At 44.0% G+C, this 70,320-nt stretch overlaps 6 protein-coding genes and 1 long non-coding RNA gene across 7 annotated transcripts; 1 reads left to right on the top strand and 6 right to left on the bottom strand.

Annotated features, from left to right (window-relative positions):
* Positions 1-24,528: 24,528 nt before the first annotated feature.
* LOC4334206 (casein kinase II subunit alpha-2-like) lies at positions 24,529-28,954 on the bottom strand. Its single transcript, XM_015772634.2, has 10 exons — positions 28,554-28,954; positions 28,317-28,446; positions 27,689-27,883; positions 26,196-26,353; positions 25,745-25,835; positions 25,602-25,667; positions 25,178-25,260; positions 25,033-25,096; positions 24,882-24,950; positions 24,529-24,793 (listed from the first exon to the last, which is right to left on the bottom strand). Exons 1-10 carry the CDS (start codon positions 28,886-28,888, stop codon positions 24,758-24,760), a joined length of 1,227 nt encoding a protein of 408 aa, XP_015628120.1. The 5' UTR covers positions 28,889-28,954; the 3' UTR covers positions 24,529-24,757.
* Positions 28,955-36,692: 7,738 nt separating this feature from the next.
* LOC4334205 (QWRF motif-containing protein 2) lies at positions 36,693-41,073 on the bottom strand. Its single transcript, XM_015773286.3, has 6 exons — positions 39,582-41,073; positions 38,720-38,839; positions 38,074-38,190; positions 37,887-37,976; positions 37,205-37,312; positions 36,693-37,110 (listed from the first exon to the last, which is right to left on the bottom strand). Exons 1-6 carry the CDS (start codon positions 40,923-40,925, stop codon positions 37,042-37,044), a joined length of 1,848 nt encoding a protein of 615 aa, XP_015628772.1. The 5' UTR covers positions 40,926-41,073; the 3' UTR covers positions 36,693-37,041.
* Positions 41,074-45,733: 4,660 nt separating this feature from the next.
* LOC136355808 (uncharacterized) lies at positions 45,734-46,857 on the bottom strand. Its single transcript, XR_010740267.1, has 2 exons — positions 46,724-46,857; positions 45,734-46,506 (listed from the first exon to the last, which is right to left on the bottom strand). It is a non-coding gene; the product is annotated as an uncharacterized lncRNA (long non-coding RNA).
* A 3,557-nt stretch (positions 46,858-50,414) lies between these two features.
* On the top strand, positions 50,415-52,045 carry LOC4334203 (uncharacterized). Its single transcript, XM_015772764.3, has 2 exons — positions 50,415-50,466; positions 50,567-52,045. The coding sequence occupies exon 2, from the start codon at positions 50,614-50,616 to the stop codon at positions 51,523-51,525; it is 912 nt and encodes a 303-aa protein (XP_015628250.1). The 5' UTR covers positions 50,415-50,466; positions 50,567-50,613; the 3' UTR covers positions 51,526-52,045.
* A 4,259-nt stretch (positions 52,046-56,304) lies between these two features.
* LOC4334202 (uncharacterized) lies at positions 56,305-57,150 on the bottom strand. Its single transcript, XM_015773631.3, has 2 exons — positions 56,944-57,150; positions 56,305-56,868 (listed from the first exon to the last, which is right to left on the bottom strand). Exons 1-2 carry the CDS (start codon positions 57,023-57,025, stop codon positions 56,666-56,668), a joined length of 285 nt encoding a protein of 94 aa, XP_015629117.1. The 5' UTR covers positions 57,026-57,150; the 3' UTR covers positions 56,305-56,665.
* A 4,349-nt stretch (positions 57,151-61,499) lies between these two features.
* On the bottom strand, positions 61,500-64,124 carry LOC4334201 (peroxidase 35). Its single transcript, XM_015772828.3, has 4 exons — positions 63,874-64,124; positions 63,569-63,769; positions 63,255-63,420; positions 61,500-62,181 (listed from the first exon to the last, which is right to left on the bottom strand). The coding sequence occupies exons 1-4, from the start codon at positions 64,081-64,083 to the stop codon at positions 61,784-61,786; spliced, it is 975 nt and encodes a 324-aa protein (XP_015628314.1). The 5' UTR covers positions 64,084-64,124; the 3' UTR covers positions 61,500-61,783.
* Positions 64,125-66,751: 2,627 nt separating this feature from the next.
* LOC4334200 (peroxidase 51) lies at positions 66,752-68,278 on the bottom strand. The gene is made up of 4 exons (XM_015772766.3): positions 68,038-68,278; positions 67,742-67,936; positions 67,500-67,665; positions 66,752-67,405 (listed from the first exon to the last, which is right to left on the bottom strand). Exons 1-4 carry the CDS (start codon positions 68,272-68,274, stop codon positions 66,999-67,001), a joined length of 1,005 nt encoding a protein of 334 aa, XP_015628252.1. The 5' UTR covers positions 68,275-68,278; the 3' UTR covers positions 66,752-66,998.
* Between the last annotated feature and the right edge of the window lie 2,042 nt (positions 68,279-70,320).

Below are 70,320 nucleotides of genomic sequence, written 5' to 3'. Positions count from 1 at the left end.
CACTCAACACGATGCCTGGCTCCAACTCTTCACGAAAAAGTAGGCGAGGCGTGGAGAGAGCCGCGTCCCCTAGTAATGCGCCGCGCTCCCCTGCTGGACGACGACGCCGGCTCAAAAAGCAACAAAGCCAAACTGCGCGAGCCGGGGGAACGACCACGGACACGGATTATACATGCTCTAAGAATTTTCCAGGTTCCAAAGTAGGTCTGACGCTTTTGGGAGTTTTTTGTTTGAAGACATGCATGGCCCATTTGTGGCTTTGTCCAGTAGAGGCATTTCAGTTTTTTGGCCAACCATTTTGTTGTGTAGATATTTAGACAACTGTGGCAAAGACAAAATGAACTTGATTCGAATGTTTTTTTTGTCCCTACATACTGCAAAATCATTGCTTATCCCAATAATGTCGTTGTCGCTTGACTCAAACTAGATCAATTAGATAGGAACAGAGATCGGATATTTCAACAATAATAATAAAAAAAGAGTTCAAAAAAAAAAAAGAGGGAAGATTAGCAACTTGACATACAGGAAGCATTAAGCCCCCTCCCCCCCCCCCTCTCCTTTTGTGGGGAAGCATTAAGTGTTTTAAATTTCCAGAAAGTATGTTCTGCAAATTAACTAAACACAAACAATTTACTGGCTGTACATGTATATTGTTCCGCCTAGTTAGCTGGAGTCACCTACGATTCATCTGTGCACATGGAAGTGCCTTTAATTAATTGATTAAGGGTGTGTTTGGTTCCTGGTCAAGGTTGGATGGGATATGGCGGTCCATATTTTGCTGGATATGACGGTTCAGTTTTTTGTTTGGTGGAGTGAATATGACGATCCAGTTTTTTGTTTGGTTGTAGGGATGAAAGTGGATGTGGTGATCTATTTTTTTATTTGGTTGGGGGAGTGGGATGGATGAGTGGCTGCAATCACCCTTTCATTAGAGGTGGTGAGTATACCCCTCCAAATTCTCACCCAAAAATTATCAATCTACTAAAAAAAATCTAAATAGAAATAAAAAAGCAGAAAGAAATAAAAGGGGAAGGAGAAAAACAAAAAAAAAAAAGAAAAGAAAAGCCTTCTCGAAAGCGCCGGCCGCCGCTCGCCTTCTCGAAATCGCCGGTCGCCGCCGCCTCGTACCCTCTCTCCCCAGCCGCCGCCACTCGCCCTCTCTCCCCGGACGCCGCCGAGCTCGCCTCCTCTCTCGCCGCCGAGCTCGCCTCCTCTCTCGTCGCCGGCTCGCCCTTGCCGTCGCTACCGAGCTCGCCTCCACGGTCGTCGCCTTGCCTGGTCACAGAGCTTGCCTCGTGGTGAGAGGGGTGACGCGACCCACATGTCGCTCGCCCCTGCTCGCCCGAGCGCTCGGGCGGCTGCATCCGGCCGAATCGGCCGGATCCCCCCATCCGGCATCTGGGGGGAATATTTCTCCCCGGGCCGCCCCATCCCACCCCTGCCCAGGAACCAAAAACCCAAAAATAATGGGCCGCCATGTCCTATCCACCTATATCCCTTCATCCAAACACACCCTAAATGTTTTTCAGCTGAGGATCTGGAAACGTTAAAACATTTCTACAACATGTAACCGTTTGCAAACAAGTACCAATACAAGTACAGCATGTGGAACAAAATGGCTGGCCTTACTGCAATTCAATTCGCCAAGGGCAGAGTGCATGCAAGCATGCAGCTAGCAAGCTACTCCCTTCGTACCATTTTAAGTGCAACAAATTTCCGTGTCTAATTTTGACCATCCGTCTTATTTGAAAATTTTGTATAATTAGTATTTTTATTGTCATGAGATAATAAAACATGAATATTACTTTATACGTAACTTATGTTTAAAATTTTTGAAATTTTTTTAAATAAAACGAATGGTCAAAGTTGTGTACGGAAAATCATGGCTGCATTTAAAATGGGACAGAGAGGGAGTACTAGCGGCCATATGAAAAGCTGCAAAAAGAAACGCCAGTCCATTTGTAACAAAACAGCTACAAGTACTCATCATAGTAATTTTCAATTAATACCCCTACTACGGTAAATTTGGTGATGCAAACATTTTGTCTTCGAAAATGTTAAAAACATTATGTACCCGTAGCAAACGCATATTCTTTCTAATTAGGAAAAAATGTACGAATTACCCCCTAACTATTGCGCTCGTCATTCAATTTACTCTCCTAAATTACAATACCATGCATTTTTAACATTAAACTTTTCAAACCAGATAAATTATCCACCTAACTCAATTCAAAACTGTTTTGACCCTACTTAATATACACGTGGCAGTCTAGTCAACCAAAAAATAATAAAAAAAAGAGCCCCACTTGTCATCATCGTTTCCTCTCTTCCCCTCTCTTCCACCTCCTTCCCCTCCCATCCATCACTCTCTCTCTCTCTCTTGGCCGGCTAACACATTTGTCCCTATGGCGATGCTGACGGAGGAAGGAGCAGGGGCAGTGCCAATGGCGGTTTCGGCTTCAGCAGCCATGCTATGGCGGGTCTTCATCATGGGAGGAGAGGACAAGGAGATGGTGCACATGACGAGAGGGGTGAGACGGGACTCCGTCGGAGGTCTGCGGGACGACGCGACAGCAGGGGACACTGGCGTCGCCCCCTCTTGCTAATGCAGTGCTCCTTCTCGGCGATGGAGACGATGACTAGCGGAGGTTTGCGCGGAGGCGACTACAGCGGTGGCTGAGCCTGAGGTCGTGGGAAGGAAGTGACGAGCCCACCACCGTCTCGAGCTCCCTCGCGACATTTTCTCGACCTTGTCCTCCACCCCAACCACCGCTGCCCCTTGCATCCTCCCCTGAGGCCGGCAGCCATCGCATGTCTCGTCCTCAACCTCTGCCACTTCTCCTCGTCCTCCCTGACCTCAGCGGCCATGGCGTCGCCCCACCTTGCCTCGTCGGCCATGGCAGACAAGGGAGGCCACCCGGCTAGCTGCAATGTTGAACGGAGAGGGCTACACGAAGGCCAATCGGTGGCCGGTGGGGGCGATAGATAGATAGATGCCCCTCCGTCCTTAAAAAAAAAAGGAATTCCTAGCTACGAATCTGGACACACGTGTATCCCTAAACATAGACATACGTGTATCCGGTTCGTAGGTAGGATTGGTCTTTTTTTTTTGGGACGGAGGGGTAGAGAGAGAGGGGGGAGGGAAAGGATATGGAAAGAGGTAGAGAGAGGAGACATGTAAAACTAAAACCAATTTTTTTTAAAGGATTGCTGACTGGACTGCCGTGCGTATGCCACATAGAACCAAAACCACTCCGGATTGAGTGGGGTGGGGGGTGGGGGGTTATTTGTTCTATTTCAATAGTTAAGGGTGAGAATGTCTATTGTTTGAGTTAAAGGGTGTTATTCGGTCAACCACGATAGTTGAGAGGGTAATTTGGACTTCTTTTCCTTTCAATTAAGAGAAAATTCCCTATGTACCCTTGAAAGTTTGCTCAATCTTTTCTATGTCCCTGAGATTCGCTCATTCCCTTTCATACCCTAAATTTCAGTTTGGCTCCCTTCTATACCCCTTCCATTAGTTGACCGTTAAATTCCTATCATAAAGTCCATTTACCCTTTGGTATCAAGAAAATATAAATGTGTGAAGTATATTATGGAGTGTATAAATTTATTGTATGTGACTATTATATTTATGAGTTTATTTTTGTGAGATATTATTTAACAAAAATAATTTTTATCTTGAATAACAAAAATAAATTATCGTAAATAATATTTTGCATAGCAAAGTCATAAATAATATTTATAATAATTTATTTTAATATATGAAAAATACAATTTATTTATTAATTATTAAAACTTAATTTAATTAGCACATAAATAGATTCATCTTATAAAAAGCGTCATACTACTATAGCAAAATACACTATATATGCAGTTTTTAATGGTAAAATATATTATTTTTTTGTTATATCTATTTTTTTATCATAGATAAAAAAATATTTTTGTTTTGCCTTCACGGAGGCGAAAATAAAATATAGTTTTTGTTAAATAATATCTCACAAAATAAACTTATAAATATAATAGCCACATATAGTAAATTTATACGCTCCATCAATATACTTCATAAATTTACATTTTCATGATAGCAAAGGGCAAAATGAATTTTATGATAGAAATTTAATAGTCAACTAACGGTCAACTAACAGAACGTGTATAGAAGGGATCCAAACTGAAATTTAAGAGTGTGGAAGGGAATGAGCAATTCTCAGGGGTATAGAAGGGATTGGGTGAACTTTTTGGGGGCACACAAGGAATTTTCTCTTCAATTAATCCCTATACTAGGGTAAAATTGGTAATGCGAACATTTTCTCTATGAAAACGTGGAAAACGCATATTCTCCTTTCAGAAGAATAAAAAGGGAAGAAGGGGCATATTGAGGCATTGACACTTGCTGAAATAATATGAACACCTACTTTGGTCCCGATCGAGGACTGAACTCAAGTGGATGGGCCACCAAGCTATATTGACATGTCCACAATATATTTTTATAAATATAATGCATTTTTTTCTATTATACAACACCTAAAGGAGTATACGTATTTTTTTAGTCAGGAAACATATTACTCTTGCAAGAGAGATTATTATGCCTTACAATGAAGGCTATGATATCCCTCTCAGAGCTTTTCAAGGATCCAAAAATCCTATGATTTTTTTATTTCTCAACAAGAGAAAAAAAAGTATATGTGAAAAAGAAAAGTTTGGGTCACGTGGCTCTATAAGAGCATGCCAATTTGAGCGGGTTAGAGTAGTCTGTAGCAGATAGGGTGCGAAGTAATTAAACGGCAGGAGCGGCATGATCGCGCCGTCATTCTCACCGGCCCATTCCTCCCTGCCCTGTCTCCGTTACGATTTAATGCAAGACATGATGCGCTAAAAAAACTCACTGTTATCCTTCTAATCACTGTATTAGTCTTAGTCACATCATTAGACCAAGTTATATACTCCTTTTGTCTTATATATATATTTTTCTTGTACGGTTTCCAGTAACCTTTGACCAATATTTTATTCCATTCTATGATCCCAACAAATATAAAATTAACATCACATGAAAGTACTTCAAAATATAAATCTAGTGATATAACATGCATAATACTTAGTATAGATATAGTTAGTATGGTTATTAGTCGAAAGCTACCGAGTTTGATTTTTATTAAAATGATGATGTCCTATATAATTTGGGATGGAGGGAGTATATTTTTTAAAGAGTCTTCCATATCCTTAGTGCTAGTAACTGAACTGTGATGTCCATGCAAATTACAAAGTGGCCATCAGTCATCACACCACTGGCATCCACAGCCAGCAGCCAGCCACATCAGGATATAGTGATGAAAGCAAATATGCTGGTCTTGTAGCTTCTACGCACAGGGACACTCTGGCACAATTGTATTGCAGTTTTCTCTGCAAACTTAAATGTGGATTTAATTAGCAACTAGTAACGGTTTGCCACTAGTATCTGAGTACATGGAGAGCATTGCTTGGTTCAGAGACAGGCCCCTTTCTTGAGTATGACATGACAGTGATTGATACTGGATAGTGGTGTAATCTCATAAATCCCCGTTTTGTCCCTGTTCATATGATGGAACTCCTACATGAGATGAGATTGACCTGTGATGCAGTGGCGCCATGGATTGCTTCAAGTGCAACTAGCTCTACCTGCTTGTGTACTCGATCTTTAATTATCTGTGGCTGCGTAGATATATACATAAACATAAATAATGGATTAAATAACGACATTATCTTAAAACTTATGGCAAATACATCTCCTCTGGCTACGGTTTTGTTGGTATTTTCCCATTTTATTTTGTCCTAGTACTAAGAACTAGCTAGAGTTGTACATATATATACGTAGATGCTTTCCTTATCTAGTGGTCATGTACGAGAGGCGCTTTGGCTTTGGCAATCATTGCCGTCTCTTTCGCTCACTTCTACACGTAAGCTTTTGTGATCTCTCAAAGGGGAGGGTGCGGTTTCGATTTGGATTTGTGGAGAGGAATGGATAGAAGGGTCACTAGTTGCTAGATAGGAGTAAGATTTCACTTTGTCCAGTATCAATTTTTCATGTCCTCAAGGAAAACAAGGAAAATGCTAGTGTGTGTGTATATATATATTCAGGTGCGTTAATTTCAAGCATCTAAAGAATTGTGCTCAATTCTTCATCAAGTACAGATAATATCCCTATGGAGTTTGGAGTGTAGTGCTAAATTGGTACGTCAGTGAAAGGGGTACGTCGTGCTCGCGCAATAATTTATGTTCTTGCTGATATTATTATTTTTTATACAGTACAATAATTTCTTTACGCAATGGAAATGTTTAGCTTATGAGCCTTGAAAGTACAAAAAAATAATCAAGATTGGAATCATGTTAATTAGACATGTGCACAAATCTCAGAGCTAAATATTCAAAACCAAAAAACATATTAACAGAGAGTTGAACGATAGTTATGCAGTAAATTAACTTATTAATAAGGTAAAAAAATAATGTCGAACATATATTATGCGCAAATAATGGCCTACTAAATTAAACTCCAACTATCAAAATAACTACCTTATATAGTCATGAATTAGCATGACTTTAACCACCCCGTTTACATGTTATTTATGTTAATAAACTATATTGTCTATTGTCACTACTGGAAAACTTATCTTTGCTGGGTGGTGCAAAATCTATAATAGTCCTAATTTGAATAAGAACTGAGACTAAAAATCATTTTTAGCCCCGATTCAAAAGCGGCACGACACTTTATGATATTAGTCCCGGTTGCTAACACCAGTCAGGACTAAAGATCATTTTTAGTCCTGGTTCGAACACGTTGTCAAGCCGTGTCAAGTCCCCCAATATTTTTAGTCCCGGTTGTTTATACCAACCGGAACCAAAGATTAAAAAAAAAACCACTACCGCACGCGCCTCCTCTCCTCTTTCGTCTTTATCCCCTCGCTCTCCTGTCCTTAGTTTTATCTTTTCGTCCTCCTCCTTCCCTCCCCTAGATCCCAGCCTCCTCTCCTTCCCGGTCTTCTTCGAGGCGACATCCCCCTCCCCTCTCCTCGGATCCCTCCTCCCCTTACCAGCCTTCTCCATCAACGGGCGGCGGCGGCGGCTGGCGGTGGTAGGCGGCGAGCGGAGGCGCGTCGGCGGCGTCGTGCGGAGCTAGCACAGCTGGCGGGAGGAGGCAAGCCACGGGCAGCGGCGGGTGGAGGCTGGCCGCCACGTCGGCGGCGGCGGGCGGAGGTGCATCGCCAGCCGCGGGTGGTGGCGGGCGGAGGAGGAGGCAGGCCGCGGGCAGTGGGCCGCGCGAGATTCGGTGGTGGGTGTTGGCAATCTGATCTGTAAAATTGTGTTGTGAGACATTCGATCAATAAATTTGTGATGTCAAATTGATTTGTGATGTCCATTCGATCTGTGAATTTGTGATGTCAATTTGTGTATGTTCGAATTTGTGATTTGATGTTGAATTTGTGTATGTCAATTTGATTTGTGATGTCCATTCGACCTGTGAAATAGCACGAAATCAATATGCAGACCGCAAAAACAATGAAAAAAAAGGAATTTTAGTCCCAGTTGGTAACACCAACCAGGGTTACCAACCGGGACTATAAATCATCTTTAGTGCCGCATGGGGCGTCTCGGTTCCACGCCCAGGATTAATGGGGGTTGCGAACCGGGAGTGAAGATGGTTTCTCCAGCAGTGTGCTTTGCTCATCCGTGAAGGTGGATTTGTGGTTTATAAATACAATAGGCATTATTATATGATAGTAGCAAATTATTTACTATAATTTATCACAAACTTTACATATGTAAAAGAAAATTAACATAATTTTATTATTTGTGTTTCCATCTTCCCACCATTTCCATCGCTAGCCTTATTTTCCATTGGCATGCATGTTTTATAGCTGTGCATGTACATTTTATATGTTTCTTAAAGTTGGTAACAATATAATATTATAATTAATAGATATGGATCTAATGATACATTTTACACATTTACTAAATCGATGTGTAATTAATTAAGTTCATTTCTAACTATTTATTTTAATATTTTTCCTATTTCTATGCTTATGTCATAGTAGTAAATTTTAATATGCTTAAGTCAATGCAAATGTTAGCACTTAAGCTAATCTTCTTGATTTGTAGATAAGTTTTCAAAAAGAGATTATTAAGTCATACATTCCTACCACCGTGACATAGATTTTTTATGTGTAATATCATAATATGCCATTTATAATAACTGATAGTATAAAATTTTAATTGGGCTAATTATTGATATGATTTGTATAGCTAAACTTTTTAGAAGAAATTAAATTCTTATAATCTCCACAAAGGCCCATCAGTAGATTGATTGGCCGAAGGACTATTCGTATATTTGCTTAGTATATGTAGTATTTACAACTCCCTCTGTACTCATAAAGAAAGTTATATGTAGTATTTACAACTCCCTCTGTACTTATAAAGAAAGTTGTTTAGGAAAATGTTTAAGTCAAACCTTTGAAATATAAATCATGAATAACTCTCAAATTATTGAGTTTGAAAATGTAAAAACTATATGAATAGATTTGTCTTGAAAAATACTTTCATAAAAGTATACATATATCATTTTTCAATAAATATTTTTAAAGAAACAAGAAGTCAAAGTTATGTTTTGGAGACCGTGTCACTATTCTAAACGACTTCCTTTACGAGTACGGAGGGAGTATATGTCCATCTTCCCAGTACCTGCAATTTGCTTCACGCACGTTGACATAATCCATCCAACATCTATTCGCACCAATCTTATTCTTATCCAGTCCTCCCAAATATATCCCCATCTCTCAAATATCTATTCGTGCCGATCTTTTTTTTTGTTGATGTGGGGTTTACAGATCAGATCCAACGGTTTTTATCCCTACTTTAGCTCAATCGGATGGTTCAATGTTTTTTGATTATGTGCACTACTGAAAAATAATTTATCGCCATGAAAAAAATCGTAGCATCAATGCTAAAATTGTGGCAATAGATACATGTTATCACAATCTTAAAATCGTTGCTAGCCGTGGTAATAGGTTATTGCAATGATTTTTGTTTAGTTGTAATAAATTTTGATATTGCCATAAAATAGATGTAGCAAAAAATATATATTGCAACACTTCATATCGTTGCAATAAATAACTATTGCCATCACTCCATGTGTGGCATTAGTTCTACGTACCAAATTAAATGTTTCAATATTAATTTATCATCCTATCTATTTTCTTCTGATATCTTGTCATGGCCAGGATTCGAACCCAAGATCTCTCCCTCATGCGCACTCTCCATGACCAACTCACATACGCATCAATTTTGTTTAAAAATGCATACAATTCCATTTGAGACAACCTAACTGAGATTTGAATCATAAATTTGAGTATTTAAAATATTTCAAATGAAAAATTTAAGTTGTAGATCTCATCGAGAGCTATAAATTTCATATAAAATTTGTCCTAATCCGTGTCCATATGAAAAGAATAAGTTAAATTATGAGATGATAGATTTTTTATTGCAACAAATTTGTTGATTATGGCAATAAAAATAATGAAAAATACCATGTACTATGCAAATTACCATAAAAATTAAATGTGTGGCGATAGAACATGTTTTTTGCAATAGTAATATTTTTTTTGGCGATAGCTCATTTCCTATTGCAACAAAAATATTGAATAAAACAACGATTGTAAATCATTGCAACAAAGTATAATTATTTGCCACAAAAAATATCATTGCAATAGTACAATATATTGCCACAAATTATTTTTCGTTGTAATAAATAGGTGGCGATAGCTCAATTATCTTGTAGTGGTGGATCACTCACTGGTGGAGAAACCATCTTTAGTCGGTCGGCCGAAATTCACAATAGTCCCGGTTCCAATAAAAACCGGGACTAAATATAGTATTTAGTCCCGGTTCAAAAAGTTAGAGCTAGTTTTTAATCTTTATTCCCAGTTGATAACATCAACCGGGACTAAAGATCATTTTTAGTCCCGGTTCAAAAGACGGCAGGTGGTGCCAGACCCCTCCTTTATCTTTAGTCCCGGTTGGTGATACCAACCGGAACTAAAGATCTATTTTTAGTCCCGGTTGGTAACACCAACCGGGAAAAAAGATCGACATGTGCCGCGTGAGATCGAGAGGACCGAGGCGCACGGGAGGATCAGTTAAAAAGTTCTGACCTTTATCTCCTCCTCTCGTCACTCACCCCGTTTCTTCCTCTTCCTTCTCCCATCTCTTCCTCTACCTCCTCTGGATCCGCCCCCTCCCCTCTCCTCCCCACTTCTTAGGCGCTCTCCTCCCCACTTCTCAGGCGGCGGCGCCCGGGCGGCCGCGGAGGCGGCCTCATGCGCCCTCATGCGGTAGCTGGGCGGCGAGGTACAACGCGCGGTGGGCGGCGGGGCAGCGCGTGGCGTGGGCGGCGGGGCCGCGCACGGGGCGGCAGCGCGCCGGCTCTCCTCTCTTTTTTTTTTAATAATTTGTGATTGAGATATGTATAATTTCTTTTTTAGAATTTGTGATTGATTGCATGGATCTGAGTTGTATAATTGTGATGCATTTGATTTGTGTGTAATTTTTTTAAGATTTGTGATCTATTTGATTTGTGTGTAAGTAACTTAGGATTTGTATTATGATGTGAATGATTTGTGATGCTACTTTGATTTGGGGATTTGGGGTTTGATTTAGGTATATGCATGACACTTGATTTGGGGATTTGTTGTTTGATCGAGGTATATACATCCTACTCGATTTGGGAGAAAATAAAAAGAAAATGGACTAACCGGGACTGCACCTATCCTCTCTTTAGTCCCGGTTGGTAGCATTAACAGGGACTAAAGATCCCTCTCTTTAGTCCCGGTTGGTGTTAGATCGATTTTTACTCCCGGTTATTTCACCCAAGACTAAAGATAGCGATTTTTAGTCCCGGATTCGTAGTCCCGGTTGGAAAACCGGGACTACAAAGTAGTGGTGGAGCCAAGAATTGATCACGCCTAGGGCCGAGTAGGGCTGAGTTGATGTGTTCTTAGCAAAACTCTTTATATCTTCAACTTTTTACAGTATTTTGCATAAGATTTTAATGGGATTTTGGTCCTAAGCCTAGGGCCCAAGCCCTAATTGCCCCACCCTTATCTCCGCCCCTGCTACAAAGGGTTATAAACCGGGAGTAAAGATGGTTTCTCCACCAGTGACTCATGCGTTGTTTTGCGTTTTACTACCTTTCAATTATAGAGACTATGGCTATCGATCTCATTTGGCGAGCAAAGAATTGAATAACCTAAAACCCTAGCTAGGGCATATAATGAAATCATTTGGTAAGATCTTTGGCAATTCCAGAAAATTAGATCTAGCTAGTATCAACTGTCTATTCTAATCAGCATATAGCGAACTACGACTTCTAGAAGAGAAAGTAGTAGGACAGTGCTGTGGCACATGTACTGGATCAATACTAGATACTGTACGTAGCAGCCATATTAAGGACAAGCTCAGGACAACTGCCTCGGTTGGTTCATCTCTAATCGCTAGATTCTGCTTGTTTCTTTTGTCATACTCTCCACGAAACCGTTAGTGAGTTACCAGACACGAGGGAGGGAACGGACATCGTTGTCGTGCCGGAAATGGAGCTCCTCCCTCAAAAAAGCCTCACACATGGACCATATATGCACACATGGCCTTTCTTCTCCAGCTCCGAGATCAATCCCATTATTAAAGCCTCGAGGATGAAACGCCAGTAGGCAGACAGGGAAGCAGGGTCGCGCTAATCTGGGATTAGTGTCCTGATAATCTCGCGGTGTACGGGATTAGCACAGGCCAAATCCACATTAATTGACCAGTGATGCCATTGTCTCGACCGTGTGCGTTCGATCGAAAGGCGTGATGAAATATTGAAGGTTTGACTCCACAGTACGTAGTGCTAGCTAAGCTAGTGGCATGTATGGAGAGTTGGGCAGAGAGCTAGCTAGGTTTACCTTTTAAGTGGCTCGAGGTGTGCATGGATTTGGTTAATCCACCGATCAATAATCGGGGTGGTACGTATTAATGGGGGGCCCAAGATTGGAGTAGTTAATTAGACTATCGTAGGTACTCGGTGTTTTAAAAAAAGAACTATCTATATATCAATAAATAATTATTCAAAAGTGTTTTCACGATAAAATCGCTCCTAATATCATTTCCATATATCAAGTTATGATATATATATATATATATATACATATATATATATATATACATATATATATCTCTTAGTACTTCCTCAGTTAATTTTTTTCGTAGCCAAACTTCTTTATGTTTGATTAGATTTATAGAAAAATTTAGTTACATTGATCGCACCAAATTAGTTTAAATTAATGCAATATTAAATATATTTTTTATATTTGATAGTATGTTTGTTTTGTATTAGAAATATTACTATATTTTTTTATAAATTAGGTCAAACTAAAAAAATTTTAATTAAAAAAAAACTTAAAAATATTTAATTAGAAGAAAGTTAAAATGACTTATAATACGAAACAAATGGAGCATCTATTATTGATTTAAGATTTTTAGTTTTGCATACGCACATTATAGGACATCATCTATCTATCCGAAAACGGACAGATGTATATATTGGGTCGAAGCAAACTAAAATCGTGGAGTACGTACCGTGGCCCAATAAGTGCATGTACTCCTGGACCATTGCTAACGCTGCAACTGTCTACCCGATCGATCGAATTGATCATCATATCGTGCATGGACGGACGCATGCATCGAGACCATCGAATAGAATTGACATGGCAGCTGATCGCGTCCATCCGATGGATATCGCCACTTGCACATATTGGCCTGCAAGTCCCTTTTCATATTAAGTGTGAGGCCAAGTTAATGACGGCCATATCTCGTGGGCTTGGTCGGTCGGAACCGACACACGATGGTCAGTGCCCTGCAGTTACACGTTTCTTTAGTAGGAGTTGAAGTTATACCACTAGTACTGTACTACTGTCCCTCTTTTGATTAATTGCTTGCAAAACCCTAGGCTAATAATAAGCGGCCGCGGTAGTGTGTGAGTGTGTTAATTACTCGTATAGGCGCATACTACAGCACAGATCAGCATAGCATATTGGCATTGGCACACACCCATCCATGCATGAGTGAATATATGATTCTTCGTTGCGTTTAATTGTACTATTATAAGCCTGGTAAGTTGATATGATCCGATTTGTCCCGGGACAGGAGTGTCACATGGTGCCGGACGATCCTCGGACAGCATCACGGACGGCGCATTTTGGCAGATGGCCTGCAGCCCTGTGCAGGAGCACCGGACGCAAAGCCAGCGTCGTCGTTCGATTCCTGGCCGGTTCGTGTTCATGCGTACTGTTCATGCTGGGATCACAGGAACGACACGGCTAGTTGGCGTGGCACATCGATCGATCGATCGATCTCCATATATTGCTCGGTCGATCGAGCTGGAAATTCGGTTTGTTTCCTGCTCCGGCGACGACGGCCGAATTTAATCATGTTATGCCGGCCGGCAGCTGGCCGGGGCTGGAGCTAGCAAGCGTGCTAATCGATTATTAGTCAAAGCACGTAATGGTTATATTAGCGGGACATGGTACTACCTAGTGGATGCTATTCGATCTCATGGTACGAGCTATCGAGATCTGACAACAGTGCAGTGGTAGAGTACAAGAAAGCACGAATTTTAGTGCTACTCGGATTAGGCTGCCTTTTTTTTTTCTTTTTGAGACGTGGTTAGCTTTGTCTTAATGTGAGATGGACTCTAATCGGCTAGATTAGATGGCCTGTTACGATCAGAGCAATGAACCGTACGTACAACCAAACAGTAGCAGGAGCTAGCTAGCTATAGTTAGCCAGCATCAGGCGCACGTCCTAGTGTCACGCATGCATGGTTAGCACACAGTGGCCCTAGGCGCTCTCTAGTTAGCTACTCCGTGCGACAAGAAGATGTGCATGACGCGTAGTACTCTCTCCCCCGAACGATGGATAGATGGAGATGGCCAGAGATGGGCTGGGCACGTACACACGCGCCGGCCGGGCGACTCTAACCCCGCTCGTACGTGGCCTCCATACCCCATATCGGTCGCGCGCCGGCCGCAGCGTACGGCCGGCATGGCGCGCGGTACAGCTAGCATGGACCCGGCCCCGAGCCCCCCGACCACCTGCTGCTGCCCTCCTCGCGCGTGCGAATGAATCCGGAATCCCTCGTCGCATGGGCCGGCGCGGGTGCATGCGCGGCTATCCATTCCCCTCCACCCCTGCTGCCGAGCGCGCGCACGTACTTCCGCGCGGTTTCACACGCCGACGCCGCAACACCGATCGCACCGGTGGGGGATGGCGGGTGTACGTGGTTTTGGGGGGTTTTGGCGTGTGCCGCGCGGGCGACCTGCGGGTGGGGGGCGCGGGCGGCGCGGTGCCCGTGGCCGATCGGGTAAGCCGGGCGTTGACGTTCCGAATTAAGCGAGCGTACGTGCAGTGTGCCGTGTGCCGCTGGCACGTTGCACGTATGATGATTAGTACGGTCGCGAGGTCGGGCCCGGCCGGGGGACGGGACGTACGTGGTCTCGCGGTGGACCGACACTTGGTTTCCGCTGATCGCTCGCTCGGTTCAGTCGGCCGGGTTAGCGGCACATGCATCGGCGCATGCGGGCATCGGCGCATGCGGCGTTTTGTCGGGGCTGAGTTAACGCGGGAGAGAGAGAGAGAGAGAGATAGAGAGAGGGGGGAGTACTGTGCATAAGACAATATTGAGTTTATCCCTTCGGCTCTGTTTGATACTTCTCGGATGTGGTAGGCAATTTCCACTGTTAGCGTTCATGTCATTTTCTTTTTTAAATCACATTGGACAAACCAACGCGGATACTTATATATGTACATATTTATCTCGGATATTGACAAAATTTGTTCACTACTACAGAAATCATTTTTTTATAAGGGGCCCATTAATTAGGTTGCAGGTGGGCCATAAGTGGCCGTGCTTGCAAAAACTGGCCTTACCCCGGATATTGCATGCGACAACATATAAGTTATAAATAACTCCTATTTCAAATTACTTATGACTTTACTTTTATACGAAATAAAAATATCTATCTTTGACTATCACTTTTATTAAATAAAAATTGTTAGTACTTTAAAGTGTAATTTAAAAATATATTATCTCCATTAAAAAAATCATTTTTCGTGCATCCCATACATACCAATAAGAAAAAAAAACTAAAATACCATTCATTTTGGAATAGATAACTGATAAAAAACTAAAAAAACTAAAATACCATTCATTTACAAACATCTTAGGACAAACAAGATGGGATAAAGATGAACTTATTTTGAAATGGATAACATAAATCTTATGATGTTTGCTATACTTTTTTTTAAAAAAAATAATGGTCAAAGGTATAAATGTTTGACTTATGAAAAAGCTAAAATGATAAATAATTTAAAACAATCAATGTAGTGTAGGGGGTCAACGTGATGTTTGTAACACAAAATTAGAGGAAAATGGTCGTGGAATAAAGAAATGAGGCAAATTAAATGAGCAAATGGATCGGCCGGGAAGAGATCAGGGAATTTAAAATATTATGAGATAATGTCTATTAGTCTATAGTCTATAGTCTATACAAAGGTTAAATTAATACACTACATGCAATTGCATGCTAGGGCGCCTTTCGGTATTTGTGAATGTTCGTTTCTGTTCTTTTGATCGTCAGTATTGGATATTGTTACATGTGAAGTTGCTACCCGCACTGCAAATGGCCTTAGGCCAATCCCAACCCAATGACTAGGATAGTGTCCATAGCATTAAATAGGCTGCCACCTAGAATGAAAAATGATGTGGGAAGTGAATAAATGAGGAAAGAGAAGGAAACCATGTCTTGCATGAGATATGGTTTCTACACAACATTTAAGACATCATGTGAGATAAGTACCATTAAATTTAAGTATGAAATAGTGGTGTTTGCATTGGAAGAGTAGTGTCTAACACTAGTTTATTGATGATGTAAAGTTTATAGAAACTATGTCTAGTATCTTGAGTTAGGAATGGCCTTATAATCTCACCGAACCGAAGTAGAGTAATAATTAATGACGGCGTTGAAGACCACTAACTACGTACGTATTTCCGTAAGTATAAAGGCAGCAAGAGGGCGGCAAATCAACGGGTGGTGCTAATGGGCAGGGGCGATCACCCCCATATCTCCCCTTATACACTCCTCTCCCCCTTCCTCCTCTCCTTCTTCTCTTCCTATTACACCATAAATTTAAAAAAAATAAAAAAATAAAAGTTAGAAAATTTTATGTATAGAAATACTATATATAAAAAATATTTAAATTCAAATTTAAATTTGAATCGGATATATAAACTTTAGACTTATAAACTTTGGGTCTATAAATATAGAAATACTATATATAAAAAATATTTGAATTCGAATTTAAAATTGAATCGAATATATAAACTTTTGACTTATAAACTTTGGGACTCTACTTTAAGTATATAAACTTTAAATGTATAAACTTGATGTGTACAAACTTTAAATGCATAAATTTACTAAAATATGAAAGTAATGCGGTGTTAAAAAGAAAAACAACGTGGAGGAGGGGGTGATCGATGTGGGGAGGAGGACCGATCGTGCCCAGCGATCGATGGCCAGCTAGGACTTTCGCAAATCAAACATGTACTCTTCGTCGAACAACTGTCCAATTTTTTACCGCACCGTCAAGAAAGAAACAAAGCTGGAGTAGCTTAGATCGCACTCGACGATAGGCCCGTTGCCAGAAGGGAAAAAGAAATTAAAGGCCTAAAGGCAGAGCGTTATCACCTGGCGATTTCCACATGCCCTACGAACAACAAGCAGAGACCGTATCTTTGACGCTGACCAACATTATCGATCAGCTTTGCGGCAGAAACAGATCAAAAGCCTAGCTAGCTCAAGCCCCTCAAAGGCTCAAACACAAGAAAGCTAGCGTACGTCGTCTTTCCCATATCCGATCGAGCTACAAACCTATATATAGCCAGCAAAAGTCTACGAGGGGCGCGCGATAAAAGAAAAAAAAAGAGAAGAACCTAGCAAGCTATATATATAGTGATACTCTCTGCTATGCATGCATCATGCATGTGCTGCCTTGCAAGCCTACCGCTGTAGGAGTACGTGGGATCGCTTCACTGATCTGTTAGCTCCAAGCGTACGATCGAGACAAAGGCTGAGTTTAGTTACAAACTACTTCTTTAAACTTCCAACTTTTTCATCACATCAAAACTTTTTTATATACACAAACTTTTAACTTTTTGAAGACATCGTTCCAATTTCAATTAAATTTCCAATTTTAATATGAACTAAACACACCCAAATATGATTTTGCCATGCAGATAATAGAGAAGTGGACGAAGAGAGGAGCTCGTGAGATTGTTGAATTATTGCCGGGTATTGTTAGCAGTAGTATTTGCTAACCACGGTGTGTTAGCATAGGACTTTTGCCAATGGAGCATTAAGACTTTAATTTGAGTGTTTGGCATGCCTCTAAAGTAAAATGGTTTAATCTCAATATATGTCGGTCCAGTCTTTTAGAAGTGCTCCTAGGGGTAAGGCATACGTGTGTGTTTATACTGTGTTTCTTAAAAAAATGGTTTAATCATTTTATTTTAGTCTGAGATATGAATAAGATGTCCTTACCACTACCACCCTGATTATACTTTGCTTGCGCACATTCCAACTCACAGAAAATTACTTCAGCTAGAGATAGTAAAAAAAATTAAACTTGAAACTTCGTTTTTCGTTTAAATAAATTCTTTTTGTAAATAACCCTTTTATCTTATAAAATTTATACTGCTCGGCAAATGCCAGGCTAGTAATTCATTAAAAAAGAATTAAATAAATTCACTTTCAAGCTTATAATAACTAATACTCCCTCTTTATGTGACAATGATCACGTAACAATGATCTACCTCATTTATGTGCCGCTGATAAGCTCAGCAAAGGAGCACAATCAAATACAACCTAAACTCAATTCTCACGTCAAGAAGTAAAAAAAAAAAAGGATAAATCTAACATATAAACAGTATCAGTACTATTCAAACCCGTGTTTTGCCTCTCTTTTTTTTCCTCATTGTGTAGTTCAGGTTTGAACTTGATTTTTTATTGATGTGTTAGATGTCACTATAATCTCCATTATCAATTTTTCGATCTTTTTACAATTATTCATATTTAATTTGATTTAAATAGTTATATGAGGAGATATCTATGAGAAGTATTATATTAGAATACACTTCCCCCGTTCCAAAATATAGGTATTTGAAGTAGGCCGAATATTAAGAAAGTAGGTAGAAATAATTAGATGAGTTACTGTGCTAGAAATAGCTACATTTTAGGACGGAGATAATATTCTCGTTTCTATATCCATTAGTTATTTTTACCACGGCTGTACGTGTTTGTAATGTATCAGTAGTCTATAATTAATATTGCGAAATGAATGATATCGTCCCTCTCTCAACCCTAACCGCCTAACGATATGATGTGGAGAGTGTATTACTATACCTATCCTATATAGAGTATGCTTTGGATGTACGGAGCAATCTTGAGTTTATCCACCACAAGATAAAGCTGGCTATATATAAGGGCATCGATACGTGATTGACCTGCATTGAAAATAGTTTTGAGGTGATGGCGATGTTTTGGGTGCATCCTACTACATATCAACGCATGCTTAAATCCTGATAATTATACACACGTGTTTCACACTACATACAAATTCTACAAGAGTGATACATACTCTATTATAGTCTGTGTTCATTTGAAACGGTTAAGATCTTCTCCCACGCACGTAAAATAGAGCGAGTTGTTAGCACATGACTAATTAATTGAAGTATTTAAAATACTTGAAAAATTGATTAATATGTTTTTTCAAGCAATTTTCTATGATTTTCTCTGAAAATAAAATATTGTTTAATAATTCGGAAAGTGTGCGAAAAAATAAGACAGTAGAAGTCAAGAAACTAGAGAAAAAAAACACCCTCAAGCTGTGTTTGGAGTAGCTCTTCGGCTGAGCAGCTAATGGATGGATATCGAAACCAGTGATTAATTTAATATTAATTATTATAAAACTTGGAAAATTGATATATTTGATTTTTGATATATATATATATATTTATTTATTTATTTATTTATTTATTTATTTATCACGAAATATACTCTCTATGTCCCAAAATAACTTAAACTAGAAAGCGATGTGACCTATATCCTCTAGATTTATTGTACTGGGATATTCATCTAGATTAAGTTTTTTTTACTACGAGAGTATTGTTTGGTAATTTGGAAAAATATGCTCACCATAAACAAGAAACTAACCGTTCTTATAAGCTAGTAATAATTATGATCTCAGCCTTATAGCTCCAATGCACCTGTTAAGCGTCTGACAAGAGAACAGATGATGGAATATTAGTAGTACGTACGTGTACGTATGTCCTCCGTATAATAAAAAAATGATACATTACGTGGCTGCAGGCAGCCAGGCACTAGAGCACGTATATATGATGGGCTGATGGCACTCAAGAATCCCCAGAATCCCCACGTATATATATCATTCGTTGTCACGCACGATTCCTACAGGGATGCCCTTTTGCTGTTAGAATATCAATCATCGTGCATTCGTGCTAATCCAAACGAGAGAAACACGAATCATCGTCCGGTTCACCACCACATATTAGCGCAAAATTTAATCCGCCTAGACCAACCAGCAGAAACAATAATGCATATATGTACTACGATCCAACGACTTTGGTCGGGAACATCAACATGGCCATACAGATTACAGAGTGTGTAGTAGAATGCAGCATGTTCAGGTTCTCGGCCTACCCTACCAACAATGCAATTTTCAAACGGCCCCAAACATATGGGAGGCGTGGCAGATCGGAAAACCACAAGTGTATTCGCGTTTTTTTCTTTCGGAGTCCACTCTCATGAAGGGAAAACGACAAAGAGAAAAGGATTAGTTTCGGGGTGCAGGTAGTACACTACACGTACCTTTGGGCCTTGGTGATAGACACGCAATGTGTGAGGCAGAGGTCCACAGCTACGTTGTACGAGTGTACGACGCCAACATTGCATGCATGCATGCATGATGCATCGATCCTATACTAGCTTGGGGGCACTTGGGAAGTACTCCCTCTGTCCCAAAATATAACCTAGTATTATAAATATAAATTTAGACAGTCCTACTGTCCAAATTCATAGCACAAGGTGATGTCCCATGCTCCCATCCAAAAAAAATTGGTGACGGAGGGAGTAGTACCGTAGTAGACGACTTTACTAGCGGTAGATGCTTTGAACCGCCGGGCGATGGTTTTATTTGCAGGTGAAGACCATGCATGGTGTGTGTGTGTATGTGGTGTGGGGAGGGGGACCGCATGCGTGTCGGGGAGGTGCTGGGGCTTTACCGTGCCAGGGGGAGAAACACCGGGGAGTGTTGCGTGCAGTGATCCGCAGGGCAAAGTACGTAGTGCTAGCTGCGCCGATTGATCGATCGATCCAAATGCCGCTGATGTTTTGTCCCCATCGTCGCGCGCCGCGCCACGGCCGGTGCGGCTGCGTTCGCGCGAGCACGCATGTGCGCCGCGCCGCGCGCGCGCGCGTACCACTCGGCGGATTTCACCCGTTTCACCCTCCTAGGCTTGGCTTGTACGTGTAGCGTGAATAATGCGCGATCGCTTTGTGGCGATGGGGACACGGTGGGAGTGCGTTGCTGAGCACGTAGGAGGGGGAGGGACCACGGGCGAGGGGGCGGAGGGCACGGGACGCGTGGATCGCCATTCGTGGTGGTCGGCGCCGGCCGTGCCATGCGCGCGATCTCGAGGACCAACGGTTTTCAGGGGGTGCATTTGGCATGCTCCGGTGAGTATGAAGCTTTTTTTTTTTGTTTTATCTTGCGAAAGTATGAACTGCTTAATTGGACGAAAAATGAAAAACTAGTGATATTAGTGCTCCCTCAAGTTTGTAATAAATTAATAAGTAAAATACACCTCTTTAAACTTGTCAGCAGGTTTCATTTAGCTCTACAAACTTGCAAAGCATACATCGAGATCTCTAAACTTGGTTTATTGTATCATCCCAGTCCAAAGCCGCGTTTGACCGTGGTCTTGCCTACGCACACGACGTGGACGATGACATGGGATTTTTTCTCCCTTTTTCCTTTTTTCCTCCCTTCTTCTCTTTTTTTTTTTTGAAGTAAGAAGGGAGGAAAAAAATCCCATGTCATCGTCCACGTGGCGTGCCACGTAGGCAAGACCACGGTCAAACGCGGCTTTGGATCGGGATAATATAATAAACCAGGTTTAGGGATCTCGATGTGCGTTTTGCAAGTTCGTGGACCTAAGTTGTAACGTCCCGCCTCCCCCAGGCCGGGCCCACTTACATCTGATAGCTTTCATAGGTCATAGACTGCCCTCACAGACCAACACATGTCTTTTCTGCACACTTTGTCCTCACTCGTGTGCAAAGCATACATCGAGATTTCTAAACTTGGTTTATTGTATCATCCCAGTCCAAAGCCGCGTTTGACCGTGGTCTTGCCTACGCACACGACGTGGACGATGACATGGGATTTTTTCTCCCTTTTTCCTTTTTTCCTCCCTTCTTCTCTTTTTTTTTGGAAGTAAGAAGGGAGGAAAAAAAATCCCATGTCATCGTCCACGTGGCGTGCCACGTAGGCAAGACCACGGTCAAACGCGGCTTTGGATCGGGATAATATAATAAACCAGGTTTAGGGATCTCGATGTGCGTTTTGCAAGTTCGTGGACCTAAGTTGTAACGTCCCGCCTCCCCCAGGCCGGGTCCACCGGGCCCACTTACATCTGATAGCTTTCATAGGTCATAGACTGCCCTCACAGACCAACACATGTCTTTTCTGCACACTTTGTCCTCACTCGTGTGCACGCGGGAAGAATTTCCCGGTCGGTCACCCATCCCAAATTGCTCCAGGCCAAGCACGCTTAACCCTGGAGTTATTTGGAGATTGATTTCCGGAAAAGAAGTTACAACTTATTGATATGAGTATTCTATTAATCCTATTAAGCCGTAGGCCGGGATGTTACACCCTCACCCCCTTAAGAGAGATCGACGCCCCCGTAGGCCGGGATGTTACACCCTCCCTTAAGAGAGATCGACGCCCCCGTCGATCAACCCTAGGCCAGAAACGTCCTCTCTTGGCCACGTCCATGTGTCCAGTACCAGCGCATGTGCCATGCACGTCCATGTGTCCAGTACCAGCCAAGCGCACCATGCCTGCGCAACTGCGACACACGCGCCCGTGAAACCGCGGGAAGAATTTCCCGGTCGGTCACCCATCCCAAATTGCTCCAGGCCAAGCACGCTTAACCCGTCCAGTACCAGCGCATGTGCCATGCACGTCCATGTGTCCAGTACCAGCCATGCGCACCATGCCTGCGCAATTGCGACACACGCGCCATGTGTCCAGTACCAGCCATGCGCACCATGCCTGCGCAATTGCGACACACGCGCCCGTGAAACCGCGGGAAGAATTTCCCGGTCGGTCAACCATCCCAAATTGCTCTAGGCCAAGCACGCTTAACCCTGGAGTTCTTAGCGCATGTGCCATGCACGTCCATGTGTCCAGTACCAGCCATGCGCACCATGCCTGCGCAATTGCGACACACGCGCCCGTGAAACCGCGGGAAGAATTTCCCGGTCGGTCACCCATCCCAAATTGCTCTAGGCCAAGCACGCTTAACCCTGGAGTTCTTTGGAGATTGATTTCCGGAAAAGAAGTTGCAACTTATTGATATGAGTATTCTATTAATCCTATTAAGCCCTAGGCCGGGATGTTACACCCTCACCCCCTTAAGAGAGATCGACGCCCCCGTAGGCCGGGATGTTACACCCTCACCCCCTTAAGAGAGATCGACGCCCCCGTCGATCAACCCTAGGCCCGTAGGCCGGGATGTTACACCCTCACCCCCTTAAGAGAGATCGACGCCCCCGTCGATCAACCCTAGGCCAGGAACGTCCTCTCTTGGCCACGTCCATGTGTCCAGTACCAGCGCATGTGCCATGCACGTCCATGTGTCCAGTACCAGCCATGCGCACCATGCCTGCGCAACTGCGACACACGCGCCCGTGAAACCGCGCTGCCCTCACAGACCAACACATGTCTTTTCTGCACACTTTGTCCTCACTCGTGTGCACCCGGGAAGAATTTCCCGGTCGGTCACCCATCCCAAATTGCTCCAGGCCAAGCACGCTTAACCCTGGAGTTCTTTGGAGATTGACTTCCGGAAAAGAAGTTGCAACTTGTTGATATGAGTATTCTATTAATCATATTAAGCCCTAGGCCGGGATGTTACATAAGTGAAATTTCCTGACAAGTTTAAGAACCGCTGGTGCATTTTTAGATTTTTTTTTCTAAAAAATTAATTGTTATTTATTTTATTATGATTTGATTTATCATTAAAAAACTTTAGGTATGACTTATATTTTTATATAAATTTTTAAATGAGACGAATGATACCAAGTAAACAGCATGATCTATTTAAAACCTTCTTGAGTTTTTTCTTAAGAAAAATAATAACGAAATGGTTAGGGGAAGGCATCTCTGATTGAGTGGGGCTTGGGGCAATTGGTTGTGCCGTTGTGGCCTTGTGGGTTCAAAAGGCTGCTTATGTTTCATGATTTTTTTTTCCACCTGAAAGTCCTGAACGGGTGGTGGTGGCAGGGCTTGCACTTGGAGATAAGCCCGGCCGTTTCGACTCGACAAGCGTGTGTTAGAGGTGTACGAGAGAGACAGAGAGGTTTGTGGTAGGGGACAGGCTCGAGAGCCCAAGTGCCCAACTTTTCACCCTTCTTTTTTGTTTTGGTTTGCAACTTTTCTCAGATTTCACTGTGGTAGCATCTGGAGAAAGAAAGATGAGTCCTCACTACATCTGTAAAGTCGAGAACACAGAGCCCTTATCCCGTTCGAACAACGTAGGAGCAGAGCACTTCAAAAAAGGGTGTTTTTACCTTTGGCAAGGCGTGGATCAAAGATGATGGAATGGATCAATGGAACCGTACGTGACAAAGTGTTCATCTGATTCGCAAGAACATGGTGGCAGAGCAGTTTCTTTTGACAAGTCGTGATACTGATGATACTAGTAGAGGTACATGAACAGCGGGGGACCCAAGTACCCGAATCGACTGCACCGTGGCATCTTCTGAATTCTCTGACGGGAATATGCAATTATCGATTTACAAAATATATAAAAAAAATTATTTTGCCAGGTTCAGAGTGTGTCAGAGTCCCATGATAACTGAAAAATTGACTAGAGCGAAGGCATATCAGATTATCAGATGCTTACAAGTCCCAGCAGAACAGGGCGCGGATAATCGGGAACCATAGCATACCAAAATATCAGTGGCCGAGAAGCCCAGAAGCATACAGGCACCATCAGACAAAAAACCAGAGCTACCACCACATACAATGAGATACGCCGGATTCCAATAATGAAGTAACATCTGAGCAAATAATTGGGAATACGAATGGGGGCTGAACATTTATAGGTGATGAAAGTGCAGAGATGAATTATTATTGATAAAAACTGATCATAAAACAAGTTAGCAGAGAGGAATGAATTAATTCACACAAATGATGTGACGGTTACATGTTGGTCAAGGATTTATTCTGGATAAACCATACAGCCTTGAAAATTAAATTCCCTCTATATATTTGACACCGTAGCAAAAATTGTCAAATATGCCGCATACCACTATTGGGCACTCTTCCTGCCGTTTTAAGTGCTTCTCACTGGATTGAAATATGGATGAGCCTGCACACAGCAAATATATGCATTTAGAGCACATATATTTAGGATTTCTATGGCATATGCTTCTATAAAGTAGGAGAGGGATTGTCACCATGGCTTCCTTTGCTGTAGGCCTTTCCTGGTGATCGTAGCGAAGCAACCTGTCTACAAAATCAATAGCCTATATAGGTAGAAACATGTCAAAATACATCAAATAAGAGATGACTAAGCCAGTAGGTTGATTGAAAGGCAACGCAAATCACCTCAGGGCTTGCTAGGTGTCTGTTCCCCGAGTTAACAAACATTGACCATGGCTTCCTATTATGTCTGCAGCAAATAATATTCAGTTAGATCATGCTAAGTTATGAGAATGATGTATATTTAAGATTATCCAAAGTAATGCATGACCTTCCAACAAGTCTTTCAAGCTGCGGGTCAAGCTCAAGACCATACTTTTCAAGGTAATTGTAGAAATCTTCTGTTCCAAGAACCTACGATAATGACATATTGCATATATCATTCACAATAAACATTTTTTTGTAATCAGTAGCTGCTTCAGTTCTGAGAAATGCACTGCGAAGCCTTGCTTCTTTGCACAAGGCAGGTAAACATCTGTATACGTAGTGGTTTGGTCACAGTTACCAAATAGAAAAAGTTCCTACTTCAATTCAGTAGGTAGCTAAAGCATTTCTGTTAGAGCTATAACAGAAAATCTTACTAAATTTAAAGATAACCCTAGCTAAACATGTCCCAAAGCACAAGTCAAGCATAAATCAACACAAGAAAGCTGCCAGAAATACTTAGAAGTTTAAGAAGCTACGGACAGACATACCTCGGTAATTTTGACTAATTGGTCGTAGTTATCCTGACCATTAAAGAAAGGGTCGACTCGGAATATCTGTTAAGATTACCATAATGTATATCAATAAGGTTCTGTTATCAAAGATAAATGGCTGACCCTAAACTTGCACTTACCATTGCGGCAAACATGCAACCAAGGCTCCACAAATCCAACGAGTAATCATAATCTAGCAAATCCACAAGAAGTTCAGGGCCCTTATAAGATCTGTCAATAACACAGCACGAGAGCACACACATGCAGTAAGTCAAGGATGGGAAATTTACAGAAGATACTATAGAATAGCAACCGACTGGATCAGCTTGAGTGGGGAATAATGAAATTATTAAGAAAGCTTGCTGTAAATGAAATTATCCTATAACTATATGTGAATGGTACCATACAATGAAGTGAATCTCACTCCCTGCATGACCCTTTCCATTGAGTTATGGAAAAGAGATCTTGAAATTTCCTCAAATACAGATCCAACATAAAAGGATCTCAGAGGGTTAGGCATGCAAGTGAAGTTCCTTCTTAATAAGCTGAACAAGTCTGAAACATTGAACTTCCAATGCAAGGGAGACTAACCTTGAAGCAACTCTAGCATTATATTCCATCTTGGGATGATAGAACTCTGCTAGACCCCAATCAATAAGACAAAGCTGGCGTTTCTCATGATCAATCATGATATTGTGAGGTTTGACATCTCGATGCATGATGCCTCGTGAATGACAATAATCTAGTGCCTACAGACACACCTGGATAAGTTAAAGACCATCAAAATGAAGGTAGTCTGATCTCTGATGTAAATAGGATGAGGGCTTGATTGTAAACCGCGTTAGCACATTAATCGAGAACATGGGAATCTGGTTTGCAGAATTTAATCTGGCAGAAGTAGTCCCACAGAACAAAATAGATGTGAAAAATACCAAAACTTGACAACATCAACTGTTGCCTTTTATGGTTCTTCCAAAATAAATCAAGTGAACTAATTTCATTCTCACTGCTTATGAATATGTGAAATATGGTCTCTTCTGATATCTATCACAGTTATAAAATACATATAAACGGTAGTATGTTCACTCTCTTTGAAAGTTTCAAAACAGGAGAACCAAGAAGCATTACAGATAATTTGCAATAGACTCAAATGTCTGCATAGTGCACTGTGATTGTCCTTATCGTTGGCAAGTTAAGTTTACACGATGCAAACTTTGGCCAAAAGACATCACGGTAAAAGCCTGCCAAATGTCATGCTTACATTACTAAAGAGACTGGTCGGACAGATAACCTACAGGTCAGAAAATGCTACAGAATAGATTTCGAAGAAAAATTAAGAAGTAATGTAGTTGATGTTGTGTAGTAGATACCCCGTGCTAATCTTATTTACTACTATTTATTCTCTAGTATTGATTTAATTAATTTGAACTCGCTAGAATTTACAAGGCTGGCTCCAATAGACATGTTATTCAAAATGTCATGATTAATTCAACCAGAGGTTTATTAATGATGATTGCTCGCACGGCCATTGAAGATTGTTCCCCTTTTACATTTTTTTTAAGCAAAACTTCTTTCTGGGTGCTTGCACACGCGCCTCAATCGATAGGAACATAACCCCAACTTCCCGAACAGATGTGTTACATCATTGTCATGTAGGCAAACTATCGTTTTATCTTCCAAACCTTGTCCAAGTCATATTGACGCAATCGACCCATCCATCATACCACTTTCTATGCATATGAGCTTTAAACAGGAAAGGTATCTAGGAATAAAAACTACCATGACAATTTAAATTAATTATTTATCAGCATACAGTATACATGAGCATAGATTTCAGTCCCATTATTTTACTCCGTAACCTCCTACGATCCATTGTGATGTTTGAAGAAAAATACATAAGCAGTGGATTATATCTGACAAGTTGGTACCAAACTCCTAATGATATGATACATTCTTAGAAATTAGAACCAAGCATGTAAAATTCTCAAAATACCATCAGTACAAAGAAATGTTCCATAGACAAGATAGCATAAATAAAAACATTGATTATTACAGACATAGGATTCTGCAATTCAGATTATTACCTTTAATAATTCGTAAATGTAGTATCTGATATCGTAATCCAATAGTGTTGGGTAGAGTACTTTGAAATCAGTATTGTTGACATATTCAAAGATCAAACTAGGTGTCTTCGATTCATCATCCCTGACAACATCAAGTAGCTTTACAATATTCGGTCCGCCATATAAGTTTTGAAGTATCTTTATTTCCCTCTTTATCTGCATCATCATAAAAGAATTCAGTAAGGATTGCTAAGAATACACATGAACTATAGTAAAAGATGCAACGAGAACACTATGCAACCAAGCAAAAAACATAACACCTACCTCATTGAACTACACTTTCCTCTAATAAGACTTAACATCGATAAGATTTGAAAGTGACAAGTTTTTCTACTGATTTTGTTTATCACACAAGGCAAAATAACACTCATGGAGCCACATCATCCCAAACTCCTACGACCAGCTGAGGAATCAGCCTAAACTGCATTTCCTAATGCTCATGTGTACCCTAGATTCCTCAAGCAGGCAATGTAAGTCTAACAGAAATGACAAATATTACTGAGACATCTGTGGGGAAGCTAAATTTGGACCATACAATTGAAAGTTCCACCGCAGAGGCATACTACATTTTGATGAGGGCAAAGCCTACCTTTTTCTTCTTGACGGGCTTGAGGATCTTAATAACGCACCTCTCGTCACCCCCGGGCCGGAATCCCTCGAACACCTCGCTGTACTTCCCCCTCCCAAGCTTGCGCAGCACCTCGTACCCATCCTGCTCCCTACACACACGCACAACAAAGTGCATCCCCATTAGAGCACAAACCCTAGCCCCCAAATCTGGAGGTTCGAGATCAGCTCCCCCGCCACCACCATGGCTCATACATACCCCCATTCGATGTCGAGCGACTCGTAGTCCCAGTACTCCTTGGGCCGCTGGGAGTTGGCGTCGGCGTAGACGCGCGCCACGGAGGCGGCGCCCCCGGGGTGCCGCGTGGCGCGGCCGATGCGCGGCGGCATGGGGAGCGGCGCCTCGGCTGCGGCTGCCGCGGCAGCGGCGTAGACGGTGGGGGCGAGGGGGCGGCGGCGGCGGCGGCTGTTGCTGTGGTGGTGGTGGGGGTGCGCGTAGCGCGGGGCCGCAGCGGAGGAGAGGAGGAGGCGGCGGAGCAGCTGCGGCGCGGTGGCGAGGGGGAGGAGGCGGCTGCGCGCGGCGCACCAGGCCATGTACCTCTCTTCCGGCGCGAGGGATGGGTGGGTTGGTCTCCGCGACCTACGCCGCTCAGCTCGGCTAGGAGGAGGAGAGGAGAGAGAGAGAGAGAGAGAGAGAGCGTGAAAAATCTTCGGCCCAGGTTGCACTCATGGCCCAGCCAGCGATGGAGAAGTGGGCTGTTCGGCCCAACGCGAGGCGTCCTTGTGGCTGAGCGTTTGGTTGGCAAATGTGCATGGCGTTGGGAAACCAGGAGGCCTCTTTGGGACTTTGGCAGGGAGGCACTTGTTTGGTTGGTTGGGTGGCTGTGCGATCCGCTGAGGTGTACAAATGTTTTGCGCTTAAGTTCAGTCGTCACCGTTTCCTAATTCCGATCCAGATTGCAGCGTCAAGATAGGATTCAGTCATTCAGGTGCACTGTGACACGTGTTCTCCTGATTAGCATGCAGTAATCAACCCACAAATGTATGCATTTTTACATCTCTTTTGGTTTTCTAGCTAAAACTTCTTTAACTAGGTGGAATTCATTCTCACTTGTATGAACATCTGCATCTTCTCATAACTAGGTGGAATGTACCCTTCAAGAACCGTGAAAATGTTCGGTCCATGGACCATGAGTTTTACATGCATGGATTAGATATTTAGATACTATATCACATCACCAGGTATGTTTGGCTACACAGAAGTACAATGCTATCGTTGTGTTATCACATGGGAACCGTACACGCCAAGTCTGATTGTTGGGCTGTCTGCCCTATGCAAATTTGGATCTGCAGTTTGGCGATCAAGAACTCCATTGATCTGCTTCCAAATTGTGGAAATACATGTACCTGATCATGTCTTGCTACAATTTGGGATGATACAGCACATCCCAGGCCCAGTTGAGGCAGTTGAGCGAGTTACAATGTAGAGAAAAGCGGATGCGGATTGGTCTACTTACCATGATAAGTACATTAAGCAATGGGATAATTGACTCTCCATTGTTGTTGAGCAGCAGGATACAGGTAATTCAGATATGGCACTAACGACCGGACTGAGGATTCTCACCGCCAAGAAGATCCGCTTGATGTGTCCATGACAGAAGTCAATCTGCAGGACATTATCAGCACACCTGTAGAAGATGCTATGACTGATATCATGTAGCAGATTCAGAGATGAAGAATGGCATGTTGAACCCTAAAGTTGTGCAAAAAATTGTCATTCCTGCTGAAGTTTTGCATATCGCTAGTGGTGCCGAGAAGCTTGTTAATTCTTTCACTGGACAAGAAACCGATACACCATTAAGGGAGGAATCTTGGTGATGGGGGGTTTCAAAAAAGAATCTTGGTGATGGGAGGCTCCATGGTAGTCCAGAACAGAACGAAATTTCTAAAAAGAGGAAACTGGTAATGCCTTCGCATGAAAATGGCAAGGCCTCAACAACTATGGATTACGCTAAAATGGATAGACAGGCAAAAACTTGGATAGACAGGCAAAAAACTTTTTTTTTTGAACGAAGTTCATATTGATAGAGTAGGAAAAAATTACAAGATTACAATACTTAGAGGTCATAACCAGGAAAAGGGGAAAAAAATAACCACCACCCACGCATCGATAGCACCAACACACCGACCCGGGAGAAGGCTAGCATCAGACTGGTCAGCGCTAAGCATGCCCGGCCGCCGCTAGGCCCACAAAGAAGCTACAGCTGAGATCGCCCAAAAACTCACCCTAACAACCGACGCAAAACTACACTCTATCCACATCATTAGGATTCAGGGAGAGAGGGTGAGAGAGAAGAATGGAACCGCTCTCCCACCTAGGCTCTCTGACGTGGCCAACTTGCATAAGCTAGGGCGCTGATACAAGAGGACTGGAATCTAGAGCGAGTTTGCACCGGAAGTCTGGGAGGAATTTAGCAAGGGGATTGCCAAGACGACATCTCCAGGGAGAGGAGCGATGAAACCATTGCCGCCGCCGTCCATCGAGGTCCCAAAGAGAACCGAGACTGGGTTTTCACCCGGCAGCCCCACGAGAGGAGATGGGATGGAATAACAACACCCTCAAGAGGGAGAGCGATGCTCAAAAGCGTCTTTGTTGCCGGCCCGGCCAAGACCGGGCTAGGTTTTGTAACGCCTCGATTTTCGTTCGGGAATAAAAATCAATTAATAATACATCTTCTAGAAATTAAATAAAAGTTAAATCAACTTAATCAAGTGAATTATTGGGAGAATTAAAATTTTCCCTTAAAAATCATTGGCCGGGAATATTTTGTAATATTCTTTGTGCCCTAAAATACTCTCTGAAATTTCCCGTGAATTTTCGGAGCTCAAGAAATAATTTTAATAGCACAAATTTCATTTAATCAATTAAAATAAAAAGAAAACAAATAAAATTTCCCCTCTTTGTCTTTGGGCCGCTTTCGGCCCAAGATCTTTTCCCCCTCCTTGGCCCGCTCGCCCCTCTCTCCTTCCCTTCTCCCTCTCGGGCCGACCCCTCCCTTTTCGGCCCGATCAATTTCCCCTCGCGCAAAATCTAAATAACCCCCTGGCTCTCCTCCCTCTCTCCCTCCCCGACAGGTGGGCCCGACGACCCCACCTGTCAGGTCCTTCCTCTACCTTCGGCCTCCAGAGCCGAAACCGCCATTGCCGCCATTGCCACCCACGTCGCCGCCGATTCCGGCTCCTCCCGCTCGCGCCCTCGCGCCCAAACCGCATAAAATCGGTTCCCCTCTACCTCCTCCACCAAATCCCCCACTTTTCACCAATTTTTGGTGCCAAATCGAGCCCCACTTCGCCCACGATGTCGCCCACGTCGCCGGCCGTTGCCGCTTCAAATCCGCCATGTCCGGCCACGATTTCTCCTCCCCGAGCCTATAAAAAGCACCCTCGTGCTCTCCTCTTCCGTTTCCCTCTCCTCCCCGAGCTCCTCGTTACCTCTCCCGTGTTCCCCGCGCGAGCCCGCGCTCTGCTGCTTTCCCGCGAGCTCCGGCTGCACGCCGCCGTCGCCGTAGCCACCGCCGCGCTGCGCCGCTTACACCGCCGGCTTCGCCATGCCTCGCCGCACATCGGCCACCGCTCCATTTGCACAAACCTCCGCCGAAACTCCCCTTCCACCATGCACCCGAGTCGCCACCACCCTAAACCGCCTCCAGCCGCATGTCGTCGCCGCCTGAGCCGCTCCCGCGCCCTGCCACCACCGCAGCCGGCTTTGCCGCCGCGCGGGCAAGCCCGGCCACCGATCCCTTTTTCCCCTCCACCACCAGAACCACCTCCCCGCCATACCACCCTACCGGCCGCCTTTTTCCGCCTCCGGTCGCCGTTCGCCTTCACCCCGGCTGCCGCTGCGACGCATCGGCTGCATCGCCGGCTTCGCCGCGTCCCGCTCTTCCCCATCCGCCGCCCGATCGCCGCCTTCCGCCGCCGGGAGCCCCTCCTCATTGTCGACCTGTGGAGCGCCGCCGCCTCCCTCCGCCGGCTGCTCTCGCCGTCGCCGTGCCCCTCCGTGAGCTCCGCCACCTCCCTCTCCCTCACTGCCTCCGTTTCCTCTCGCCGCTTCCCGCGCTGCGCGCCGCCGCTCCCTGTGCCGCCCGCCGCCCGCCGTCGCCGGTGACTGCGCCCCGCCGCCCTCTATGGTTGGTCGGGCCAGCCCCGGCTGTGCCCGTGCCTGGCCACCGCTCTCCTCAGCCGCCCGATCGGCTTGGGCCGATCTGGGCCGTCCATCCCGTGGACGGGCGGTGGACCGCCCTTGTGATCCCGGTCCATGGTGGACCGAGCCCCCTTGAGCCGCTGACGCCTGGGACCCACCTGTCGGCGCCGGCGCCCCTTGCTGACGTCAGCGGCGGTCCTTTTCCTTTGTGAAAATATTTAATAATTGCGCAATAAATCATTAATAATTATAGAAATCCATTTAAATGGCTCAAAGCTTCTAAAATTCATATCTAATTCATTCGAACTCCGAATTGAGCCATTCAACTTGCAAAATTCATCTAAAATTGAGCTCTACATGTTTGTTTAGTTTTTACGTACTGTTTCCTTGGTTTTTATTAGAGTTTTTCCTCGTTTTGCGTGTTAGCGTGTAGAATCCGTCGTTTCGGAAGTCTGCGGTCGCAAGGATAAGAGTTCAGAAGATCCAAGTGAAGAAGCAAGGCAAGTCACACATTCCCCTTGAGCATGTTGATCCCAATTTACAAATGTTTTACTGTTTGCAAATAAATATGCATGTTTTGCTAATTACATGGGGTCAGGGTTTTACCTATCTGCTCGCTTGTGCCATGTTTACTTGATATCTGTCCTTTGTCAACCGTGGGTAATAAATCGCCTAGCTTGTGTTACTTTGATGACCTAGCTAGAACTATATGCTTAGCCATGCTTAATTACCACTAGCTCAGTCGATGGGATAATTGCAGTATTAGACATTCTAGTATCTTGTTGAGCTGCGTGCTCGAGACATCTGGCCATGTTTCATGGTCGTAATTATCCAACTAAAATGTGACTGAATGGTGGGCTGTGGGTGCATGGTTTTGTGAGTTGCACCCATGGCAATTAAGGACCGGTTCACGGGAAACCCTGGAAGTCTTACAGCGCTTGCCACAAGCGGGAGTGGGTAACTGCTTGATCTGAAGTATAGCTCGACCCTTTCCTAGGCACCGGTGGCGAGGGTGGGCGTGATGGAGTTGGGTCGGCCGGGGTGTCCGGTTGTCCAGCTGCCGGATTCACCGCGGCGCAAGAGGGGACCGCCCACTGCCTTTTGAGGAGTGGGGGTGAAACCTTAGCGTGGTGTGGATGGTTAGGGGAGGGTTATGCGAAGGGTCTCGTCACAATCACTCGACATGGTGACGTGAGCATCATGGGCACATGATGACGCGGTGACATGTCGGTGGGTTGTGTCTTGTGGGTACAGTTGTGCACCTCTGGCCAGAGTAAAACTATTCAAATAGCCGTGCCCGCGGTTATGGGCGATCGACCAGATTCACCGTGATTAGTCCCATCTTAATAAATCGACCCAATACACTGTAGTTCAGGTGGGTTGGTTGGGCCTGTTCAACGTGGTGTAGCGTTGATAAGTGGAGATTTAATGTTACTTTAATTACTCAACAGTTTTACTGTTTTGCTCAATAAAATGTTTTACAACCGCCTTTATGCAAATAGCCACAAGCCATCCTTGTATCCCCTTGCACGTCTGCATCGTTGGTGTGGCTTGCTGAGTACGGTGGTTGTACTCAGTCTTGCTATTATTCCCCCTTTTTCAGAAGTGTAGTGCTTCTGAGCTAAAGATGGAGTTAGAGGACCAAGGCTCAGACCCCAGTTGAGTTTTGCCTGTGGAGTGGAGCTGAAGCCCCGCTGGATCGCCTTTTTTCGCTGCTGTCGTTTTGTTTTGGTGTGAGGACTAAGTGCCTCTTCTGTAAGTATTTTACGCTTTGTTTACGTTTGGAACTGTTTATTACTTGTCGTTTTGTGTACCCTGGCTGGTTCTGGACAGGGATTTAATACACAAAATAGTCTGGAAATTTGGGCTAAATTTCTGGGCGTGACTCACCCGCCGCCTGCCTACCGCAGCTGACGCACCATTGCTCCACTACCATCAATCCTCTATCAGCGCGTACCGGCCAGCCTTCGCACCGTACCGGCCTCTGCTGTTGGCTACACCTCCTTGCAATGTCCACCGCCTTCGGCCTCCTCGTCGTGCCCGCCGTTCAACCGATGGCGTTCCCAGCCGGCACCCCGCTTCTTCCATCCCTGTCGTCGTCTCCTCCTTCCGCCAAAGTTACCGCATGGGTGTGGCCGCCGTCGCCGTCGTGTCGTCACACCCCTCCTGCCAATCTCTCGCCTCAGATGTCTGCACCGTCACCTCCACAGCCACGTCCCGCTGTCTCACCGGCCTCCACCATCGCCCTGCCGTCTCGCCGCCGCCGTCGACTAGGGGGGCCGCCCTCCCGCGCAGGTTAGGCTAGATCTAAACAAGGGGGGCCGGATCTGATGAGGGGCGCCAGACCTGGCGTCGCGGCGCCGTCGCCGCCAGCACGTTTTGTGATTAATAAAAAAAAAGTTTTGTATTAATGAAATTTATTTTGCCATTAATACAAGCAAAATATTGATATTTTATTGTGCAAAAATATCAATATAAACCAAATATCAATATTCCTTATTGGCATAGCATTTCCATGTAGGGGTATTAAAAATCTATCTGCTTGCGCATTATTGTCCTTAATGCCGTACTGTCTCTGTAATAATACTAACCGTACTGGGACAGTGAGCCTAATGGGATCTTGTACCACAGATACAGTGGGCCGAAAGTATAAAGGCCGGCCCATGAGTGATGGCCCATTTGGTGCGATCCAATGTAAAGTCCCCGCGTTGCCTTTGTTTGAGTCCGAAGTGAAGTTACGGAGCAGCCTAAACCTAAGGGACTACCTATATATTTGTCGACAAATTTTTCCCTAAAAATTTGACAGATGTAATTATAGTACAATCGTAGTGTAATTACACTGTAACTTATATGTAATTACACTGTAACTTGCATGTAACTACAGTGTAACTTATATGTAAGTTTCACATAATTTTGAATCGTTGGATCTATTACAAGATTTGTTTTGGTGAGGAAGAAAACAAATCATAGCACACACATATGTGAAAGAATTTGTTCCCACGACCTCCATTTTACCGAAATAACATGTAACGGAGAGATTTTTGAAAGTTACATACAAGTTACACTATAGTTACAGTGTAATTACATGCAAATTACAGTGTAATTACACTACGATTGTACTGTAATTACATCTGTCAAATTTTGGGGGGAAAATTTGTCGACAAATATATAGCAAAATCGAAACCTAAACCTAGAGCATGTTTGGTAAGCTCCAACTTCTAAATTTAGCTCTAGAGTTGAGTCTAGAGTGGAGTTGTGGAGCTGTCTAAACCCAGCTCCAGCTCTCTAGTTTATTTTGTGAGAGCGCTCGACTTAGGTCCACTCCTATTTTAGATGTAGTTGAAACTGTTTGGCTAGGCTGTAGTTGAAACTGTGCCAAACAGACCCCAGTTACAACTATCTAATTCATTTTGTGAGAGATCTCCACCCAGGTTCGCTCCATTTTAGATGGAGCTGAAATTATTTGGCTGAGCTATAACTCCAGGAGAGATGGGAGCTAAAGTTGGAGCTGTGCCAAATATCCGCGACAGCTTGGAGTGGAACAACCAGGCCGATCTGAAGGCGACCCGGCCGGTGGCGTTGTATCATCTCCGATTCTCTGACGGCGCCGGCCGCCTTGCTAGGCTTAACATCTCAACATGGCTCACCAAAATTCATCTCGAACATGGTTTGCACGCGAAGCACACGCAGTCTGTCTAGAATCTTCGAGAACCCCTTTCGAGTGGAGGAGACAAGCACACGGCAAAGAAGACGACGCAGCAATGTAGCAAGATCGAGAGGAAGCAACTAACTAACCCATCCCTGGTCGGGCTGTGTGTGTCCGGGTGCCACAGCCCAGTGTGTCGGCTGCGGCTTTGGCCGTGCTTTCTCCATCAAATTGACGCCGTCTCTGGCCGGCACAGGCTTCACGTCGGCGTCCACTGCCGTGCCGAGGGCTCCCCGGCGTAACCGTTCGTACGCACTCAACGGCTTGGGAGATGAGATGTCAGCAGCTGGGCAAGGAGGCAAGGCAGGGAACAGCTCACTGCTGTAATGGCTGTGGCATGCATCCCGTTCCCCGTGAGTAGAGTGTTACTGCTCCATTTATGCTGCTGCTCTCAAACGGTGTTCACCATGTCATATTCCACGGGAACAAGAAATGAATGATGGCTGCCAAGAGTGAAACCAGCTAGGTTTAGATCCTAACATTTGGCATAGAAGAATAGAGGATATACTGCATTGCATTGACATGGTTGATGGCGCCGACGGCGGAAGGTCATCCAACGAACAAAAAAAGAACCCTTAAATTAGTTAGACCTAATGCTCACCTAAAATTACAGCTATATACAAGTTGCATTTAATCTGTTCTACATAGGCTTGGCATAGCTCAACTCAGCAATAAGAACCTACCGAACCAAAAAAAGGGCCAAAAGAGCGCTAGAACTTGTATCGGCAGACTACGATAGCTTCTTCAGAAGAGTCTGATCGCTCGGTGTCCAGCAAGCCAACCAGATTTTGCAACTGCACCTACACTCTTCGGTTAGTGAGTCAAGAGTTGTCTGCTCTACGAACGCACACGCCTCCTGTGAGTTGTCGTCTGTACTCTTTGCCCTTGTAGGCTACAGTATTTGACCTGTTTGATCATAGTCGTGATGGGCAAATTAGAATAATCGTTCTAACAGTTGTGTACATAATGGGAATAAAACCGAGAAGGTTGTATCACTTACGTGCATTGATGCAAGTGTGGACAGCAATTCTCTGGATTGGTCCATTAAAGTGCGCTCTTGTGTAGCGATTTTTGCGAGGTCAGAAACCAAAATACTTGTCCCAGATAGCTGCACAGTGACAGATTACTCAGCTAAACGGAAGAAAGCTGCAGCCTTCAGAATATATATATTTCCACAAGCCTAAAAGTTGCTATATGTAATTTTGTTCTTATTAAATCCTCTTAAGAATCCATGCATGGCACAATCGTTTGGACAGTTTGTGGCAATGCATGAAGCTCTGAAATGAATTGAATTTGTAACATTCCAATTTGACCCAACTACAAAAGTAAGACAAAACGACCTGCGTTTATCCTAGCCTTCTATTCATAAATCAGAAGCTCAACAAGGTTGTTGAAGCCATCTGATCTAGTATGGTTGACTAGGATCAGCCTAATCGACATAAATTCTTGATGATATTGCCCAATCCAACCATTCAACAGATCAGATGACTTCGAAATTTTCTTATATATCCATGGAAAGAACTACATGTACATCTTTTGTCATGACAAAAAATCAAAGGTGTCTATAGGGTGCTAAATATGTTATCGAGATAATGTTATCATTAACATAAGGAAATGTAATCGGTAGATAAGTAACTCACTATGCATAAAAATGAATAAAAGAAATATAAAACAAATAGTACCTTAGCGAGCAAAGTACATATTGAACTTCCTATTGTCTGCATGATGTCAACTGCAGAGCCAACAGCGTTTTTGACATCTTGGATATCAGCCTGCAAGTGAGAAAGTACAAAGAAGGATCAGAGATTTTATCGGCAAGTAGAAATACATGAAAGTAAATTAGCTATTAGTTGACAAGTTATTGCCAACCTTTGCTCCATCAGTAACAGGAAGGCAAAGAATGGTGGCCGTTAGAGCTTCCACAATCCCAGATAAAGAATTTGCATGATCCCTCTCTAAAAAAGACCACTCCTCCAGAAAGTCCATCTGTATAAATCAAATTCTATCAGAATTTCTGTCACAAGATAGTGTTGAGAACTGAAATTCAAAGCTATTACAGAAAGCTAATAGTTCTACCAGGTCAAGCTATGACCTAGAATGATACTGTAGATTGTCTCTGTCCCACTGCAGAGGCCACATGCTGATCCTTTTCCTTTTCAACTTTACAGTTATGCACATGAAAGGGCCATGTGCAATGTATTGAACAAAGGCCATTATGTGAAAAGAAAAGGCCCGCGTGGAGCAGTTATGCAAACAAAGGAAATCTGTATTCAGATAATCCTGAATAGAACTAGCTCGTCCTAGAGTAATTTCAGAGTCTTCTATTTCCTGTTGGTAAAAAATTCTCTTGCTAACAATGTCTGCCAACCAAATGAGCAGGATATTTCAAGGTAATGGGAGGAATTAACAGGAATCATAATAAGTATTAAAGTTAACCAAGAAAATATTGGCTATGTGAAGCTGTAACAAAAACAGTAAACCCAAGCTTGCAGAAGAAACAAGATACAGTTCTTACTTGTCCCTTTAGAACTGTCATGAGTTTCCAATTGTTCCGGAATAGTTGTAGCTGAAACCTTTTAAGAGCAACAGATTTACGCATTCCTAAGGTAGTAATCCATGCATCACTTAAGTATTTCTGAAAAAAGAAAGAACGAAATGTTAGCAGAAAACGAATAAATAAGGCAGAAAACATAACATTGCCTTAAATAATCTGGCCGGTATGGACCTTTCTTTTTTTATCTAGGTGTAGTGATGATTAAAGATGGCCACTTGGCTCCTTCGATTAACCACTTATAGATGATAGACAGACTGTCTGACTCAAATGCAAAATTCAAGCTCCAATTTTTAAATATTCAAATACATCTTGAACTAAAGCCTTAAAAGAACTTAAAAGCCTTGTGTCCGTTCTTTATTTTCCATGCTATGGCAACAATTGTTCACTTGAAAACAAAACTGATAAAATACCAGACATATGATTGACAGTTATACGTTTCTTGGTGTATCTATGGTCAAGAAGTTATTAAATTTACTCAAATATGATGATGTACACACTATAAGCATGAGCAAACAACCTTGTGTACTAGTACAAGCCATGGTATGAAACCCATCTCCTTGGATTCAATGAATTGTATTTTACACAAGTTATCAGTGAAACTACTAGATTGGCAGGAATGAGGTAAAGTCTAAAATCCACAAGCATATGTGCTAATTTTCAAATGTGCATCAACATGCATAGAGATAAATCTCTAGATACATATATTACGGATTTTGCTTGCACAGGAACAGACCGCCTCACAAATTGCAATGGAAAAGCTGATAGCATGTTGAGTATTCACATCAATTTGTCAAATAGCAGAGTGAACATGTGATAAACTCACCTCTGCAGTCATCTTCTGCGCGGCAAGTGCAGCATCAGCCTGTGCATTTACACACCGCCACTGCAAATGTCGATTGCATAAAATCCTCAATAGGTGCTCACAGTCAACCTTACTACACCCAAGCCACCTCCTTTTCACTTGACTATCCAACCCATAACCAGATGAACTTCTTCCATGCTGATCTCCATATGATGCACTCACCCCCACAGAGCCCCTTGGTTGGGATGGGCTTGACATCCTCCGTGATCCTACAAGCTTACTTGGTGAAGGCTGCCTAATTGGCCTATTCAGTGGAGACGAAACAAAGCCATTCAGCAACGATTTCTTGACTGGTGCTGTCCTGGGAGATGATGCAAACCCAGAGCTATGTGTCATGAATGGTGTGCTTGGATCTGCAAGGCGATTCGGCCTGCTGGCCGCAGCATCCTGCAAGAACCGCGCAGGCACACTCATCCCCTTTGGGGACGAGCGTGCTCTGCCCATGCCTGCATCCTGAGACCCAGAATTGCTCCCTGATGACACACTCTCTGTGTCCGATGACATCAAGTAGTCACCGCTATCAAACGAGGCGCGCCGCACCCCCTCCTCGAACACCATTGACTGCCGCAGTGAGCGCACAGCAGCCAGCACAGCAGCACCCCTCTTGTCCAGAGAACAGTCCAAGCTCTTGGTAAGCGGATTCCCCTCGAACCCATGGGCAGCCCTCGCCGACATTGGCCACCTCTGCTGGCTATGACCACCTTCAAACACCTTCCCCCTCTCCGGCACTGTGCCCATACTGGGCCGCCTCCTCTCGGGCGTGGTGGACGCCGCCGCCACCGGCCGCCGCACCGGCGAAGGGGAGGTGGCCGGCTTCGCCTTGCTGGTCTCCAGGAAGTAGGCGCGGCCCTGAAAAGCAACAGAGAGGCTCCTCGTGGTGGTGGTGGTAGCGCCATTGGGCCCCAAGGCGTCACCACCAGCAGCAGCCGCATTGCTCGTGGGGCGCGGGCGGTCGACGGAGGAGGACCGCCTCGGGAGCGGCGACGCGAAGCGGCGGGAGGGCGTGGAGGCCGAGGTGGAGGTGGAGTTGGAGGTCGCCGACGAGTTGGTGGTGGTGGTGGAGGAGGAGGAGGTGGAGGTGGATTTGGAGGAGGGGGCGAGGAGGTAGCGGGAGGGGACGGCCTTACCCTTGGGCTTCCCGCCGCCGCCGCCGCCGCCCCTGGCGGCGTCGGCATTGGCGTTGGCGTTGGAGTTGGCGGATTTGGACGGGGAGAGCGCGGAGGAGGCGCGGCGGCGGTGCGGGGACGGCGACGGGTTCACCCTGGGCGCGGCCGCCGCGGCCGCCGCTGCGCCGGCGGCGACCATGGCGGCAGATCTCGAGGAAATCTCCGCGCGCGTTGGCGTGGGGATTTGGGGTTTCGAGATGGGAAGCGAGCGGCCGAGGCGGACAAAGTGGAGGAGGAGGAGCGGAGCGGCCGACTCGGTTCGGAGTGCGAGTGAAGTGGAGTGAAACGGGGAGAAGGCGAGGGGGAGGGGGGAGGTGGTGAGTGGTGGTGGGGGAAGGGTAAAAACGGAAAAGGCCGGGACGGAATAAAGCGTGTGGGTTGTGGGGCATGGCCCCGCATGGAGGAGGAAGTAACGGCGGCAAGCGCGCGCGGTGATGGGGAGCCATGGCCACCGGCGACGCCGTCAACTCGTTCCGTTCCGTTTCCAGCTAGCTGGTCTCCAACGGAAAATTTTCCATGCTTAACTGGAAATGAAGAAAACGGGGTTGTACTCCGTATCTTTTCTTTATATAAAGCTAATACCCACTAAATATCTATAAAACTCAATATATAAATATAGTATTTATTAGCACTTCTAAAACTAATATGCAAACATATAGTAATTATATCTATAATTTATTTTATTCTAAAATTAAAAATACACATGCTAAATCATCCTTCTCAAATCATATTCACAATATTTTAATCCAAATTATTTAATCATTTCTACAATATCTAACATATATCCCGCAGCAAAGCGTGGAGCATCATCTAGTATTCCCAATAAGGCAACAAGCCTATTTCATTTTCAGTTATGACAGTTCTTTTTCCTACAGTACAAACAAAAAAGCTCGCATAAACACAACGCACTTATCACTTCAAACACATACGAGTACATCCTACTCTTATAAGCAACTCCAGTTTTAGTCATGTTTGGAGAGAAAATAATAATATTTGTTTATGATATCAAAAGAGCATCATTAGATTGCTGTAAAATATATTCTCGTTATTTATTTATTTGATATGGTAAATATCAATACTCTCATCCACAGATTTGGTCACATATATAATAGTTTGATTTAGGGCAAAACTAGCCTCATTCTTACAAATAAAAAACACTTTTTTTATTAAATTATGGTATTTATAGACTCTTATTGTGTGATCATCTCGTTGTTTGCTTATCGGGCTTAGCCAAATTCTAAATTATAGATATTGGTTAGTTTTTTATTAACTTTTAAACCATGAATTAATGGAGATATAAAAGTTTTACCATTCATGCATATACTTCTTATTCAATTTTTTAAAAAAATAAAAAAAGTTATGCTTAAAAAATATTCAACAATAAATTAAGTCACGATAAAATTAATGATAGTTACATATTTTTAAAAAAATAAAACGAATGGTCAAACGTATAAAAAAAAAAGTTAACGACGCCGTATATTAAAAAGCGAAGATACTACTATATTTTTTTTATTTTTGGAAAAAGAAGGTACAGAGGATGGCTTTCAGTTTGCCTACTTGACGATAATACATAGTATAACCTGCGGAGAACGACGTAGGGAAACGGCCTGACACCATCATTTCCATTTCCCCAACGCGATGAAGAGAAAACGCACGGCCGGCCTCCGTTCGAGGCTGAAAAAACAAGTGCTTGCAGAGGGAAATGTGCTCCTGCTGCTTAGTTTATGCTCTACGTGATTGGCCTCACTATCCTCGTCCCATGCACTAACCTAGCTAGAAAATTCAGATTTAAAATTTTTAAATATTTGGATAGATACTCTACTAGAGTTTTTTTTGTTTCCAAAGGCATGAATAGGTACATGTATATAAAATAATTAAACAACGATTTGGACTGTTTTCACGCACAAAGATATCGCCAATGATATATTCCACATGGATGAATTGATATGGGCGCATATATATATATATATATATAATCAGAACAAACCAAAATACCAGCAAAATTCAAAGCATGGTGGATGTCTGAAATTGAAAACCAGGCGTATGTGGAGTATCTCTCTCTCTCATGGCATGTGACAATGCGAGAATGTGACCACTCTGCTGTGAATGGCGATAAGAGAAGGAAAGCGTGCAGGAACAGTGGTTTCACCTGTGAATCAGCTGAAACAGATGTTAACGTGACAACTGACGTACGGCCGGATGCAGGTGTCCGGCATGCATGCACGCAGACGCAGCCACTGTTCCGGGTAATAGTCTAACAAGAGTAAACTGAAGATATGCCTGCTACTATGTACTCCGTAGGAGTAGGATTTGTACAGTTGTACTGTAGAGTGTAGACACATAAAGTAGAAGCTGTACTACTCCGTCCAAAAAAACAAACCCTGGTTTCCATGCCCAACATTTGACCGTCCATTTTATTTTAAAAAATTATAAAAAAAAATAAAATGACAAGTCACGCATAAAATATTAATCATGTTTTATCATCTAACAATAATGAAAATATGAATTATAAAAAAATTTCATATAAGACAGACAGTTAAAGTTGGACATAAAATCTTAGGTTTTGTCTTTTTTTTAGACGGGGAGTATGTGTGTGCAGTTCTTAATCCTTAGTTAACTGGTCTCGAGGTGAGGCTGATTAACTAGTGTGTTAACGATGTGTGGTTAGTCTGTTTTATTGTGTTTAAGAATGTCACGCCGAGTCAACTCGGTCAGACTTTGTCCCGTCCATGTGCGTGTACAATACTACAGCTGCACTGCTCGCGATGTTGGCTTCTTTTATTATGTGCTTTGCTTGTCCTTTCTTTGTATGGTTACAGCTTAGTATTCCTTCCATCTCTGCAGCCTTACTGTACATTGTTACTCATAGCAGCAGTACAGTATACTATTGTAGTATTGGTGTAGTACATGATACTGATACTATTAAAAAGTGTGTGAAAATATGCAATTTGTAGATCTTGTTCAGGCATCATCATCAGGTGAGGCAGAGGCAGAGCACTATAATTATCAGTAGTACTACTAATTAACCTGTGCGAACGACATGCGTATGCCGTATAAGCAAATTGCACATAGTAAATTTGGACCGAATCTAATCTAACCACCCAAGTTCTAAAAGTGATCTGGATAAGACTAGCGTAGTACTTCCTTCGTCCCAAAATAAGTGTAGTTATGGTTTTCCGCGCCTAATTTTAACCGTTCGTCTTATTTAAAATTTTTTTTAAAAAAAATTCAAAACATAAGTCACGAGTAAAGTATTATTCATGTTTTATCATCTCATAGAACAAAAATACTAATTATAAAAAAATTTCAAATAAAACGGACGATTAAAGTTGAACGCGAAAACTTATAGCTGCACTTATTTTGACACGGAGGTAGTATTAAAGTGAAAACAGGGCAAAGCATAACTGAACATGTGTTGGAAACAAACTGATTTCACATCAAGCAGGTTTCACTTTCACCATCACCAATCGTATTTGACTGCGACAAAGTACGCACTAGATCCTAAACAGAACCAGGTACTCCCTCCATCCAGAAGCGATTCCTGTACCTCCCATGCAAATTTAGCACTCACGTGAAAAGGCGAAAATGCCCTCCGTGACAACATCCATTTGCTATTGCTACTGTCATTTCTCTGCATAAGCATCTGACGCACGCATGAACATGGCAAGAACCCAAAGAAAAAGAAATGCAGTGCATGAACACAATGAACACAAGAACAACGCAGCTCGTGCATCAGGCAACCGCATCAGATCTTCTTCCGGGGATGATAAGCAGTTAGGCATACAAGCCCCCGCCGCCGACGAAGCAGCATCCATTTGTTGCCTCCGCCTCCGACGACGCCACGTCTCCTCGTGGCCTCCGCGTCTCCGCCGCCGCCGACGAAGCCGCGTCTCCCCGTCGCCTCCGCCGCCGCCACATCGATGCAATCGATTTGGGAACGGGAGAGAAACGTGAGAGAAAAAGAGAGAAATGCGAGACTGCGAGAGACGGGCAGGCGATAAGATTCTTGTGGGGTGAATGTGAACGAGAGAAAAAGAATTCGCTATCCACTTGGGCCCATAATGATACGATATACTTGAAGTTTTCTTGATTTCTGTAGAGGAATTGCTTTTTTTTGGACAAATCCTCCCCTCCAGAAATCGTCTCTTTCTGGGACCGAGGGAGTAGGAGTAAGTAATTAATTATCTCCCAGGAAAATGATCAATCCAATGAGACATCAACCATAAAGGACATGTAAGTCACGAATTAAACATGATACCCTGTGCACGTGGATGCATGGCTCGACAATTAATACCTGGACGATCGAACAGCAACCACCACCAAACGTGAGCATGAGATATTGAGATCGCAGCAGACGACGTACGTCTCTGTTGCGTATACTAGTAACTAGTACTTGTAATCAACTAACCGAGCACGCAGAAATCTGAAATCTCCATTCAGTCACGCAACAATTTTTCTTTTCGACAAAAGAAGGGCCGACACCCATGAGCCGTGAACTCGTGATCTGTGTGTACATGTGTACGACGTTTCGCTCGCGTTGGCCGATCCATCGATCGATCGATCTTTCTTTCTGTCCTCCTTTCGCGCACGCGACGTTCGTACGTTCTTCTCTATTGCTTTTCCGTTAATCGGGCTGCTCTTTCGTAGTAACTATTACCGTCTTAAAATATGATAATGTACTTCCTCAGTTTCAAACTTCGTTTTAAGTTGTTTTGATTTTTTTTCTAATTAATTTTTTTTAAGAACGATTAAATTTATAGAAAAATTTGACAATATTTTTGACATAAAACATAAATATTATCAAATATATTAAATGTTAGTTTAAATGAAATTAATTTCGTGTTGTAAATGTTACTAAATTTTTACATAAACTTAATCAAATTTAGAAAAAAATGACTTTAAAAAAAGAGTCAAATAGAATTATAATATGAAACAGAGGGAAAAATATCAAATGAAATATATGATATTATGAATATGTACGTATACCGTCAAAGAGACGTGGACCGGGCACCCCCAGCCGTTTGATCAACCGCGAACCCGCTGGCCGCTACGTTCTGCCGGTGTCCGCGCCGTCGGCCACTGCGCTGATCCCGATATTGACCGCACGCCGCCACGACAAATCTGCTCGGATCATGCAACTACACATCCGCCGCGAGCTAGGCAGGACAAAGATTGGAGGCCCATCGCGCTGCATTCTCCGCAGTAGGGGTGGGAAAAAAGGCCGAACCGAAAAACCGAACCAAAATAACCGAGACCGAAACCGAACTAACCGAGACTGAAAAATTCGGTCACAAATTCGGTCAGCAGTTTCAGCTAACCAAATTTAGTTCGGTCAATTCGGTTTTTTGGCTCGGTTAACCGAATTGACAAAAAACCGAAATATTGCATTGGCCCATTAGGCCCAATACCTCCACAGACCACAGCAAAAGAAAAACCTTATCCACCCACCACCACAAGCATCCTCTCCATCCATACCCTATCCCCATCCCCATCCCCCGTGCAGGTGCTGCAGAGACGACGCCGGTGGAGCTCCCGCAGCCCGACGGCGACGGTGGAGCTACCGCAGGCCGCCCTGTGCACCGCCGCCGCCCTATGCGCCGCCGCCGCCGCCATGTGCGCCGCCTCCGCCGCCTCCGCCCAGCACCGGCGCCCTCCGCCTCTGCCTCCAGCGCCGGCGTCGGCACCTCCTTGGCGTCGCCTCCGTCTGCACTCTTCAGTGGCTATGAAAAAAATTCGGTCAGACTGAGACCGAAACCGAGACCGAATTTATCAGTTATGAGATTTTTGTGATGAAATTCGGTCCTGAGTTTTCAAAAACCGAACTAACCAAAAAACTAAAAACCGAGACCGAATTTTTCAGCCTGACCGAATGCCCATCCTTAAGCCGAAGCACTTAAGCGACGCGTACACGGATTTCTAAGTTTCAGTTTTGGCTACCTGCAGCAGACATGCGTGCCTGGGCATGGTGGCATGGAGGATGGATGGAATTTTGACGTGCTCTGCGGAATCAATGGCTTGATGTGTCAGCGCCCGTGACACAGCACTGGAGTACGCGGCAGAGCTTGCTGAGCTTATTTGTGCTTGATTGATCGGCCAATGGCTTGGGCATTAACCTTTTTTTTCAGAGATCAGAAGGAAGGGAGTAACCATCAGTCTGTTCCAAGCTTCCAACTCACTGCACAACGCAGATATTCCATCCAGTACTTCTCCCTTAGCTTTCGCCGCTGAGCATGATCACTGGCTACACCAGATCGCTGCACGCATTGTGTTTGGTGCTAGTAAAGTTGTTAACAGCTTGCAAAGTTGCGAACTTCAAATTTTGCCGACAAGTGGTTGGAGGAACGCTTTTCAACTACCTAGAACTGACTAAACCTCGTGAAAATGACAGGCATTTAGATCCATTTTCAGTGGTTGAGCAATCTCGGAATCTCCTGTCCTGTGCTAGTAGATAGTAGCTGCATGCAGATCGACTGATCGAGCGTCAAACGGAGCTGTCAAAGCGTCAAGTGATGTCCTGAGCCACGCACCCTGAATCTTCAGTTCTTAACTTTTCTTTTGTTAATCTTGCTTAAGGAGGAAGCCCCCGAACAGCCGACACACTAGTACTACAACACTTTGGAAGATCAGATCAGATCAGATCACTGTTTTGTGCGTGCAATAATTGCTCTGATCAACCTTATTCCCGTTTAGTTTTGTGGCCGAAGAAATGCATCAATCTAACGGCTTTAGATGCTATATATATCGCGGTTAGGCTGGCCATGTACTTTAGTTTGCGAACGAAAATGCTCGTCACTGTTGCATGCGCAGTGCACTTTCAGAGTGGAAACCAGAAGGGATCCACAAATGTTTTTGTTACTACGTTGATGAGACGTCAGTTTCAGTCCATGGCTTATTTACTTGGCTATTAACCACTAGATAAGTGTATATCATTCCATGATCTTTCGAAGAAAAAAGTGTGTAATATCATTATATGGGTGTAGTTAGAGTGAAGAAACATTTTTGAACCATGTACATTTCAAATGAAAAAGGAATCTAAACGAGGAGTAGTATATATATCCTACATTGCTATCACTAAATTGGGAGTGAATATGTGTCAAGTTGGCATTTTGGGAGAGAACTTATAAGATTTTGCTATTTAGCTAAGGGGCATGTAGCCTAGTGGTTTTGTAGTGGTCTTAATAGAGCGAATTTCAGATTAGGTAAAAAATTAAGGTCACTTGTTGGTTCCTCTACTTGGCATGTGTGAACCGACATATGATGGGCAGGACCTCGTATATGGGGCATTGGGGCTAGGCCTCAAAGCATGGGTTAAGACTCGAACCATAGGGGCTAGCTTTTGTCTTTCGTGGCCTTTCTTAGCCGAGCTCTGGTTGAGCTCTTCTTAGTGAAATACCATGAGTGTGGTCATTCCCCTACTGGTCATTTTTTTTTTAAGATTTTGCTATTTGGACTCAATCATGAAGTTGGGCTGCACGCCTGTACCTCCGAACTTGACAAAGGGTGAACTACATTAGTGTCCCAATCAACACTTAACTGATATGGCCCAGCTTATTTAGTGACAGACAACCACGGAGCAATCTAGCTAGTTTTAGGCCTGGGCTCATGGGGAGATCAATCATCCACACCAAACCGGCCCAGATCAATCATCACGGAGATGTATTATCCTCGCCTGCTAAGATAGTGGAACAAAAGACAACAATTACTTCACAAATCATATTGCTCTATAAGATCTTCCCTGCTAATTACTAACAGAGAATATCATCTTTCTATCTTCTTTTTCTCCTCCATGTCATTCAGGATCCTATATGTTAAAGTCTCTACCATATACTCCCTCCGTTTCACAATGTAAGGCTTTTTAGCATTGCACATATACATATATATACTAATGAATCTAAACACATATATATGTCTAGATTCATTAACATTTAAATGAATGTGGGCAATGCTAGAAAGTTTTATATTGTGAAACGGAGGAAGTAGATGACAACAACTCATTATACGCATATTAATTATCTTGTTACCCACGGACAAACTTTAATATTTGAGACTTATTAATTTAGAGTTGATTTTAGATTTTTTTTTAAAAAAAACATTGTAGTATATTTTATACTTGTTGCTCTGAGTATAAAAGTTTTAGCTATAAATTTTTTTGGCTGTTTTGTTTTTTTATAGCTTAATAGCATCACTCAGATTATCCACAGGAAATGTTGGATGCGATGTTATGCCGTATGCTACATTCATCCCGCATGAAGTGATTTTTTTTTCCATTTACATGTGCTAGAAATATGTAGCATTTATAAGGGTAGAGATAAAAAAAATAATCTAAAAGCACTCGCATGACGTTGTATCTGTAAGTGTCTAGAGGTTGTGATATTTACCAAAAAGATTTCTACAAGACAATTTACACCGCACATAACATATTTGACCTACACATGAGGTAGATCTAATTATTTGAGTAGAGAAATATATAGGATTATAGAAATATAATCTCAACTACTCTTACTAAAGTAAGATAACCAGTTCAAGGCTACGAGAGATACTTGGTTTCTACTAGTAGCAAATTAGACCTAGAACCATATAAGAGTTATCCCTTTCATCTAATAGTATCATTCCTAATTATTTAATTTCACTCATAAGTTTCTCCAATTATCACTCCTTCCATGTGGCGTATGTGTCAAAGTGTTGGAAGCGTTTCTTTCTCGATGAAAACATGATAGTAAAACTTTGATAAAGTTTGAAAAATACAACTATAAAGGTACACAAGTAATAAAATACTATCATATATGAGAACGTGTAAGTGTTTGACGAAAAACACAAGGCTTGGGAGATACCTCCGATGTTGATATTACTAAATTTGGTCGTTAACAGTAAGTTATTCTTTGAACTCCATATATTTGTTCTGATGGTACCAAGTAATCTGCCTATAAAAATATTAGTACTATACCATTTCCTCATTTTCGATAACCGTGTGCCTATTCTCCCGATTAAATGCCAAAAGCCCTGGGCGATCTCTCTCTTCCTAATCATAGATCTCAACATATAAAACTGCCAAGATGGTTAGTACAAGAACAACTGAACTTTAGACCTGTGTTTTTATTACTTTTTTTTTGTTTGAATTGGTGTAATAATTAGCTGTAGCTCTTTGGCTGTGTTTAGATCAAAAGTTTGGATCCAAACTTCAATCATTTTCCATCACATCAACCTGTCATACACACATAACTTTTCAGTCACATCATCTTCAATTTCAATCAAAATCCAAACTTTACACTGAACTAAACACAGCCGTTGAGCAAAGGTCGAGATTTTATTCCATTATAAAAAAAACTGAACTGAAGTGACCCCTCGGATCATTATCTGAAACTGGCTGTCGTCAGCTGTCACACCCCAAACCTGCACGTGCAGTTGACCGCCGCCGCCGTTCCCATCCTGACCCCAACCAACCCAACGACGCAACGCGCCCCGCACCGGTGCACCACCCCTCCTCCTGCACCCGACACCATACGCCCGCTCTCTCTGACACTCCCCCCCTTCCCTCCCTCCCTCCCTCCCTCCGCCCACGACTCGTCGTACACCCGGTCTTCCTCCTCCCCCCTCTCCGTTCCCCACTTCCCCTCCCCCTTCCCCGATCGCACAGCGCCCGCGAAACCCTAGCGGGCGAAATCCCTCCCCCCCGCCCCGAAGTAAGTACCGCTCAATCGCTCATTCCCCGTGTTCTTTCTGCTGGATTTTGGGTGCTAATTTGGATCCGGGACATCCGCGCCCTTGCTTTGCTTGGCCTAGGGTTTCCGATCGCGAGGGCCGCATTCCGGCGGGAGGAGGAGGAGGAGATGGCGACGTCCCGCAAGCTGGCCCGCGTCGACATCGCCGAGCTGAAGCAGCGGCTGGTGAAGCGGCTGGGGCGGCAGCGCGCCGGGCAGTACTTCGCGCACCTCACCAGGCTGCTGAATCTGAAGCTCACCAAGGTGGAGTTCGACAAGCTCTGCTACGCCACCATCGGGAGGGAAAACATCGCTCTGCACAACGCCCTGATTAGGGGGATCATCAGCAATGCGCTGTCCGGGGTGCCCCCGCCCAGCCGCCAGGCGGTGACGGGGCAGTCCGGGACGACCACGGCTCCCAGCGGGCAGTGCGTCGGCATCGCGCTACAGAGCGCCCGAAATGTAGGGGCCGTGGTGGATTCGGGCGATGGGGACTTTGCGAGGGAACGGGCGGTTGCCGGCAAGGTGTTGTCGGTGGAGGATGGGGAGGAGGTGGAGCAGGTTAGGTCTGCTCCATGTGTGCAGAGCCGAAGCCCGATAACTGCCCCATTGGGGATTTCGACTACGCCAACCTATGGTGCAAGGACATGGAGGTTGGATGATCCAATGGTGTCGTGTTACGATTCCCACCATCTGCTGGACACTGGTTCTCTGTTCAAGGGTTTGCAGCGTCGGTTGGAGAGTGATGGCATTGGAGTGTCGGTGCAGGGTGTTGAAGTTTTAAATCGTGGATTAGATGAGTTTTTGCGGAGGTTGATTAAACCATGCATGGAATTGTCCAGGTCAAGGTCCAGCGGTAGAAGAGTTACCAAAGGCAATGCTATGTTTGCAGCTAGGATGAATGGCTTGCAACAAGCCAATCATGGTCATTGTACAACACTACAAGATTTTGCTGTCGCTATGGAATCTGATCCACATTTGCTTGGGACCAATTGGCCTACACAGCTTGAAAAGATACAGGCAACGTCGTTTGGTGAATGAGCCCGATTGCCCTGTTTTTGATAAACCTTCAAAAAGAGGCGTGGTCTGTTGAAAAATACTGTCACTGAAGTAAATGGAGCTATGGAGCACCAGATGCAAATCTCAGGGCTGCTTCACTCATGAGCAAGCAAAGCTGAAACAAGTGACCAATTGGAGCTGTGATGGACAGATGTCATGAGTTCTTCCTTGAGAATTGATGGCAGTTGGTATAAACGAGAGAATCGATAGTGCTGGTTGATGTCGTGGGACAAATTGAGCAACTTGTCGATAAACACTTATAGGCTTGGCATGTAACACATGGCATTCTGATAGTGCTTCTAGGGTTTCTCCGTGATGTTGTAATAGAGCATAGTTTTCCTTGTTTCAGATTGAGTTGCTATATTTTTTTGCAGTGACCATAAGAGTGATATATTTTCATTGCTCCTGTACATTGTATTCAGATTATGGCAACTATTGCTTGTAATCAGGGTGCAAGTTTTTAGCCTATTGAATAAATATATAAACTTCTTTTGGTCTTCAATGTCCAAATCTCTCCTGTGTCTTGAGGTAACTTTTCTGAACCACATGAGTGTAACTGATTTTCATGCGTCACCGTTCAGAATATTTATACTAATTCACTAATTTATGATACTTGCAGTTTCATTTTGATCAGTTTTGTAGATCTCCTAGTTTGTGCTGATGCCTGCCCACTTGTCAATAGATTCATTTTCCATATCCTGTGCTAGTAGACTAGAATGTCAATTTGGCTCAGTGAGGCAATTGGGCTGGCATTGATCAAACCTTTTGCTTCTTGCTTATAGATGTATACAATTGCTTGTCCTGACTAATGTTTCCCCTTGCATTTTGGTGGACTAACAAAATGACTGTAAGATACTGAGATAGTAAGATCCCTATTCCTGTTCATCTCTTGCCGATATTTCTGTTTATAGGGCATGTAGCTGGACTGGCTATGTTCTGAACCAACTGTGTGGTATGATTCACATCAGCAGAACTGAGCTCTATCTGTAAGTTCAACGAATTAATGGAAGCGTAACTTAACTACTGATTTTTTTGTTATATTCTCTTGGTATGAGAAATGCAGTTTAGACCCTACAATTTGACGATTTCGTGTGCACCTAGCATTTATTCGTACTCTCAGCTGTTTTGAGTTTGTCATACAATACACTGCCTTCTCAAAGCAGGAAAGCTACTTGGAATAACTATCTAGAATTGTGAGTATTGGTTGACTGAAGTTGTTTATTTTTCAGGTCTTGGTTATGGCTTGAATACTGAACCTCTTTTTTTTTTTTAATGTAAGAAGATAGAGCCAGCTCTACCTTATAGCCATTTCATTATAGAAATGAAAAGTTACAAAGTTGTCTGAAGAAAAGGGGGGTGAAGCGGGGGGAGGAAAAAAGAAAAGGAAAGGAAGAAATGCTGAAGCTCATGGATTATGGTATTCAGTAAGATGCAATTTTGCCAGTGTCTTATGTCTTAATGTCATCAACTGTTCCATTGCCCAAACCTGTGAATCTGTGATGCCATTTGCTCCTTTCTGTACACAATCGAAATTCAGTAAAATGAACAGCGTTGGACTCTTTTTATATAGAGTAAATTTTACAATGGGCCACATATTTTAACCAAGGTTTTATAATGGACTAGGGTTAAATCAATGTTTTCACTTAACACCATACATCTTTACATAAATTTTCAGTTTGAACTAGGGATGAGCAAAACAAGGGAATATGTGAGAGAGCTTCATATGATTTACACATGGATAATTATAAAAGGCAAAACACTTTATGTTTTCTTCCTTCTTTTCATGTGTGGTAGTTAACTAGTTTTATTTTCTATTTTATTTTTATTCATTTACCACAATGTATAGATCATTTTGTGCCACTTTTAAACATGTTCACGTCATTATTTTAGTGTGATTTGCTGAAAAAAGTTGTTTTCAGATTTGCTATTTTTTTCTAAAGATATTTATCTTAATACCGTGGCACTAAAATTGATGATTTTAACTATCTTTTCTCTGGCAACTTCCTTCTATGTGCTCAACCCTAGTCCAAAGTGCCAACTAGTGCAAACATATATGGTGTTTAGTGAAAAGGTTGGTGTGGACCTTGCCTATTGTGAAACTTTGATCAAAATATATGGTGCAATGTGAAATTTACTCTTTTATATTTAATGTGATATGCAGCTGTACGTTGTTCTGCCATATTTACAGGGCTCTCTGCAGCTGTCCGTTTGTCCGTATGATGCTGCTTCCAGTTCCAGTCGCAGCTGAGCAAAGACAAGTTCTCTTCATCTGACAATATAAGCATTCAGGGTCCGAGCTTCTCTAGGGCTAACTTCGGCCATGGCGCCCCATTGTTTGGTAAAATTGCAAGATAAGTACCTAGTTTTACCAATCAAATCCTATACAGAGTTTAGACTAAATTAACCTTTCTTATGATAGTACTAATCCAGTTCCCAAGTGAAAGCTAAACAGTTACTACAATGCTATGAGTCTAGTCCCATTGAGAAGGTAGTCTTGCTCCATATCGTTGTCTCATTTCCCTTTTGGTGTTCCTGTTTATCCTCTCAAATTAATTTACCCATCAGAATTGGAACAATATTATAACTAAACAATATTATAGTTAACTGTGGCTGCAAAAGGTACCAAGAGCATGCTGCACGAAGAACATGTTGGTTTTATTTTCTTCTAAACTATGGAATTAGCTGTACTCTCAAAGCAGGAAAGCTGTTTGGAATCGCTGTCTGGAAATGTGAGGATTGGTTGACTGAAGTTCCCTAGATGTGAAAGGTCTCCTGGACCCTAAGTTGCCAGTGGCTCAGAAGTCTTGTGATTGATTATAGATAGTAGTATTCTGTAATTAGCATATCCTCTGATATTTTTCAGGTCTTTGTTATCCCCCGAAAGTTGAAGCTCATGGACTATGGTATTCAGCAAGGTGCAATTTAGCCCATGTTTTATGTGTTAATGTCATCAACTTCTCCATTGTTCAAATGATGAAATCTGTGATGTACTTGGAACTGTTTTGGAACTGCGCAGGCCTTGCAGCGTTTGTGATTACTGCTGCTTCCAGTCGCAGCTGAACACAGACAAGTCTTTTTCATCTGAGAATGTAAGTATTCAGAGTTGGATCTTCTCTAGGGCTAACTTTGGCCATGCCCCCCCCCCCCCCCCCCCCCCCCCGCGGCCGATATTTTGTAAAATTGCAAGATAAGTACCTAATTTTACCATTTAAATCCTATATCTAGTTTGAGACTAAATTAGCCCTCTCCTATCATAGTACTATAATCCAGTTTCCAAGTAAGTAAAGCTAAACAGTTACTACAATACTACGAGTCTAGCTATTCTGCAGTTGAATTGAGAAGGTAGTCTTCTCCCATATCATTGTTTCATTTCCCTTTCGGTGTTCCTGTTTATCTTCTCAAATTAATTTACCCATCAGAATTTGAACAATTAACTAATTCTAAAAAAAGGTACCAAGAACATGCTGCAGAAAGAACATGTTGGTTTCATTTTCTGCTAAACTATGTGTTATTTTTGTGCTCTACATTTCATTGCAGGTTTATCAAAATACTAATATTATGGGTTTCTACGAAACCGGAACCAGACAGATCTTCTTTATCTGGTACGAGGGACAAGAGCCAATTATGAACTTGATTTGGACAGGGGGACAAGCATATATCTTGTCCTTTTTGTACACTGCATTTTTATATTCGGATCTCTGGATATATAGTTTAAAATGCTCGGAACGAAAATGGAGATGTCTTCGTCCAATCAATATAGCGAGAGATTCCTTCTTTTTCTTCCTCATCATTTTCTAATGCATAACATGTGCACGAGCATTACTCATCATTGTTCCATATCCATAAGCCGATGCTTCCATGCATGTGGTTTTAATAATTTTTTGATATCAATTCAACAGTATTCATCACAAACCATTTTGGAAAATGCTTTGAAACTTGTCTTTTTGTTTTCTACAGGAATTTGACCACAAATCTGACATATCTTTGATATAGTATTTTGCAATGAAAACGACTATATATAAAAAGTACATTGCCGGCTGCCTAATCCAAAAATAGAAAATATTTGGTCCTAAACCAGTTCCGATTTATAAAAAGCTTCAGAAAACCATATGCTCTATTCGCACCACTAATTAATCTTGCACGAAATTTCTCCATATGAGTAGCCCATCTATTAGGTGAATCGTATAGACATTCGTCCGAAACTTGAGGCCACCTGATGTTACTGTTCGTAATAGTTTTGAACAATTTGTTCTTTCAGTAGAGGCCACTTGATGTTGCTGTTCGTAATAGTTTTGAACAATTTTTTTTTCACTTGACTACAGCTCGCTTTCCGTTGGATCCAAACAATCTTCAGCTCCGGGGATTCTCCATAAACAATCTCAAGTTTAAAGCTGAAGTTGCTGTCCTTCAAATTAAGAAAGCGTTTTTCAGTTCTACACTGGTTCACACCTGACTTCATGAGTACGTCAAGTGCAAAGGTTAGCAATCGCCCAGCTATCTCTTTCTCTCCTTTTTTTTCTTCCCTTTCTCGCGGAGAAGAAGAACAGCTATGCTTTCATCTTCCTCGGTTTCTCGTACGCGCCATTCCGATGTTTCCAGTTGTACTCGAGCTATAGTATCTCTAGGTACACCTGTACAGCGATAGTCAACGAGGTTTTCAATAGGAGAAGCAAACCTAATGCAAAAGTTGGGAGAACGTGGAAGATCTCTTCTGTACTGACAAAGATCTTCTGGTTGTGATGAGCAGAAATTTCACTGACATAGATAAAAAGAAAACCAAAATCTTTTTATTTGACTTTTTACATCTCGATTTGATGATCGATCGACTCGAGATCGTGATCATCGTTTCTGTCTCTATACTTATTATTTCAAGTTTGCAAAACCTCTGCAATATGTGCCATTTCGTTCTGGTTCGCAGCCCCTCTTTTGCCGGGACGATTGGTCTCAGCAAAACTTCGCCGGGACAGCCTCGAATCAAGAACACGACGAGCTTCATTCGAAGCTCGCCGGGAGCCGATCGAGTCCGAGCTGGGAAGAACCGAGGCGGCGGCGAGGCCAGAAAGCAACCGATCGAGCAGTGCTCGATTGATCTTTGGTGTTGTTGATTCATCCCTGAGGCTAATTAGAACGCGCAGCAGTAGTAGAGGAACCGTCTCCACGCCGCCTTCCTCCTCCGGGCGCCGGCGGCCGCCGCGACGGCCGCGGCGGCGGCGGCCTCCTTCTCCGCCATGGGCACCGGCGCGTCCGTCTTCCTCAGCATCTCCCACATGATGTGCACGTCGTGGTACTCGCACGTCCTCACCTCCTTCTTCAGCTTCCCCAGCCCTGCACAACCAAATCCATCAGAAAATATCCCCCCGAAATACTAACCGATCGCCGGCGAAGAGCTGGCTTACGTACCGCTGGTTCGCCGGAGGCCGAGGCGCGCGGCGAGGCCGAGCCACACCCTCTTCACCGGCACGGCAGCTCGGTCCATGCACATATTGGGCTCTCTCTCTTCTCTCCGAAACCCGGGAGTGTGTCGTCCAAGCTACTAGCTCTGAAGAAGAAGAAGCTCCTGACTAGCTTGTGCTTGGTTGCGCTGCCCTGTCGATGCAACAGAGCCGTGACCAGCTTCACCCGTGGCCGCGAGCTTTTATAGCGGGAGAGCGAGATATTGGGGAGACAGACGAGCCGGGCTAGCTAGGTAGCCGAGTGCGCGTGCGATCGTCAGAAACAAACTTTTTTGTGGGGAATCCGTCGGCGCGGCGTCGCCATCCGCTGATTTGGACGGGCGATCGCGCGGCTGCACGCAGTCAGTCGCGACGCGATGCGTGCAGGCTGTGCTACAGGTGCGTGCGCGCGGCTTCCGCGCGGGTTCGGTCTCGGTGCCGCGTGATGGATCATCCAACGGCTCTGTGCGCGGCGTGAGCTGGTGGTAAACTGGGCTGTAGTTGTACTGCGACTAACTGCTCCTCCGTGTATCCGCGCGAGAAAAAGGAAAAAGAAAGAAATGGGGAAAGGAAAAAAATTGTTGGAAGTCAAGTTTGGTTTCGAGTTGGCCTTTTCAGACCGAAAAAAAAAAGGAGAGGAGGTGTTACTGTATCGTTTCGTGATCCTCGACCTGTCTGATTCATCCATGTTACATCGAAAAAAAAACACTCACATGCGTACGTGCTTTTGAGTTTTGACTTACTGCTCTGCCGTGGCGTGAATGCGATGGCGCCCGGTATACACGTAGCGTGGCAGTTAATAACTATGTATCAATCCGAGAAAACCGTTTCACGCCTCGACCGACCGACTAGCTAGTAAGGCTTTCTCCAACAATAAAACTCAAAATACAAGACCCATTTCACGTTTGCATAGCGCTAGTTCAATACCTATTTTTGGTCTTCTCCAACAATAAGACCTAAAAGAGAACCCTTATTGCAAATAGGTCTTCAGGATAGAGGATACTCAGATTTAGGTTATGTCTCTTATAGCACGTAAAATAAGTCTTCTATATAGGTACTCTGTTGGAGACTGAAATAGTACTATCAGATACCCATTTTGGGTTTGGGTGTCCTTATGGGTCACTTGTTGGAGACCGTCTAAACTAGGGGTCATTTTTCTTCCTCTCTTTTTTTAAGAGAGACACATATACTCGCACTTAATCTTCGCCGTTATATAGAAACATCCAGTTTGGCAAATAACAATGGTTTATTTGTTCCTTTAACCTTTCATATCACTCATTGTACCGCCGGCGCCATTACTCATGTTCAACTAGCTAGTACTACTACTAATCGAAAAGGCACGCACTTGTTCGTTCCACCGAGAAGAAGTTCCGGGGGACATCACCACCGCCCGCTTGAAGAAATTAAACATCCGATGTGGTGTGCCGCAATGTGGGAGTGCCTTTTTAGCTAGTGCTCATGGGCCATGGCGGCCTACTCATGTTTGCAACATTAGATGTCTCGTCAGTGTCTCCTTTTTTTTTCATTGCAATTCATTCACCTTTCAGTACGGCCATACGGCTGCACGATATGAAAAGGCACGAGGCAAATTCCACAATCGAACGAAAAGGAAATGGAAAGGGGTTTGCAGATGCATTTCCCGTCGTGACAGGTTAGCCGACCTGCTGAGATAGTGCAATGAGCTACCACTTTTTAATCGGCCTATATATGTCCATTTTGGAAATTAATCATGACCAGACACAGTGTCATCATATAAGCTACGAGTAATAAACTGTGGGCATGATTTCGTCTCACCGAATTGAAATACCACCTCTTCTAGTAGACTGTAAACGTATCATCTATAGATTGCGGCGCTGGAGGACTTGCTCGGAAAAGTATTTTCTATAATTAGGTGTCATGACACTTACACGTATATTGGTTAAATAAATAGTCATATAAAAATTTTATAAAATTTAATAAGATAGAATACGATAATATAATACACTATACAAACATGTAGATCTAAATTCGATCTATACATGAAGAAACATAAATAACAAATTGTTTATGTTGTACATGAACTATTTACTGTCTGATTTTAGTATTATTTTTGTTTCTCGAGTTATAGATCAAATATAGTCTTGCATGTTTATGAACTTATATCATCACAATTGATGTTACTGATTTTTTCTCAATTTTTTTATAATTATTTGAGTCGCATGTAAATAATTGGTGCTATGGCACCTGGGTGTAGAAAGACTTACCTTGTTGCATGCGTGTGAGAAGGGAAGGAAAATGATAAGATTACCATGCACACGAATCTTAAAACAGATTCAACCGTCTAGAATTTACATGATGTAAAATGTGTTCTTTTATCATAAGTTTTGTACGTAGTCCTAGTCTTATCGTATCACTTATACTTTTCACTTATGTCTATACTTATAAGTCAAAATTTAAATTTTAATACTTAATTTTAAAGATGATTTTGTGTTTTTCCATATTTGTTTTTATATATCGTTAAGAACATGTAGATAAAAGTTACCATCAGAAACTATTTTTAAATCATTAATAAACGGTTCGTATAAATATAAGTATAAGGGAAACAATAAGGTTCTTAGTTTAATTAGCGGCGGAAAAATGAAAAAAATGATACTATTGGATTACATTACAAGTTCGGTAGATAGATACGTTTGACTGCTTTGCCTTCTGTGAGTGCGTCGGATGCGCGCGGTCATCTCAGTCAGTTATCCCACTTGCGCCGCCGCCGAGTGGGTCGCTCTCATGCGTCGCCGTCGCCGATGTGAACATGCATCCGCGCTGTTGCATGCCGGCCGTCGCGCGCTGCGCCGCCGCGGCTGGCTGTCGCTCACGTCAAGCTATGAAACAGTTGGGAGATCGTGTCGACTGGCGCATCTCTCCCAGGGTAAACTGCCACAGCTGCATCATGCCCTGCACTGCCTCGGTGCGTCCATCTTGGACGCATCATGTCCGTGTCGGCGTCACGCCATCTCCGTCGTCGTCCTGCGCGTGCGTGCGGTAGCCGGTAGTGTCCGTGCTCCGGAAAGGTGCCCGCTTTATGCGTCTCCAAACAGTCATGACCCACTAGCGAAGATCAAGATGGATATAGCTAGCTAGACTCCATCAATCTCTTCAGTTCATCCTGGCAGCTGGGTAACGATGATGCGTTCACCAGCGTGGAGTCCAACTGATACAGTGATACTTGATCTGATTGATTTCCTTTTTGCAACCTGCGAATGTGCGCCATGAGATGATGCTTGCTTGTGTGTCCAATCATGAACTGCACGAATGCTGTGCTGTAATCTCTTGGGATTCAGTTATATCTATCCTAGTTTACTCTGACGCTGTGGTGGAAGATTCTCGGATATCTGAACTTTGGAACATACGTAATGTACAAGTGGATCGATTTGTGGCCTTCTGCTTGGACTCTTACATGTCACCACTCACCAAATTAAAGCAGGCATCGAATGATCATAATCGTATCAAGGATTGCAGTATTAGTAGGCTACTGCTACTAGCGGCGCACCACTTGATACTTTAATCGCCTGAAACTGCGGTGCTTATCCACTAGTAAACCACTTTGAGTGTCAGGGCTGAAGAGGATTGAAAGAAGGCAGACAATTCAGACACATGGGTTTAATGCATAGATTGGTTTCTGACGATCAACTTAATTTACAATTTAGCATGATGAATTAAATCAAGTTTGCAACTTTTTGGGCGACGCTGAAGTGACGAAATGTCCTTTTTTTACCTGTTCTTTTTGTGGTTATCTGAGTATCTGACTCCACGGAGTTACATGTTTGTAACCTTTTGTTGTTCTTCTTGTTGCCCTTGGTCACCGTGACAAAGTTATCCGGCTGGCCTCATCCATGTTTAGTTCTGGGTGTATGACAACGTGGATGTCATGTCAAAGTTGGCAACTCGGCATATATTAATGCCTTAAGGCTGAAAGTTAATGGTTTTATTCTGCTGGAGTGCTGGACTGAATGTTACTGTTAGAATACATGTACTCTCTTTGTTCTAAATAAATGAAAACAAATCTAGACATGTTATTATCTAAATTTATCTTTGAGAAGTTGTCTTCTTCTAAGACAGGAGAGTACTATAGTAGTTGTCTCGAACTCATTGATGCATGCTAGACGACGCCATAATCTTATAGCCCCTGTTAACTTGTCAAGCAGGAGAAATAAATAAGTAATGGACAAGTGGCTTCAGAAAATGCATTACTCTCCCGTCCTGTGCCAGTTTAGGATTTGCTGCACTTGAGTGTGGAAACTGTGGATTGATTTACGCCATATCCTTGTATAGTTGTATTCAAGGCATTTTCTGATGAGTATGCAACTGTGCACGCTTTGGTGTAAATACCGTAGCTGACTAGTAATACTGCATTTCTGCTCTACTTCTCGCTGCTTGTCTGGATCAAGCCTGTGATTTTGCCTGATCTTATTTTCAATCGTCGCTGAAAGTGATGCCCATGCACCCAAAAATCCGTACGCATGCAGCCATGCAGATGAAAATGACAACATGTTCAGATAATTTATCTTGCTCCCATAGTTAAAAAACACAATACATTTGGCCTAGCTAGGTAATTTAATTGATTCACCACTATCAGATGCACAAAATAATCTTAATTCCTGGTTTCCAATATAATTAACTGATTAAAACTTTTGCTCTAAAAAGCTAGTTGTATATTTTTCAGAACTTCAGCGCTGCAGGCTGCAGCTAAAACTATTTATGAACAATTGAGAGAACCGCAGTGGCCGCCGCTGACCGCCGTCGTCGTGCCGACGACCATGCCGCCCGCGGCGGCGTCAGATGAGCATCGCGCAGTCGCGGCGGATGTTGCCCTGCGACGGGTCGGTCTTGACGCCGACGCGGCCGAGGTTGGTCATGGCGGCGACGAAGGCGAGCTCGAAGTCGGAGCTGTTGGCCGCCCAGGCGTCGACGGTGGGGCGCGAGCGGTCGTCGGAGTAGAGCACCTGGTCGGAGGTGAAGAGGCCCATCCCCTTCTGGAGGTTGACGAAGTACTGGTTGTCGAAGGCGCGCGGCGTCACCGGGTCCAGCTCCAGCGCGATGTTCGGGTCCACGCCGGCCGGGCACGCCGCCTGCAGCTGCGACGCGTACCCGGCGTCCATCGTCGGGTCCACCGCCGACGGCTGGATCCGGCTCGCGAACGTGCCGCAGTGCGCGAACCCCACCGTGTGCGCCGCTGCCAAAAGAAAAAAACGAAGCTTTTTTTAGTGTTTCCGTCAGAATTCTGCACAGATCTTCAGAAAGCGTGGACAAAATTACGAGTTTACAGATGCACAGATAAATCATGTTAACTTTTTTTTAGTTTATCTGAACATGTTAAACTTATCACAGAGTCATCATAGTTATGAATCTCGTGAAGTTATGATCCATCATTCCAAGGTAGAAATGGGACATTGTGACAGACAAACACATGCAGTTCTGCCCACACCTGTTGATTCCTATTTTGGATGATATAGTACTGCTGTGGAAACAGCTGCAGAATTGCAATGCTACTAGTAGAACAGAACACTGAACTAAACTGAAACGTTTTCCACTCATGCTATGAACTACTCCTACCTAGAACAACTGAGTAAAATGGATTGGCTAGTTGGCAGCATGACAGTTCATGCGTTTTTCAGGAGAACCCTGAATTTGCTTCTCTTCTATCCTGCCGTTTGTAGGAGTACTACGTGGCACTGATATCAGAGGATTAGTTTTCTTCTGTTTTGACAGCTCATTTGGCAGGCCCATAGTCATAAACGGGTCGACATTAAGGAGTTGGACGTTCCCTCAGCGGCAACCTGCCTTCAGGGTTTCTGATAGCACTAGTACAATAATACAAGGCTGACCTCTTTTTCACGTGCAAGCAACGGCATCCAGGCGTCCTCCAGCCAGTCTCCACATTGACTCCTCTTATATCTATTATTAAGTACTATCACCGAATAATCAGCTAGCTACAGTGTCACTCACCCAATGTTTTCGCTCACTATGATGATGCTGTCTGCTCCTCTAATCTGTGGGGATTAAACGTTTTTGTACTGACCAACAATTCTCCTGAGCCCACTCAAAATTCTGGCTTTAATTGCACAGTTGAGCGTTGGATTTGGGCCCCTTTGCTTCACTTGTAAGATATGAAATGAAACAAAGCACATGGAGAAACTAGTCTATACAAGTTGCGTTCCACAATTCCACTAGTACAGAAGCTAAAGTGGAGTGAAATTATTTCTGGATAGCGGTTACTGTTAAATAACTGCATGATTAGTTGCTTACCAGATAAAGCGATCATGTCGGTCTGGGACAGGTTGTTCGCGGCGAACAGCGATGTCAGCTGGTCCAGGTTGAACGACGGCGGCGGCAGCTTCCCGTCGACGCTGCTCGCCGTCGAGCTCAGCCCGTCCAGCCTCCCGAGCTCCACGGCGTACGACGGCCCGCCGGCCTGCACGATCCAAAAAGAAAAAAGAAAACAGAGCCTTTTCAGTGTTACTTTACAGGGGATCTTCCGAAAGCTCGGAAACTTTTCTATGGATCTCGGAAGAAAGGAGCCTAATTTGTCGAGGATTTGTGTCATGTGTGTGTGCACGTACCAGCGCAATGACGTCTCGGGTGGCCATGACCAGGATGTCCGCGCAGGAGACCTGGTTGGTGCACTGCGGCACGGCGTCGACGGCCGCCCTGGCCTTGATGACCGTGTCGAAGCCGTCGCCGGCGAGGGAGAGGTTGTTCGGGTGGTCCTTCTCCGCCGTGTTGTTCCCCGACGACACCACGATCACCGACGCGTCGCATCCCTGCACCCACATTCACACCCAGGCCACTTCATTCTCCTGACCTGACTCGAGCGAGAAATCCGTGGAGGAATCGATTATCGATGGATGTGTGTGAGCTAGCTAACCTCGACGAAGCAGTCGTGGAAGAAGAGGCGGACGGTGGCGCCGACGGCGACGGACGTCTCCTGCACTTTCTTGGTCACCGCGTCGCGCACGATGGTCTCGACGTCGGGGCACACGCTGGCGTAGTAGTCCCGCCTGAGCTGCGCCACGACGCCGCTCCCGGCGGCGGCGACCGCCAACATCACCACCAGAATCCGAATCCCAGCTCCCATGCTGTGCCGGCCGCGCTAGCTCTCCCAAACCAACACGCACTACTGACACAGCGCGCGGCCGCGGTAGAAGAAGGGACGAGGAGCGTGTGCGAGTCGTGCGTGCGCAGTGGCTGGTAGCGTAGTTATGGTCGAGTGATGTAGACTCCAAGTCTCCTCGGAGTGGGGGAAGGTGAGGGGATGGACTGACTCGCGTCGCCCGGGGTAGTTAGCGTGGCGGCGCGCGCCGAGATGCGTGCGTGCGCGGCGCGGCGCGGTGCGGTGGATGCATGCCATGTCCACGGACCACGGCCGCGGCGAGCGGAGAGGGGGATCTAGAAGCGACGTGCTGGCCCCCACGTCTCGCCCACATGCGCGTGTTCTATCCGGGGGCGGCTTGGGCTCTCGCGGTCGCGGCCACGGGCGTGTGGTAGACGGGGAGGGATACGGCTGTCCGGGGAGGGGCGCTCGCGTCGCGTCGCGTGCGTTGCCAACATGTGTAAGCACGGCCGCCCCGCCCCGCACATGGCGCGGTTGGTGCGTAGCTGCATATGCTCCGCGCATTAAAAACTTCCGGTTCCTGCAGGCAGCAGCAGCAGCAAGAACGGCACGAGCAGCGGCAGCTCTTAATTGCAGCGAGTTTAGTTAGATTTCGTGTGTGATTAGAGCTATTTTTGTGTAGATTTACGGTTAAATTTAAGCGTACTGTTTTGTACATTGGGACTGATCTGGTAACCTGTTTAAAATGCAAGCTCTAGGAGCACTTGATCTGAACTTTGAAATACTAGTAACATGGAAATTAACGAGGCTGAAGATACGCATGTGATGAACTGATGATGAAGGCACATGTACCACGCAATGTAGCCGGCCAGCACCGGTCAAAGCGCACATTGCAGTTTCGTGCACAACTGTACACTCCGATTAGCCGACGCGACACTCGATGCAGCGGATGGTAGCTTCTGTGTGCTGCTGCCCCTCTGGAAAGGCAAATGCGGCCAAGAATGGTGAGTTGTTCGTAGGTTCGTCGTGCGTCCCGGAGCAGGTTTGTATTATTGCAGACGGCGAGGCCCAGCTACTCTTCTCTAACACGTACTCCTACCGGCGTCACAATTCTGGATTGACAATTACAAGTAGTAGTAGGCATCCGAAAAGGAGGCACGTATAATTGGTGTCGTTGTGTGTACTGTACGTCTGTACCCATCAGCGTTTCGCCTCATCAAAGAGTTGCTCTGTTTCTTCAGAAAATGTTACCACTAGGCAGCTATGATCTGCTAATTATCAGCTTGATTTGCACACTTCCTCCAGGAACATGATGATGTTCCATTAGCTGAGTAACCCACGCAATGTGGATTAAAAAGGACCTTTGATGTACAGAAATGACATCGTCTTGATCTGTGAGAACGACGTCACACATTCTATTCCGACCCCCCCCCCCCCCCGGCGCGCCCCCACTAACGGCTCAATGCTTTTTAGGCCGTTTCCTTTCTCCATCATATCATCAACGTTTTGCAAATCTCCCACTGTAGATGGGCCGCCGGCCCACGGTTTTCCACACGGGTTTTTTTCAGCGTGACATCCTGAGTCCTTACAAAGAAAAGTCCAAAGAAAACATATCATATCAAACGAAAACGACATGCAAAACAAATCAAACACTCATACTCATGTAACAGCAACAGTTTGGGCTGCCGATCAATCGGAAGTGCATATGAAACTCGAATACAGTTTTGGACAGTAGTAGACGTCACGGATTCTGATCGTTACATCGATGTGGCCGTGGAAGTTATCCGGCACGGGACAAAGATAACGAAAACAATGAAACGGAGCGAGGCGACTTTGCTGGGTTTGGTTGGGACGTCAATTCCTCGGCGGTTGCAGGGGGACGCGCGCGTACGTACCTAGGCGTAGCAAATCACCGTAATATTTGGCCATTCGCACGGGGCGGCTTCAGAGATTTTGCCCTGGCGGTGGTGGACTTGGAGTTGGGGGGAAGCGCCATGTATGACACGGCACCGAAGGATTTGTGTTAGTACACTTTTTCTGCGAGACGCGCGTGCGTCGTTTACTTGAAAAAAAAAGATCACATCGTTTTAAAGTTTTTTTTCACGTTAAAACGTCGCCTAGCTGTACTGGTCTGTTGGTCATGTCGTTCGTTGTCTGAAATACTGAAACCGTCAAGGTTGGCTCTGTTTTTTTAAAATATATATATATAAATGACAATTGCATAATTGAAGGGACAAGTTTTGGGGGATGTCATTGGGTATTTGTTCTGAAATTAATCAGGCTTGCTGTGGTAAGAAACTAAGAATGGAAGGATGGAAGTTTTGAGTACTACTAGTATTCAGTGGACTTGATAGAAGACTAGATGGCAGGGGAATTATATTGGGAGTTTTCACTTTCTTCAGACTGTTTTTTTTTTTCAGACTGTTACCCACCATCACCATGACAGAGTAGTGCCGTGCCTTAGCCCTTAAGTCGACTTCTGGCCCAATAATTGATCCGTAGATTGACGAATTCAGTCTCACCAATAATTTATCGGAAATATCAAGAATATGATGATTGATTGTACACGAATTCGTCAGAGGAATGTTGCGGCTTGAGATTGAGAACATAAGCAATTCATCACTAACTGCTCTGCAGTTCCATCCAAGCAACTGTTCTAGATTAATCCTGTCATCACACATCAAAATCTGTCTTTTGTTGATAGTGTAGTATTTATTCACTTATTACTTCATTGAATCCAAATTATGTGCAGAAACACACATATTTTAACACAACGAATTGAACAAGACCGATCGATCGATGTACAAACAGAAAACTGGCAAACCCAACGAATCACTCCTTTGCAATTTATATACGTGTCAACACACACATTTTCAATCGATCGTGTATACACAATCTACAAATGGTCCGTAGTCGTCGCCGTCGTAGTGCCATTTTTCTCAGTTGAAGACGTCACACTGCTTCCGGATGTTGCCCTTGCCGCCGGACTTGACCCCGACGCGGCCGAGCTTGACGATGGCGTCGGCGAAGGCCTTGTAGAAGTCCGGCGTGCTGGCCGCCAGCGAGTCCACCGTCGGCCGCGTGCGGTTGTCGGTGTAGAGCAGCTCGTCGGAGGCGAGCAAGCCGCCGCCGTCCTGCAGGTTCCGGTAGTACTGGTTGTCGAAGAGCGCCGGCGTGGCCTGGTCCATGAGCACCATCATGTCCGGCCCGCCGTCGGGGCACTTGCCCTTGAGGAACGCCGCGTACTTCTCGTTCAGCGTCGGGTCCGTCGGCTGCGACGGCGGGTTGTAGCGGTACAGCCGGTCCGAGAACTTGCTGCAGTGCGCCAGCCCGACGCTGTGCGCCGCTGCATGCGTACACCGAGTCCGGTCAGTCATTGCGTCGAACACATGGCGGGGGATGCATTGGTTTGTATAGTATAGTGTGTGTCTATGTCGCACCTGAGAGCGCGACCATGTCAGACATGTTGAGGCCGTTGGATTTGAAGATGGCGACGAGCTCGCTGAGGGTGTTGTTCGGCTGCGGCAGCTTGCCGGCGACGTTGCTGGCGCTGGACCTCATGCCGTCCAGCCTGCCCAGCTCCACCGGGAAGAATGGCCCACCGCTCTGCACGAATCTTGCAGTGTTTGGCATCACCGGTTACTTCTAGAGCGTGTGCGAGTTGGTGTAGCGCGTAGCGTACCAGGGCGATGGCGTCGCGCGTGGCGATGGCGAGCACGTCGGTGCAGGAGACCTGGTCGGGGCACGCGGCCTCGACGGCGGCCTTGGCGCTCCTCACCGTCTCGAATCCCTCGAACGCCAGCGAGAGGTTGTCGGGCGCGTCCCTCTCCGCCGTGTTGCCCGCCGTCGACGTGATCAGCACCGAGCCGTCACACCCCTGCACGCCACGCCACGCCACGCCGCACACACGACGTCAGTCAATCGAGATCGCCATGCTTGACACATCGCCGATTAATCAATCAAGCAAAGTGTTTGTACATCGACGAAGCAGTCGTGGAAGAAGAGGCGGACGGTGGAGCCGATGGTGCGGATGGTGGCCTGCATCTTGTCCTTCACCACGCCGAGCACGATGCTCTCGACGTTGGGGCACGTGCTGTTGTAGTAGTCCGTCCTCAGGTCGGACGCGCCGAGCTGCGCCACGGCGGCGACGACGAGCAGCGCCATCCACCACGACGACGACGGCCGAGCCATCTTGTTAAACCTCTTGGCATGCATAAGTGGTGAAAGACTTCACTTTTGGGGAGATTTATATGGTGGTTAACAGGAGAAGTGCGACGAACAAGTTTTCGTTGAAAAAAAAAGTGATGATCAAGTGTGGTGTGCAAGATTTTGTCACACTGTGGAAAGAAAAAGAAAATGAGAAAGTTGACATTGATGATTCACTGAGAGGTGTGTTATTGTTGTATTCGTGCGTGTATTTTTGTCCACTCTTAAGACTGATTCTTGATCCATATGCATGCATACAGATGCTTCTTGATTCTTTTCTTTTTCTTTTTCTTTTTTAACCTTGATGGAAGGAACGCTGAATGATTTGTTGGTTCTTGCGTCATGGAATGAATTTTGTGCATTAGCTGATTAGCTAAGTTTACTTGTTGATCATACAAGGAATTAAGTGTGAGCCTCTGGGACTAAGTTGCTTCATGCTCACACACATACGAATAGACCGACAAATAGCGATGTTCACTGTTTTATGTCCAAAGGAAAGTAACTGAAAATTATGTGTTTTACTGATTTATGGCGGTAATTTATGTCAATAAACTAACTGAAAGTCTAGATTTATCAAATAGAACATATGATGAATAAAATGCTCTTTTCCTTTTTCAAGAAAATGGATAGACAGTTAGACACACTAGTATTCACCCAAGGAAGTTGATATCCATGCATACCATTCCTAGGACATAAACCTCGAGAGTCTCACTGCAGTGTTCTCTACTAGTAGTAAAAGGTAATCTGAACCATTGATCTCGTTTGATCAAAGTGTTCAGATCTATTTACACTATCATCCCAATTAACGGTAGTACAAATATGGAGGGACATTATTGTCCAAAAAAAAGGTGTGGAGGGATATAATCTTCATTTAGCAGTGACTAAACTTTTTTCCCTCTTTTTGAGCTTTCTCGATGAAATATGAGTGATGCCAACGCAATGGATGATCATATATTGATTTAGTCAGAAAAAGAACATGAATGATAAAGTAACTTCTAATCATTGTATTAATAATTTACTATTTTACCTCTAATAATACCGGTAATATAATAATACAAGTATAGAGCATCGGAACATCGCTTAAACCCTGACAGGTGTGAAGGCAACTTTGTAGAAACATGTTGAAGCATACAAAATCTTGCTAACAATTACTGGTTGCAATTGTGTAGAATCCATCCAGGCCGCATGCATCAAGCTGTAGAAGTTTAGCATTTGTAAACATCTTTGTCCAAAGTATGACACTTGTGACTAAAAAATTAATACGGTGGTAATTCAATGAGCAGTTTTAAAATCCAGGTCCTTTTCACTTATCCAGCTAGCTCGATGATAGTGTTTTTATGAGATAGCACATCAATCCACTGTCACATGACTATTGTCATCAAGAAGCTTGCCTGCAAATCTATTGCACTACATCATATCTTTCACTACTATTGCAGGGGATAAACTATAGATGCTTTCTTGTGAGATTGAGATTATATTGCTCCATGATGCTTCTGCTGTCTTGGCTCATGGCCATTTTGGCTTAAATTGACTTAATCATGTGTAATAGCATTTTTTTATACATGAATGAAGCAATTATCTGACTAAGAGCCTTGCTACGTGGCTTGGATATGTATCTAACCAACTGAGAAACGGTGTTTAGATAATAATAAAATGATTTCTCTTTACCAGTTGTCCAACGTACATCGATGACACGCCACGCGTGAACTGCGAGAAAACTGATCATAAGATTCAAAAATAAGTACATACTTCCGAGAAATAAATAAGCGAACGTCAAGTAGCCAAGTCAGCTTCTTGGAGAGATTTTTTTATGTAAAAAAACATGGCGACTTGAGGAGATATTCCAACATTTTCTGTGCAACATACGTGTATTGTCATCCAAGATAAAGTTTTTAAGTAATTAGTTCCCTTTCTTTGCGAGGTGTAAAGCACTTTGTGTTTCTTGAGAAACCGAGTAAGATCAGTCGGCATTCATGAACCACTCGAACACACGATTTGAAAATGCTAACATTTTTCAAATCCATGGGTCCATGGACCATGGCCTAAAAACTTAGG

The sequence above is a fragment of the Oryza sativa genome, chromosome 3 (genome assembly GCF_034140825.1).
Source record: "Oryza sativa Japonica Group chromosome 3, ASM3414082v1".
NCBI lineage: Eukaryota > Viridiplantae > Streptophyta > Magnoliopsida > Poales > Poaceae > Oryza > Oryza sativa.
The sequence above is the reverse complement of the archived record's forward strand: the minus strand, read 5'-3'. Positions and strand labels throughout refer to the sequence as shown.

Coding starts and splice junctions, on each gene's coding strand:
- LOC4334206 (XM_015772634.2), bottom strand. CDS start 28,888: ATGGCCTGGTGCGCCGCGCGCAGCCGCCTCCTCCCCCTCGCCACCGCG. Junction 28,447..28,553: donor TCGCTCGACATCGAATGGGG/GTATGTATGAGC, acceptor GCGTGTGTGTAG/GGAGCAGGATGGGTACGAGG. Junction 25,836..26,195: donor AATGCTAGAGTTGCTTCAAG/GTTAGTCTCCCT, acceptor TGTTATTGACAG/ATCTTATAAGGGCCCTGAAC.
- LOC4334205 (XM_015773286.3), bottom strand. CDS start 40,925: ATGGTCGCCGCCGGCGCAGCGGCGGCCGCGGCGGCCGCGCCCAGGGTG. Junction 38,840..39,581: donor CGCAGAAGATGACTGCAGAG/GTGAGTTTATCA, acceptor TTCTTTTTTCAG/AAATACTTAAGTGATGCATG. Junction 37,313..37,886: donor TATGTACTTTGCTCGCTAAG/GTACTATTTGTT, acceptor GTCACTGTGCAG/CTATCTGGGACAAGTATTTT.
- LOC4334203 (XM_015772764.3), top strand. CDS start 50,614: ATGGCGACGTCCCGCAAGCTGGCCCGCGTCGACATCGCCGAGCTGAAG.
- LOC4334202 (XM_015773631.3), bottom strand. CDS start 57,025: ATGTGCATGGACCGAGCTGCCGTGCCGGTGAAGAGGGTGTGGCTCGGC. Junction 56,869..56,943: donor CGGCCTCCGGCGAACCAGCG/GTACGTAAGCCA, acceptor TTGGTTGTGCAG/GGCTGGGGAAGCTGAAGAAG.
- LOC4334201 (XM_015772828.3), bottom strand. CDS start 64,083: ATGGGAGCTGGGATTCGGATTCTGGTGGTGATGTTGGCGGTCGCCGCC. Junction 63,770..63,873: donor TCCACGACTGCTTCGTCGAG/GTTAGCTAGCTC, acceptor ATGTGGGTGCAG/GGATGCGACGCGTCGGTGAT. Junction 62,182..63,254: donor CGACATGATCGCTTTATCTG/GTAAGCAACTAA, acceptor TTCTTTTGGCAG/CGGCGCACACGGTGGGGTTC.
- LOC4334200 (XM_015772766.3), bottom strand. CDS start 68,274: ATGCATGCCAAGAGGTTTAACAAGATGGCTCGGCCGTCGTCGTCGTGG. Junction 67,937..68,037: donor TCCACGACTGCTTCGTCGAT/GTACAAACACTT, acceptor CGTGGCGTGCAG/GGGTGTGACGGCTCGGTGCT. Junction 67,406..67,499: donor TGACATGGTCGCGCTCTCAG/GTGCGACATAGA, acceptor GTACGCATGCAG/CGGCGCACAGCGTCGGGCTG.